This window comes from Nesoenas mayeri (genome assembly GCF_963082525.1).
Source record: "Nesoenas mayeri genome assembly, chromosome: 22".
Taxonomy (NCBI): Eukaryota; Metazoa; Chordata; class Aves; order Columbiformes; family Columbidae; genus Nesoenas; species Nesoenas mayeri.
In genome coordinates this window covers 3,507,728-3,578,950 of record NC_137572.1, presented here as the reverse complement: position 1 = coordinate 3,578,950, position 71,223 = coordinate 3,507,728, and the positions used below count along the sequence as shown (strand labels likewise).

The following is a 71,223-nucleotide window of genomic DNA, read 5'->3' as shown; positions in this document are numbered from 1 at the left end:
GTGAAAATAAAACCCCAAACCTTTCTGAGATCAGATTTGCCTTCAGCGTGGAGTTTGTATCGCCAAGCCAGGATATGCCGTTTAACAGCATTTTTTCCCAAGGAGAGCACGCACATCTCAGCAATAGGGGCCAGCCAGGCTTCCAAGTTGCAAAGATGAGAGCCCTGGCATTGCAATGCATATGTTCCCCCTGCCGCATGCTGCCAGAACCCAGCAGAGATGGGGAGACCTGGGAAACCTCCTCTGCTTTAGCCTTGGAAAGCCTGTGGAGGATGACAGACCCTTTGCGTGCTTCAGGCTGGGATGGCAGCGGCATTGCCCGTGAGCTTTGACTCCAGAGCTACATTAAACATTTGGCAGAGCAGGATGCAACCGTACAGCTGCACGGCACAAAACCGGCACAAAAGTGCCAAAAGTCTTTCTGCAAAGCTTTGGCAATGCTATGGGAGCCCTGCCACCCCATAACACCCCCCCTACATCAAGCCACGGGAAAGGCATGTTTCACTTTTCTACAGGTCTTGTGCTTCCCACCTCAGCTGCACCTGCATCCTTCTTGCCTCAGGGGAAGAGAACCCAAGAGCTGGGCAACCCCACCAGCGTTTGCTTTCCCAGCCCATGCCTGCAGCAGGAACAGCCATCTGGTCCCGTCGGAGCGGGGCAGGAGCCAGCCCTGCCATCTGCATCCCTCTTCAGCAACACTCGGCTCCACGTCAGCTCCCCAGCCCCAAAGCAGCTCCGCGCTGCAGGCAGCAAACCGAGGATGCTGCCGTGCCCCTCTACTGCTCCCTGGGCAGAGGAAGTGTTGGCACAGCCGGCGCTGAAGACCCTGCCGTAATTAGTAATTAGTTTGCAATCGCTGTTCGCATAGCGCCGTCACTTGCCCGTGCCCAGACGGCTGCAGCGTTATCTCCGCTGCCACTGTGCTGGCAGCTGCCGCTCAGGAGGTGGTTTGGGGGATTTTGTAACCCCCACCATCACATTCCAGGTCCTCTCCCTCCTCTGGTTGCAAAGAGGCACAGTGTTTAGGGTGCCCCCTCTCCCCGTTCAGAGTCGGAGCATCCCCCGCCCAGCTCCCTGTCACACCTCGGCAAGATAAAGATGGGATAAGAATTTAAAACTGCCTATCAGCGGGATCTGAAGTCCTCCGAAAGGGATAGCGTGATAAATTCACCCAGAGAATCACAGGCACAGAGTGCAGGGTGACAACTTATCCTTCACCATACATACAGATTTATTAAAAATTTAAAATTGCTACATAGATCTAAAGGGCCGGGTTATTTATTTTTGCAAGGGCTGATCAATCATAGGCGTCCCCAAAGGATGCCAGACCTTTAACTACTCATCTGATTATGCCTGCTGTACCTGTGCTGCTCCAGCCCCAGTGCTTAATATTTTATCCACACGACTCCCGGGCAAAGCCGGAGTGGAGTCTGATCTCCTGGCAGAGCACAGTCCTGCCTTGGGCTTTTTATCAGCTCCTACTCAAGAGCAGAGGTGGAAGGAAAGAAATAACTTTTCTTTTGCCTTCCACCCCTCCTCTTCAAAGCAATAAATTTACTTTCAGACATCACCATCCTAAAAATATAGGGTTTTTTGGTCACAAATGCCAAAGCTGACACAGTGCAGAGGGATGGAAAGGCTGCCATGGTTGGGGATTGGCCACGCTTTGGTCTCAGGACCGGCACGTGTGCTCAGCAACTGGCACCTGCCTCCCCCATAAACCACATTTTAACAGCAGAATCTAAGCTTCTGGCGGCGAAGGGGGGAAAGCGTTGGCAAGGCAGGTTTTTGTAGTCTATAAACTGCAAGGCAAATCTCACGCCGCCTCCCCAAGCCGGCTCCAGCCACGTGTTTCATCTCACCTCCATCTCCAGCAACCCACCCACAAATGCCGCAAAGGCAGGCGGAAAACGGGATTGGGATGGGGCAAGTCTGTGACAGGGCTGGGTCCCTCCCCATGCCTGAGCATCCTGCATCCCTCCCCATGCCTGAGCATCCTGCATCCCTCCCCACGCCTGAGCATCCTGCATCCCTCCCCACACCTGAGCATCCTGCATCCCTCCCCACACCTGAGCATCCTGCATCCCTCCCCACACCTGAGCATCCTGCATCCCTCCCCACACCTGAGCATCCTCCCTGGCGCATCCAAAGAGCTGAGGATGCAGCAGCAACTGCCAGGACTCCTCCCGCTCTGACACTGCTGCTGCAGGGGGGGATGATTTGTCCCCTGGGAGGATGAAGATGCTCAAAACCACCCTGGATTTTGCAGAAGACACAAGACCAGGTACTCAGCTAAGCAAAACTGAAGTGCCTGCTGGGGAGCCAGCATCACTAAACAGCCAAATCCCCGCTGTTGCACCTCTCGCTGCGCTCAAACCGGACCCAACCTCCTGGACCCGGTCCCCATCGCTATCCCAATGGATCCAAGCAGATGAAAAGCTTCAAGGACCACCATGTGCCGTGCGGCTGGGAAAGCACCAGGGCTCCCCATGGGACTGAGCCCCTTTTCATCTAAAGGCCGTATTATTCCAGCACATCTCTTTTGCGCGCCGGGGCTAATTGAATGGCGATGGCGGTACTAAGCAGCCCTCGCGATCCGAGACCAGAGTCAGCTGAATGTCTGAAACTGTGTAATTTTTTGCATGACTGAGTGTGCAGATGTAATAAAATAAAATTAAAAAAAAAAAAAAAGAAAAGTAAGAAGGGGGGAATCAGGTCCTTAAATGAATCCGTGATTGATGGCGATGAAGGGAGCTGAGTTACAAAGTGGTCAGTGGGGAATTATCCCCCTCCAACCATGCAGGGGACCAGCAGCATCCCCTGATTAAAGCTGTGCCCCCCTCGGAGCAGAGGTTCTCTGCTGGATCCGCTTCGCCAAGGAGCAATAGGCTCATTAGCAGAGCCAGAGCTCATTAAGGAAGTGCAAAGATGGCAATTACCCCTCCAGCCATGCTATGCCAAGCGTGGCCGTGGCCTGGCCAGGGCGGGAAATGATGGGAAAGCAACTGGGAGAGAGAAAAGCCGAACATGGGTGAGATCCTCCTCCATCCATACCACAAGAAAAACCTTCCTGAGCTGTTACAGACCAAGATGCCTCGTTTGCCAACCGGAGGAATACGCACGAGCCCTGCTCCCTCTCTTCTGTACCACTGACCATTTTTCCTTGCAACTCCTTCCCAGGGCTCCCAGTATGGCCACAGCCACCGCTTTCAGCTCCGAGATGCCCAGGGACATCCCTCTGCCTCTCACGCCGAGCAGGGGTGACGGTTCCCCCAACCTAGCAGAAGGACGGATTCGGGCATCCCCTCCTCCATTTCTGCATCTGAATGAATAACCCGAGCAGAAATTCGCCCCCACGGCACAGGTCACCCAGCCAAAACCAGACACTTAAATCTGCTGCCCAGGCTTCATCCGCCTGCGGGTGCAAAGCAAAGCACGCAGGCGTCGCAAGGGCAGGTCTAGGTAAGATTAATAAAGCCTGCGAAGGACTGACAAGGAAGAGGGCGAAGGGGAATCGCTGGCCATTATTATTCCAGGCACACCAGGTGCCCACATTGCCCACATCAGGAGGAACAAAAAGAGTTTTCAGAAGAATCACGGCCGGTTAGCTAAAGATTTATGAATTTTATTCTTAGCGCGCTTTAATTGCACCTATAAATTAAAAATGAACTTATTCTGTGCTGTGTAAAAAAAAAAAAGATCGCACTTGAGCTTCTAATTCCACTTGAATTGCGCACACACGCAAAGGCAGCGCCGTGCGGCAACCTCAGATCAGGCGCTCTGGAAATCACCGTCGCGATTCCATTTCTTTCCATTTCACCTCGGCTGCGCACATACATTTTTTAAAAGTTACTGCTGCGCTGTACAGAGCGACATTAATTGAGTGTTAACGAGCTGTCTGATCAGCTTCCCACTGTCCCTATTACTGGACGTCAGGGTCTCTGCAATGTCCCAATTAAACAGAATCAAAGAATACTTAATGCACGGTAAACTGGTTCTCAGCCACTCGAACTGATTAAGCAGCTGTTCCCTTTATTTGGGTCCCGGTTAAGCGATGCTGCACAGTCTATATTGCCCAAGCAGCTCCTATATTCTGGGAAGGAGCAGGGTTTGAATGCAGATTTCTAGGAGAGGTGGAGGGAAGTGCATTGGTTTTAGGACAGAAGACTCAGCGCCTCAACATTTCATCCCGAAACAGGACGGTACGGAGATAGAATAAGGCATAATTCAAACTTTGCGCCTAGAGTCAATTTGCACGTCCTGTTTTATTCAACCAGCTCCAGTGATAAAGACATAAAGGGAGGAAATCACTTGGATCACTGAAGAAGAAATCCTCCCGTCTTAACACCAACATCTTAATAGCTCCCATCTTAACACCAACAGAAATAAAAGTTCTGCAAAAATCCATCGGCAAAGACATCAGCTCAAAACGTGAGGAAGGAGCAGCAAAACCTCCCTGTGAGTTTACTCGGAGTTGGCAAGCTGCTTTGGCATAAATAAAATGCCTTCTGGTTTTGTATTCACCTTAGCTCGGGTGGAAAGCACACATGCCAGAGACTCCCAAAGGACAAGCACCCCAGGACCTGGCCAGACATGGAAAAACCCAGGGATGCAGCAGGTCTCCTGGTTTCAAGAGCAACTCCTGAACAGCAATATTAATCCAGCCAGGCCGAGCAACAGCCCCATATCCCACGCAAAAGCCAGGGATGGGGACAGAGCAGTGAGTCCCCATGTGCATTTTCCAGCTGCAAGAGGAGCGATGCTGCAGCTGTCTGGAGGCTCGGCGGTGACACCGGTTGAGATAAAGAAGAATTTAAGGTGCAAAGGAGAACTAAGCAGATCCTTGTAGATTGGAGCCAAACAAGATAAGGGAGCAATGATGAATATAGACGCATTACGCTAGGACAATTCAAAGCACACGCAATTTTGGCGGATGCGAAAAAGCGATAGCGCGATGTACTCACCGTCCTCGAGCGATTTGCGAAGTCGGCGGCCGAGGTTTCCTCGTGTCAGTCTCAACCAGGCTCGGACAGCCACGTCCTAGGGGGCAAAGAAAACAGACTTTTAAAAATCACCAGCATCTAACCACGTGAGAGAAAGCGTACGCTTTAGCAACGAGGGCATTCCTCAAAGCCCAGGCAATAACTGTTTTACTCGCTGCTTATTTTACAAGACATTGATGGAGCGCACAGCGCAATTATCAAAGCCTTCAGCTCCCCTCGCTCCCAAATGGAACAGTCAAGGAAAATAGTCTAATTTGACAATTTTCAGTCAGTTGAAATGATACGTGGAAGAGACATGGAAGAAGGAAAGCATATTATTCACTATTTGATAAATTATCCCCATTATACGGAAGGCAAATCTGAGCCCAGGGGACGTGCGGGGCTGTTTTCAGCAGCCACCAAAGGGCATCACCACCACGGCACCATGTAGAGAAACCCTCCATCTCTGCTCAGTATTTTGCCATGAGGCCACAAGATAAAGCCAAAGGAATATGGGGCAAATGGTTGGCAGAGTCGGGTCCAAAATTTGCCACCCTCCCCACCACTGCTGGGAGAAGCCTCATCTCAGCTGCACTTTTCCCTCTTCTCCTATTTCCCAATTGCCCACCAGTTCTCATCCCCATGTGTCGTCACCACACACGCATTGGTCCAGGTAGGGATGCCCTGCACCTCCCAGCCCCAAGTGATGCTGCAGATGGGCAGAGGATGTCACAAAGGGATGGCACAAGGGGACACCTGTGCCACCATCCTCCCAGAGAAGGGGTCCAGGAGCCATATGAACACAGACACCCCCTCACTGCAGCCCTGCACCCCAAACTGCCATCTCCATCACTCCCCATCCACACAAATATATTCACAAATTCATTCCGAAAGTTCTCCCTGTGCTCGAGCGGGTGCTGCTTGTAATTGCTGGCGGCCAAAATCTGTTCTGTTTTTTCTGGCTGAGGTACCAGGCAATCATCAGCTGTAATTATTTCGAGTCTTGTTACAGATGGATCTCCGAGCTTTCAGTCTTAAACAGAATTCATTATTCAAATGCCGGCTCCAGCCTTCTGCGGTGGGGTGGGCACGGTTGCTGCCGGCCCCCCGCAGCCCCCGCCAGCGACAAATGGCTGCGGGGAAGGCGAGGACGGTGGTGGGATCTGCTTGTCAAAGCCGCCCCGCTGCAGTTTCCCCACCATTCCCACCCGGCATGAGTTCTGGCTCAGGTTCAGCCCTGGGGGAGCCACGGGAACCCAAAGGGATTGGGGGTTTGGGGGTGCGCTCAGCATCATCTGCGCCAGGGATAGAAAAACCTCCAAACACCAGCTCTATTTCCAAGCTCACTTTGGATACATGGCAGCATAAGAGAGGAGCCCCAAGGGTTCAGGAGTGACTCAAAGCACCAGGTCAAGGTGCTACCCAACCAAATGGCCAAAGTGAAGTTGAAAAGCAAACAGGTCTGAGCTTTTTCTCAGCCGAACCATCCATTTCATCATTGCCCTCAACAACAGCTTACTTTACAATGACTTTCTGCTTTCAAAACAGGAGTCATCTATTATTTTAGAATGTAATAAAACACGGCTCCCTGCCAGCAATGCTCAGGTACAAGCTACCAGGGGGACCTGGCACCGAAAAGCCCTGCGGTGGCACTCCAGGAATCACCATTTACAGCCCTGTTTGGTGCAATTTCAGCCCAGCACACAAACCCTCCCCTGCCCCAAAAAGAGGGGTTTCCCTGCTTTTTAGGGCATCATCTTGACAAACCCACAGCTCATTCCTTGGCTACAGCATGGAGCACCACAGAGCCCTCACTCAGGGCTGTTGTCGGCCAGCGTGGGGGAACAATTCCACATGCAAACGCATATAAGCTTGCAAATCTCTGACTGCATGGGTATTTTTGTGCATGCAAGCAAAAGGTGACATGCTGTGGGTTTGTTTGCAGGAACTGCTCAGCAAAACTGCTGCGAGAAAGAGGAAAGGGGAGAAGAACAAATCCCAACACAAAGACCATGCAATGGAAAGCCATGGGCCTGCAGTTCCCCTTGCACCCCTCATGCATGTAATTCCCTTTTCTATCCCTCCCTGGGCATCAGGTTTATGGAAACATCAAGATTTGCACGGAAAGCATCTAATTTCCTTTCGAATTTTCAATTATTTGTGTGGGAAAAGTAAAATGGGTTGTTTCCTGACTGCCTTCCAGAATCCAGGAATCACCATTTACAGCCCTGTTTGGTGCGATTTCAGCCCAGCACACAGACCCTCCCCTGCCCCAAAAAGAGGGGTTTCCCTGCTTTTTAGAGCTGGGGTAGCTTCCAGTTTAAAAAGTCAGTATTTTCTGCAGGAAATTCACATTATTGTTATTTTCCCCAAAAAAAAGATTGCGTTTTGTCAAAGTTTTCCATGGGCAGGGGGAGAGGGACACTCAGAGTAGGCAACAAAGTGTTGCTAATCTTATGCACATACAAAATGGCAACACCGCTTCCTGGTGGGATTTCTGGTATTTTGTTTTTATAAAAATTTTAATCTCTGTATCCCTCCTGCTACTGTTTGTATTTTTTCGTGTGTCTATTTGAAAAGCAAACACTATTGCCTGCTCCTGTGGTGCTCTGGGCTTGGTTTTGCTTTACACTTATTTATTTTGCTCAGCAGTTTAAATGATTAGTCCCTGACCCTGCAAATATCTTATTGCACGTGGATCTTTGTGCACACTTTGCGTCCCGGGTTTGCTTGCAAGCAGAGCCCCCAACCCCTGTGCATTTAAATGCATTTTAACCCAAAAATAAACCAACCTGGTGATACTCCCCCCAGCAAAAAGGTGAAATTCAGCTTGATTTGCACCATCCCCAAAGCTATAAACTCCACTTGAGTTGGGTGGACAGGCTGGAAATGGGATGGTGAAGGTTTGGGAGCAGCTTCAACACCTGTGGGAGAAGCCGGGGGCTGGTTTTGTGCCCTGGGGGTGCAGGGATGGGAAAGACAGGGGGATGCTGATGCCAGGGAAAGGAAAACCCCCCAATCCCACCCCAATGGGTTTTGCTGGCTCAGGGGCCTGACACAGAGCAAATGGGGAAAAGAGCTGGTTTGCATCAAGCTGAAACACTAAAACAAAAAGTGTCTCATTTTCTTCCCCGAAATGAAAACCTAACTAAAAGAAGTCATTCCAGGAACGCTGGAGCTAATGGACCCTGCTTCTTTCTAAATGTGTGCCTCATGGTTGAACGGCTCTGGTGCCGCAGGGGGAGCGGAGCCCATGGGATGGGGGGGCAGCTTCCACCGGGGGTACCCCAAACCTTCTCATTTCTCCTCTGTAACCCCGGGCTCGGAAGCACCATGCGCATGTCGCCCTGTTCCCTCCTCCACCTGCAGTTTGGGGGTGCGCAGGCAGTGGGGGGGACACAGCTCTGCAGGCCCCACCCCTGGCTCCCGCAAACAAAGGAGCCAATTCTCCTCCATTAGAGTCATTAGCAGCTTCAGAGCCACAACCGGGGGGGTGGATGGATCCCCCCAAGCCAAATCCTGCTCGCAGCAAACTCAGAAAAACACTTATTTTTCTGGAAATTTCACATTTAACTTGTTTTTTCTTGCAGCCCCTAGGCTGAGATGCACGGGGAGCTCGGCAATGCACGGGGGGGACATTTAGTGACACTAAACACAAGCCCTACGCTTGCAGTTTATGGGGGGGGGGGGGGATTTTTGCGAACACTTTTTGGTAACCCTAAATCCTGGCCAGCTCATTTTTTACACGTGGTGTTGAGACACAGGGTGAGTGAAAAGTTGGTTTTATTTCGCTGAAGCTTTGCAGTCACTCTTGGGCCCAAACTCTCAACACTTTTAGGGAGTGATTTGCAAAATTTAAAGGAGAAAAACCACCCAAATCCTCTTTACGGAAACAGCCCAGTCGAGATGAGGCTACTACCCACACCACCTGCATTTACCTATTAAAAACAACCCCTTTTCTGCTGCAGCTAAGAAATTAAACCCCAAAAGAAAGTAAAACAAACACTACTCACCCCAGCCTCCTCCACTCCCTCCCGTCTCCTGCTCTGCAATGCACACTCCCAAAGGCTCAGCACCACCCACCCCCGGCTCCTGGGAGCCCCCCCAGCACACCTGCAGCACTCACCCAGCTGTGGAGGGTTGAACCGGTCAGGATGGGGAGAATCAACCCAAACTATCTGCAGCTGTGCACCCTCTGCTAGCAAAAACAATAGGTTGTGGGGGGAAAAAAGCCTCAAAACACCATCCCAAAAACTCCGTTAGAGCTGAAAATGCAAAGAGTTTACCCTCGAGTTTAGCGTGTTAGTGGGATGCTCAGTATTTTCACAAGCGAAGAGGTGGGGTTGGGGAGAGATGAGCTGGTCAGGATGGGGAGAATCAGCCCAAACTCCCTGCAGCTGTGCACCCTCTGCTAGCAAGTGAAAAAGGTGGTGTTTAAAAAAAAAATGCTATGGAAATATAACCCAACCCCCCGCTGTTTGGGTTGAAAATGCAAAGGGTTTGCCCTCGAGTTTATCATGCATTTGTGAGATGCTCAGTGTTTCACAAGCAAAGAGATGGGGTTGGGGAGGGGGCGCACAGGGCCTGCACCCCCTGCTACAAAGTAAAATATTGCATTACAGTTAAAAACATGGGAGTATCACCCCAAAAACGCTGGGAGGGCTGGAAATGCAAAGAGTTTACCCTCGAGTTTATTATGCATTTGCTAGTGAGAGGCTTAGCTTTTGGCAAATAGGGCTGGGGGGGCACACAGGGTTTCTAATGTTCCCCGAGAATGGGCTGCCCCCCTGCTAACCAGTACAAAATGTATTGTGGAAAAAAAGAGCATGGAAATATCACCCAAAAAACCCTGTTAGGGCTCAAAATGCAGAGTTTACCCTCAAATTTATCGTGCATTTGTTAGCAAGAAGCTCGGTTTTTCATAAGCAAGGAGATGGGGTTTGGGGGGGCACACAGGGCCTGCAGCCCTTCCAGAAAGTAAAATATTGCATTAAACACATGGGAATATCACTCAAAAGGAAGGCCAGAAACTCTGTTAGTGTTATAGTTGAATTAGTTTTTACATCTTATAGTTGAAATTAGTTTTGCATCTTATAGTTGAATTAGTTTTTCTTATAGTTGAATTAGTTTTCTGTTTTGCAAACTGTATCTAAGATTCTTAGTTTTGTAAACTGTATAACTGTATCTAAGATTCTTGGTTTAGTAAACTGTATCTAAGATGCTGTATCCAAGATTTTTACCTTATCTTGAAGTTTTCGGACTGTGTCCAAGGAGATGTGCATTCAAGCATGGTCTTATATAACCGTACCCTATTCTTAAAATTGACATAGATTTATGACATATTCTCTTAAAACAGGTAACTTAGAAATAACTGATAAACATGCGAATGTTACTTAGCATCACTTAGATAGACAGTTTGTGTTAGAATAGGTGTGGAATATGCTAATGGTTGTCAAGAATTGTAATGAATATGTATGTAACTAAATTGTATAAATGTAGTGGACTTTGAATTAGTGGTCGAAGCTTTGGGTGCGAACCCCTGGTTTCCCGGCGCTGGAATAAAAGCACCACATATAACTACGTCCGTGGTTATGTGTCCTTTTTTGCTAACATTAGGGCTGAAAATGCAGAGCTTACCCTCGATTTTACCACACATTTGTTAGTGAGAGGCTGACTTTTCACAAGGAAAGTGCTGGGAGTTATGGGGGGTGCAGAGGGTCTGCAATTTTCCCTGAAAATGGCCACCCCCCTGCTAGCAAGTAAAAAATGCATTATGGAAAAAAAGGCATGGAAATATCACCCCAAAAAGCCCTGTTAGGGCTCAAAATGCAGAGCTTGCCCTCAAGTTTATCGTGCATTTGTTAGTGAGAGGTTCAGTTGTTCACAAGGAAAGTGCTGAGGTTAGGGGGGCACACAGGGCCTGCATTGTCTCCAAAAATGAGCTGCCCCACTGCTAGCAAGTACAAAACATACTGTGGAGAAACAAGCATGGAAATATCACCCCAAAACTCTCTTACAGCTGAAAATGCAGAGCTTGCCCTCAAGTTTATCATGCATTTGTTAGTGAGAGGCTCAGTTTTTCACAAGGAAAGTGCTGGGGTTGTGGGGGGCACACAGGGCCTGTGATTTTGCCTGACAATGGGCTGCCCCCCCGCTAGCAAGTAAAAATTGTATTGTGAAAAAAGAGCATGGAGATACCACCCTGAAAACCCTGTTAAGGCTCAAAATACAGAGCTTACCCTCAAGTTTATCATGTATTTGTTAGTAACAGGCTCACTTTCTCACAAGGAAAGCGCTGGGGTTGTGGGGGGCACACAGGGCCTGCATTGTCCCTGACAATGGGCTGTCCCCTCGCTAGCAAGTACGAATTGTATTGTGGAAAATGCATGGAAATATCACCCCAAACCCTCTGATAGGGCTGAAAACGCAGAGCTTACCCTCGATTTTCCACACACTTGCTAGTGATAGGCTCACTTTTTCACAAGCAAAGTGTTTGGGTTGTGGGGGACCCACAGGGCCTGCAATTTTGCCTGAACCTGGGCTGCCTCCCCTTGCCAGCAATAAATATTGCATTACGGTAAAAAGCACAAAAGTGTCACCCTAAAGGCACCTGGAGAGCTGAAAATGCAAAGAGCTCACCCCCGAATTTATAATGTATTTTTGTTAGTGAGAGGCTCCATTTTTCACAAAGTGATAGGGCTGGGGAGGGGGGACAAAGGGGTTGCAATTTTGCCTGAAACTGGGCTGCCCCCCCTGCACCTCTTTCTAGCAAGTAAAAATATATATTGTGGGGGAAAAAAGCATGGAAATATCACCACAAACCCCCTGTTAGGGCTGAAAATGCAAAGAGCTTATCCTCAAGTTTATCGTGCATTTGTTAAGAGGGTCAGTTTTTTGCAAGCAAAGAGATGGGGTTGGGGAGGGGGTACATAGGGGTTGTAGTTGTCCCTGAAACTTGGCCTCCCCCCTTGTACTCCCTGCTAGCAAGAAAAACTTACATTAAAATAAAAAGCATGATAGTATCACCCAAAGAAACCTCCCAAACCCTGTTTAGGGCTGAAAATGCAAAGAGCTTATCGTCGATTTTACTAGACAATTGCTCGGTTTTCATATGCAAAGTGATCAGGTTGTGGGGGGACAAAGGGTTTGCAATGTTCCCTGCAACTGGGCTGCCCCCTCTGCTAGCAAGTAAAAAATGTATTGTGGAAAAAAGCATGGAAATATCACCCCAAAAACCCTGTTAGGGCTCAAAATGCAGAGACTTCGCCCCCGAGTTTATAATGTACGTTTTCATGAGAGGTTTGGTTTTTCACAAAAAAGGTGATAGAGCTCGGGAGGGGGGAAAAGGGGTTGCATTTTCCCCTGAAATTTGGCTGCCCCCCCCGCACCCTCTGTTAGCAAGTACTAAATGTATTGTGGAAAAAAAAGCATGGAAATATCACCTCAAAAAAACCCTGTCAGGGCTGAAAATGCAGAGAGCTCACCTTCAAGTTTATAATGTATTTCTTACTGAAAAGCTCGGTTTTTTACAATAAAATAGTTTGGGGAGGCGGGGGTTCACTTTTTCCTGCAGCCCACCAAAGTTGCAAACCCCCTGTTCTTCCCAAACCTGTTTTTTTGGGGTGCTGGGGGGATCCCAAAGCCACGGGCTCAGCTATAGTAAAAATACTGTAAAACTACAAGAGGAACACAGAGAAATGGGGGAGTCCCTACAACCGAAAGCCCTTGGGGAGGGAAAGGGGCTGGGGAGCAAAACTGACCCCATTGTACCGTGGGTACCGGGACCGGGGAACACATGCAGGACCCCCCAAACCCCCCTGCTCCGAAGCTCACCAAACCACACCAGCCAGCGTATTTTTTTTGCCAGTTTACAACACAGCCTTTGTGTCTCTCAATTTAAAAAAAAAAAGCCCCGAAGAAACGCAATTAAAATATTTTAATTATTGGTGGTGGAGTATTTGCTTTTATCGGCTGCTACTTAAAACGATGCAAATAGAGGGGATTTTAGCATTCCAGTCAGCCCGGCTCCCTCCTACAGGGATGGAAATATTTGTTTTAGTCAACTTTGTTGTGTTGATTTTCTTGTCTCCCTCTTCTTTTCCTCCCCCCCTTTTGTTTTACATCAATACACTGACACTCTTTCCTTCCCCGACCGCCGAACCCCCTTCACTTGCTGCATCTTCTCCCCGTGCTCCCCCCGAGCAAAACCCCAGACCGGAGAGTTGGGGGGTGTTGGGGGGTCCCTGAGAAAGGGGAATGGGGGGATATGGGGGATGTTTGGAGTTGAAACAAGGTACAGTCCGACCAGGGGCAATTCTAATCCGAGAGCACCCTCCTGTGGCCAAAGCAGCAGGGTGCTCCGCAGCCCCTGCCCGAATTCCTGAGACCACCCCCCCCGAATAGAGCCCAGCACCCCGCACCCCTCGGGACAGAGCACCCCAGTGCTGTGTACGGCTGCAGGATGCAATATGCAATATTCAATGTGCAATAGACAATGTGCAATATACAATATTAAATGTGCAATATGCAATATTCAATATTCAATGTGCAAGATGTAATATGCAATGTGCAATAGACAATGTGCAATATTCAATATTCAATGTGCAATATGTAATATGCAATGTGCAATATTCAATGTGCAATAGACAATGTGCAATATACAATATTAAATGTGCAATATGCAATATTCAGTATTCAATGTGCAAGATGTAATATGCAATGTGCAATAGACAATATGCAATGTGCAATATACAATATTAAATGTGCAATGTGCAATATGCAATATTCAATGTGCAATATACAATATTAAATGTGCAATATGCAATATTCGGTATTCAATGTGCAAGATGTAATATGCAATGTGCAATAGACAATATGCAATGTGCAATATACAATATTAAATGTGCAATGTGCAATATGCAATATTCAATGTGCAATAGACAATATGCAATGTGCAATATACAGTGTGCAATATACAATATTAAATGTGCAATGTGTAATATGCAATGTGCAATATGCAATGTGCAATGTGCAATATCCAATCTGCAATATTCAATGTGCAATATACAGTGTGCAATGTGCAATATACCTATGTGCAATATACAATGTGCAATATGTAATATTCAATGTGCAATATACAATATGCAATGTGCAATATACAATGTGCAATGTGCAATATGCAATCTGCAATATTCAGTGTGCAATATGCAATATACCTATGTGCAATATACAATATGCAATGTGCAATATATACAATGTGCAATATACAACATGCAATGTGCAATACTCACTGTGCGATATACAATGTGCAGGATGCTGTGTACAGGATGCTGGATGCTGTGCACAGTGTGCTCTGTGCAGTGCGCAATGCTGGGCTCGCACCTACTGGGCATCCTCCTGCTTCTTTGCTTTTAACGATTAAAATGTTGGAAATTACAAAGTAGGTGACCTAAGCAGCTCACATCCCTCACCTGAACTGGGGGGCAGTGGGGTGGCCCGTTGCTGTTATTGCCATGTCTTTCAAAAGTGAAATTATTGTGTGCTTTGTGGAAGGACTCTTGTATTACAGGCTGCATAGGCTGAGGGGGGAAATGTATGTGCTTGTTTTTTCACTGTTGGGGTTTGCTGTAGAGTCAAAAGTTGCTGAAAACCCGGGTAATTGCCTTAGAAATGTTCTTTTCCTTGCAGAGAGCTCTGTTCTCCCTGCACATCCTGGCCCAGGTGGGACAAGTTGCCCCCCGCCCTGCAGGAATGCAGACCCACCCTATCGGCACCACCCTTGTTAACAAAGCAAAGTTCTGCAAAATCCTGCTGTTTGGAGCTCAACAAGAAAAAATAGAATAAAATAAAACCCAGCATCAGCAAAAGGAAAGGTCTTTGTCCTTTATTACACTCACAAAGCAGCTTCATCCCATGTCCAACCAGCCCCTCACAATGCAGTACATAGCTACTGAGGGTAATTAACTCTCTAATTAAAGATTAGAGCACTGTTGTTGTTTTGTTTTCTTTTTCCCCACAGGGAGAGTCTTAAATGCAATCGTGGTATTATACAAATTTGTGAGGTGGCTTTGGCCGCTGCTTTGGGGGTTGGAAAGGGCATTGCAAGCTGCAGAGCTGGGCAGGACTCACTGCTCTCAATTCTTCACCTTCTGCACTCATTTTGGGCAAGAAGAGAGGAAAAGAAAGGCAAAAAGGCAGGGAGAATAGTTGTGTGGGTCGATGGGGCTACACCCTGGCTGCGTCTTCCCACCCTGGTGATGCTGAGGCAGGACAGCTGGCTCAGGAGAGCCCAGGGGGCTAAAGCCCTACAGAAAAGCCAGGGGGGCAAAAGGAGAAGCACAACATAGCTCCAGCCACCCACCCCAGCTCCCGGGGGTCCCGGCAGCCTCCCCTGTGCCCCCCCAAGTGCCCCCCAGCCCCTTTCTCCTTGCTGTCACTCCCCGCATAACCCCAGGGCAGTGCTGACTAAGGCTCTTGTCCCACTTTATTAAGTTTACCTTGACCATAAAACCCACAAGATTATAAAAATGCAAAAAAGGCCATTTGCACTTCACCTCCTTCGTCCTTTATTTTGCGCTTTCGATCAGGCTCCAAAGCAGCTGATTCATTTTCCCTGTTTCTAACCCATTTTGCTGCCTGGCTTTCATGCCAGAAGGGCTCCCCCAGGAGGGGAATCTCTGCAGGAGCAGCCAAACTAGGGGAGCCCACCCAAACCCCACTTTTCCCCTCAAACTCACCCCTATATTGGGCCAGAAATACCAGCTTGAGGATGTTCTCCCAGCAGAATCAGCCCAGAACAGCCACCCTAAGCCTCAAAGCAACAGGCTAATATAAATTCATCATATCCAAGTCTTACTTCTTTTTATTTCTCTATTGTTTGCCCTTGTTGTGGAGAAATCTATATTTTAACCCTAATTGCCTCCCGGCGGTAATGATTAAGGCATGGCTGGGTGATTTGCATTACAAATGCCAACGGGGTTTTGGTCCAGCCCTGATGAATCGCGGGTGCTGTGTCCAAAACCCATTAACATGCTCTTGTTTTTGCCATGGTTTTTGAACACCCCACTAGAGAAGAAAGCCTGTGTCTCCCCCCAGTGGTCACCAGTTCACATTCCCCATCAAACCAGCACCAAAAAGAGGTTTATTTTTCTCTTGGGGCAATGGAATTAGCCGGGAGCTCCTTTCCTATGTTCTCCTCTCATTGATGCAGCACAAACCCCTGATGTTGGAAAAGGTGGTGGCTCAGACCACCCTCACTTGGCTTTGGTCATAGTTTCAAGTATTTTGGGGCCCTGTTTTCCCCATTATTTTTCTCACTGGTCCCCAAAACCATCCTCCATCCCCATCATACAGGAGATACTTAAAAACCCTCTTAGCATCATCAGCTCTCACCTCCAGCTTCCCACATACAGCCATGGTTCACACAGCCTCCCCAGGAGGGGAAAACCTGAAATAGATTATTTCTCTGGGGAATTTAAAAGTTATATTTGGGATTAAACACAATAGAACTAGGTAATTACATAGGCAAAGTACCTACATATAAAATATTTCCTATGAAATTTGCATGTTAAAAGAATTCCCATGAGAAAGCACACAAAGCAGCGAAAATTTGAGAGTGGAAACAAGTTTGTAAATAATGAATATGTATTAGAAAAAATGAAATATATTCACTTAGAAAGTAGAGTAGTTGCTAGGCGGGTAAATATCAGTCTATAAAGAGCAAATTGCAGTGGAGCCTTAGTTTATTTAGTCTTATATGAGGTTTTGTGAAGGCTCAGTCCAACCCACTCAGCAGCTCCATAAATGGAGTTTTCTATTATTGTTTTGCAGATTAAAAAACATAGGCTGATAGTTAAGGAAGGACATTAACCTTGGGTTTTTATTACTTTTTATAAAACGATATAACTGGTTTTATTATATTTTCAAACCTCAAGGAAATGAGCAGTTTTTCTGGGATTTACACGTTCCCTTGCAGTGTGTGAAACTTCGCAGTGTTGTTACAGGTTATGAGACCCCAGCACCGAAAACAACAGTCGAAGCAGCAAGCGTAGCTCAGATCTTTATTCATATTTGTCAAACACCACAAAAACAGCCACATGAGAAGGGTGGAAAACCAGCACGCACATACAAGAAAACATGTCTTGTAAGTTAGAATAAATTAAAGGGGGTGATGCAAATCCGGCTAGAAACCACCATTTGGAAAAGCAAAGATGTCTCTTGACATTAAGAACTGAAAACAAATCCCCACCTCAAATTAATTTTGGATCCACTGCCTTCCCACCATTCAGAGCTGTTTAAAGCCCGTACCCCTGAGCTGCCCCGACACCCCCATCCCACAGCCGCCCTCTGCAAACCCAACTTTCCCCCAAAACACCCAGTCTCACCCCATTTGCAGGAAGAAATACCTCCAGCATACAACTCAAGCAAGCCTTCAGTTTTGCTAAAATCAAGAAGGAAAAACAAATACATATATATATTTTAAATTATTTGAGTTTTGGTCTATTTTTTCATGCCAACAGAACCAGCACAGGATATAGCGCACCCCTCCTACCCTCCCAGCATCTTGAACTGAGCCCAGCCCAGCCAAAAGACTCCTTCTTGGCCCAAAATGAGCCAAATGGCTGCAGATCGAAGCAGCAAGAAACAGAACCCCCCCCGCCATGTACAACCATAGCTGAGAGCATCCTTCTGAGCATGCCTAATGAAAGCAAGGAGGAATGTCCCCCCCGTGTTCCCCATCCAAGCTGATTAGTGTGAACCACTAACGAGCCTCTGCCAGCAGCTGAACTGGGTCCCCGCCTTCTGCTGCAATGGGAATGTCACTGATTCAGGCCTCCCCAAAGTCCTAGTTGGCGAGAGGATGGTAAAAAACCAGAACATCACCCCAAAAGCTGGATTTGTGGCGATTTGCCCCCTTTCGTCTGCTCACTGCACCTCCCACACTGCAAAGTTCACCCAAACCCTAATTGCACTCTATTTCAGCCCAAAATACAGAGCCTTTGGGGCCAGAGAAAATAAGGGGATGTGGCCTGGGACAGCCCCGCATTTGCTGGGGGGATTTGGTGCCAAAAGCTTTCCTGGCTCCAGGGCTTCGAAATGGTCCAGCACTCGGTTTAATCAAAGCAAAAAGGTCTGAGCATCCAGAGCAACGAAACAAGGAGGGGATGGGGGGGAAGAGGACTTAATGAGGCTGGCGCGTGTTTATGGATTGCATTTGAAATAAAATATTGCAGTTAGCATGGAAATGAACTTCAGTCCCGTCTGAGCCCATGGAGAGGGGCCGGTTCCTCCTGCTGCCGGCAACGCAGTGAAGTGACAGCTCTGTGTATGAGCAGCCGCGCAAACACGGGCACATCTGGAAATTCAGCGTCGGTGGAGAAAGCGGGAGGACAAGCCAAGCCCGTCTCGCACCGCGGCGTTAGCAAACAGCCCATCCTCGCTACCTCTGCGCTGCTGCACTGTTGCTGTTGGTGGAACGTAAGGGCAGATCTGATATCCATAAATCAACATATTACTCATTTTCGAGCATTGCAGTCTGACAGCTGTTACATGAGCACATTGTTAGGAGCTGTCAGGCAGTGATACATAGTGCCTTTTACAACATATGTTGACTTTTATCTAATGTTGTTCCGTAATTAGCCCCAGGGAGCAGGAATCTGGGCAGCCGGCTGGCTGTGTGATCTCAGCTACCCTTTCCTGTGGGGGGAAGAAGGGCAGAGCTGGGAGGGCTGAGATCCAGGGATGCTTTGACGGATGCAGGAGGAGGCAGAGGAAGTGTGGATGTGAGCGGTACCCGCAGCCCAGGGATGGAGAGCGTCCTGTTCCCTTCCCAGGTGCCAGAGCACTTCAGAACTATCAGAAGAGGCAAAATAAAGCCCCAGAGGACTTGAGAGCTTCCCTTCTGGATGGAGCCCTGAAATTCAAGCTCAAAACAGAGTCATGGCCTTGGGGGTCTGGGCTGAGGAGGGAACCTGGGGGAACTTCACCCATGCGTAGAGAGAGGGGGAAGGCGCAGGCAGGGGGTGATTTACTCATGGGGATAGTAGATAAATGGAGGAGCAGATGGTGGAGTTAATGAGCGGAAAGGGTAGATGGATGGACAAAGAGACAACGGAGAAAGTGCGATAATGGATGGTTGCGCTCCTGCTCGGATGAGGACGCACGTGCTGGTGTCTCCTCCCAGCCTGGCTCCTGCTTAGGAGCCCTAAACACCACAGTGTGATGAGCCTGCGTGAGGCTGGAGAACAGGGCAGAGCCCACCAAGCTCCTCGAACCATTTGCAGATGCTGCTTCTGCATCTCAGGGTCGTGTTGCTCTCACGCACGTGAAGAGCACATGGTCACCATCCCACTCACCCCCCACGGTCCAGGCCACCCTTCACCCTTTGCTGCCACCAAAAATGACCACCGCCTCTCTTTGAAACATTCCCAGGCTCCTGCTCCACCAAACCAAGCATCAAAATACTCAGAAGATGTTGGTCTCTACAAAGCAAGACTTGGCTTTGTGGTTTCATCCTACAAATGGGGCTGGTGGGACACACAATGTCCCACTGCAGCCACTCCCCCAGCCACTCGGCTCAGTTTCAGCTGCCCAAGCTTGAAAAACGGGAGAGGAAAATAAATCAACAAGACACAAAGATAAATATGCTTTTCAGCGCTCGCATGTTGCAGCCGGTTCCTCCAGACGTGCCGTGGTGGCTGCATAATTCATAAACTCGCCAGTAATATGCAAATGGTGCAGCTCCCGCCAGGCTGGTCCAGACAAGCCCGGCTCCCTCCTCACCCGCAGCCGCCACGAGCGAACACAGCAAATGTGGTTGTGCCAAAATAGTGAGTGGCACCAACCTGTGTCATGCTGGTGGGAACATGTCCAGTGTGATGCTGCCCCAGCTGCAAAAATCTTCCTTTTGGGTCTGAAACATGGACCCTTGGACACCACCAGAGAGTGACCCAGGAGCAGCCCAAGGTCTGGAAGATGCTGGAGACTGAGGCACAGCTCAGCCCACAAATGCCCTCAAGTTTTCGCATTGTTCTCGTCACCTTGGACAAATGGAAGGTTGATGAATGAGCCGTTAAAAGATCTTAGTGGGTGCTGCGTGCTCGTGAAATCAGGGAGATTTGTGCCACCACACGAGGGACAAGACGACACCCCCATTAGACATCAAACCCATCCCATCTCCTCCCTGTAGCCACCACTGATGGGTTTGATCTGACAACCTGTGTGTTTCAAAAAGTAGGATTTCAGAGGCATTTCCTTCCAGTCTTTCAGACAAACACAGCAGTGAAGGTGAGTGCTGGGCTAAGACCTTGATGCAGCAGAAAGGCAAAAAAACCCTACACGCTTTTATGAGATATTAGAGCAAACTTAGTTGCATCTTAAGCTACTAAAGGCTTATAAAAGCCTCAAAGAATACGCTGCATGCCTCAGAAAAACCTCCCAGGGCTTCGCTAAGAAAAGTCAATTTAAAGTTAGAGCGCAGCCTGCCTAGTGGAAGAGCCACGCTCTGCAAACAGCAACCTGGCCTGCCCAGAGAGGAGAGGTTTTTTGGGGACAAAAAGGGGCCTGAGTGCCCCACACGGGGCAGCACCAAGCTGTGGTCCAGCTCTGGTCATCCAGGAGGAAACACCATCCTTGGTTAAAGCTGGGAGTGATGGCTGTTAGTACAAAGTGACACCAGCTTCTGAGATGGAAAAGTACTTTATTAGTCAGCTCAGCATCATTGAGGACTTGTTTCAGGCAGCCTATGGAAGCCAGGGAGCCAGTCTGGGGTCAGCAAGGATGCCAAGGATGGTACCCAGATAGGGATGCCGAGGATGGTACCCAGATAGGGATGCCGAGGATGGTACCCAGATAGGGATGCTGAGGATGGTACCCAGATAAGGATTCTGAGGATGGTACCCACCTCGCTCAGCCCTGAGGCTGCTCCCAGCCAAGAATTTCCCCCTCCCAGGGGCTGCCACCAGCCTTCCCTTGTCCCTGCCTTCCCCACTTTGCTGCCATGCCCGTTCCTCCTTCATCCTGACAGCAGTGCTTGCCACGAGTGGCTGCTTTTCCCAGATAAATAGCTTAATTAGCTTTCTATTGACTCAGGCAAACACACTCACTCCTCAGGCAGCAGCTGGGAGAGGAGAAGCAATAAAGCCCCAGGGAGCGGGTCCTGCACCCCAGCATCACCATGGGAAGGGATGCAACCTGCCATGGTGGGGGGGCTTCAAAAGGTCTTTGCCCCATCTTGCCCCATGGAATCACAGTTTGGACCAAAAAGGGCAGATCCAGCCCCAGGAGGGAGTTCAAGTCCCCACATGAGCATCCCTTGAGCTAATTTAGTCCTGAATTTCCTAGGAGAAGAAGAGAGAGGATGAGACCGTGGCAGGAGGAGAAATGCAGGGTGGGGGAAATAAAAAACCAATAACAACAATATTAAAAACAAAAAACCAACAAGCTTCTGCTGGACAGCAAAGCTGGAAATCAAAGCATGAACACCAAATGTGTTTGCTAGACATAGGGAACGTTTTTAATCTTGAGAATTGGCAAAAGATTTGAGATAGCTGGAGAACAATCAGCGCTTCCCTTCATGCCTGGAGGAACCGACAAACTTTGCATAAACAATTTTCCTTCCCTCTGATCTGGAAACGCTGCCACCGAGCAGCACGAGGGGCCAGCGCTGGTCCCCAGTGCCCTGCCCAGCAGCTGACTGGGACAAAGCCAAACCCAGCAGGAACCCTCCAGAAATGACATTAATGGCCTGAGAGCAGCGGGAAGGGGACAATGCGATGGGAGATGGTTCAACAGCATCTGCCCCCAGCTCAGCTTCTGATTTCTGGTCCGGGAACCCCGGGTTGCTTCTTAATCAGCAGCCCTCAGCCTGGCCACCCTAAACCCCAGGGGCAAACGTATTTCCCTGCCAGGTTAAATGCCATCCACACAAAACAGGGTGGGGGGATTAAATATAATTTCCCATAGGCAAGCCCCCCCAAACTGCACTGCCCTGCGATGTGCACCGGCCTCGCACAGCACCAGCATATTAATTTGACAGAGGATGCCGTCCGACTCGGCCAGCACCATCTCCAGCACGGGAGAGATACCAGGAGCTCAATTTGTGTTTGCCTGAGCCAAGGAGAAAATCTAATTAAACATGGCGTCAGGGCTTGGAGGAGCTGGGGATGGGGCTGGAATATAAAGCGCGGCTGCTTCCCGCAGATCAGAGGGCAATATTAATAAACCCACGGAGGGGGGACCGGAGGATCAGCTGGTAATATTGATAAATGTAAAGCAAAGACAAAGCAGCCGGGGAATATTGGATGGTAATGCTGATAAAAACGCAATGGGGACAGCCTTGACAGCGGGATGCAGGCAGTACTGATGTCCTGCCAGGGCAAGCACCACGGCCACCCGCCTGCTTCCCCGGCAGGGGATGGCATGGGGTGCCCCAGAGAGCCCTGTAGCTTGGCACAGGGTGGATTTTGGCCTGATAGGCTGCTACCCCCATTGCTGTGTCCTCAAACCTGCAGCCCCAGAGCATCAGTGGCTGCCCTGGATGTCCCAGAGCCAGAGAGGAGCCATCAAGGCACAGCATGTAGCACTGAGCCTGGGGATGCAGAGGGGACAGGGACGACCAGGGGGTGTTTGGGAGGGCAAAGTGGGGCTGTAGCTCTGGTGACAAGGACAGCCATCCTGGCTGGCATCTTGCACATCTTCTAGAGGAGCGAGGGAGCTGGTTTTATAGCAGAGGCACAGCTGGAGCCCCTCTTGCAGGGACCAAGCTCCCACAGCCATGCACCCACTGCTCGCCCTCCCCAGCCCTCAGCACACCCAAGCCGGGGATCACAGAGACCCACCGACTACATTCTAAATAAAAGCAAGCATCTTTCAGAGCTATTGGAGCGATGATTTAAACATGAAGCCAAAGCCAGTAATAGTGCTGTCAGAGCCGCAGCGGTAACTCCAATCAATAATTCACTGATCAGCAGTAACGCCGCTTGCAGCCAGACCTGCCTGCGGTGGGCATGGTGCTTCCCCGGGGCGGGGGTACATCCCCCCCTTGCTGCAACCTCCGTTCTCCCCACTAGCATCACCCCCTTGGCTGCGCAGGTTTGGCTGGGAAAGAACCAGGCGCCAGAGGAGGGTGCTGCCTGGCTCTGGGGAAACCAGTTTGCTACCTGGGGATGTTAAAAATGCTGCAAATACCTTGTTTTGTTGGTGATTGCAGCTCAGCTCTTCCTCCCAGCTTCCGCGCCCTTGGAGAGAGCCCCAACCACTCCCAGGAAGCCCCAGCTCTCCCTGGGGGGGTTTTAAAGCACAACCTGTGTGACCCCAGCCCCATCAGCACAGCAGGACTGCCCCCTTATGCCCTGGGGGCACTGGGGTTCTGTGCACAGGGGTGCTTTTCTCCTCCACCCCAGTGAGCATCCCTCATTCCCGCAACGCCCTGTCCCCCCTGGACTCCTACAGCATCATTTAGCTGCACAAAACACTCAGTCACAGCCCAACAACCTCATATTTTCCCCACTCATTTTCTTACAACACAGCATTAATCAGTTCCCCCTGTAACATAGGATTGAGCCCGGGTTGGGGGGGGACTGGGCCCCAACTTAATACCCACGGCAACACAACAGGGATCCCAGCACCAGCAGGACAGCAGGGATGGCTCAAGGGAATGGGGGCAGATGGATGGACAGACAGACAAGCAGCCCTTTCATCCCAGTCACCCGGGGGGATACCCAATGGGCAGAGATGCTGGAGGTGGCCGAGCATCATCTCCCTGCCTCCTTGTCACCTCACCAGCGCTGGGAGCTGCCGAAACGGCACTGCCACCTCGTGGCACAGCGACCGGCGAGGCTGGGGACAGTGCGGCACCACACGTCGTGCATCACACATCATACATTTCATGTCATACATCACACATCATACATTTCACGTCATACATCTCGCATCATACATTTCACGTCATACATTGCACATCGTACATTTCACATCATACATCGCACGTCATACACCACACATCATACATCTCACGTCACACAGGCGCATCCATGGACAAGTCACATGCTTCAACGCTGTACACAGACTTTATTACCAGGGGAGCTGCCTCCAGGTGAATCGGTGCCAAAAAGGTGACAAAAATCTTCAAAGGCGGCCAGGGAAGGGGAGCAGAGAGCAGGTCAGCCTGGATAAAAGAGTGGGGTGAGGAAGGAAAGCAGATGGGGTGGGATCCCCGGCCCCAAAGGAGGCAGCAAGGGACCCGGTTTGCTGCTCCATCAGGTGGGTCGGGGCTCTCTTACCTCCTAGTTGTTGCTCGGAAGCGGGGCCTGGGCATCGGTGTCCGGCTCAGCGTCCAGCTCAGCGTCCAGCTCAGCTTGGGGCAGCATCTCGTCCATGCTGCAGCAAGTCAATGTTAAGGAGGTGCACGGGACCCGCCCTGGGCAGGCGGTGAAAGGGCTGGGTTCTCCCCACTGTCAACCAGTCCCTTCTCCTCACAGGGCATGGAGGTTTTATTCCCAGGAGCCCCAAGAAACATGCCAGCCCCCCAAAAAAGCTGTGCTGGGGTGAACTCACGTGTTTTCAACTTGCTCCAGCCTTCCTTGTGATGCTTGTTTCCCCAGTGTCAGCAGCCCACAGCAGGAGACCTCGGCTTGGCTGGCAGAACTGCGCCCATCCCATCAGGAACTGCAGCTGCCACCGCCGAGCCCCCCAGCACATCCCACCCACCCGCAGCTGGTCCCGGGGGGCACCGTGGGGCTTTACCTCTGCCTCGAGAGCTGGTTTGCAGCCTTGTCCTCCTCCGTGTTGCTGAATGGCTGTTCCACTGGCTGTGCAACATCATCCTGCCAAAAGCAGAGGGGGATGAGGTGTTCAGGGCTTTGGCACAGAGGGGCATGGGGTGGACAGACCCTGCTCGTGGCACAGACACAGGGTGGCTGGAGCCGGGTGTCTCTGAGGGTGCAAATGGGAGGGTTTCTCATCCGCGGCCACACTCAGCCGGTGGATCCCAACCTGTGGGTCCGGCTTGCTCGGTGCCAGACACGCCGGAGGAGCCGATGCCAACACTGCCCGCTGCTCCACCATGACTGCCTGCGTCCACCTGATGAATCTGGAGGCCCCATCTCCAATCTGCAAAGGCAGCAAAGCCGCCATCAACTGCAGGCAGCCCGGGGTGGGGGGGAAGGACCACGCATCACATCCCGCCCCCCAACCCTGCCTCAGCGTGAAATCCTGGGCAAACCTCATTGGATTTGAATCCCGGGGCTGCCCAGGGTTGGCATCGGCATTCGTGTGCCTCAGCCTCACCTCAAGCAGACTCTTCTTCATCATTGGGACTTTTCTCACCTCCACGGATACCCTGGAAGAGAGGCAGCTGCTGAGCCCCCCCACCCCAGCCAGCACCCTGGGTGGGGGGAACCTACCGCAAAGCCCCTTCCCCACCGCTTACCGGGGCACCGGCGAGGATTTTACGTGCCACGAAATACACGAGCCACGTGGCAACGATCATCCTGGGCCCCTGCACCGGCACTGGCAACACCCAGCACGTTGGTGGGTCAGTGATGGAACTGGCGCCACGGTACCCGCGTCACGGTTCCCCTGGCAACAGGGACAAGGGCAGGGCCGGGGGGAGCAAATCCCAGCTTAGGGCACCCCCCTTGCACCCCATGGGATGCTCCAGGCAAAGAAAACCCAAGCATCCTTCCACATCCCATGGGATTAGCATCCTCTCCACAAACACTTCCAGGGCAGCCCACCTCCTGCTCCTCAAACCCAAAAAATCAAAGACATCCACAAAGCTGCCTTTTTTTTTTATTATTATTTTATTTTTTCTTTTTTAGCAAATGTTTATTTATATCAAAATACAAAACATTTCTGAAGCAGGGTAATGTTACATGAGGAGCAAGTTAATCGATTCCAAAACCCATCGTTCTCCTATAGCATAGCTAGTTGTACGTAACATTGCAACACTGCCAGAATTTCGTATAGTGGGTACATTAAAATTAAACAACAACAAAAAAAAAAACCCCAAACAAACCGACCAACCAAAAAGCCAATCTATGAACATGCAATGTTACCAGCGATAAATTGTTAAGTACTCAGCAGGCCTTAAAATCCCAACAGGCAGAGACCGAGGGACCAGGTACTCCCAGTAAGGCAGGGCTTCAAACTCTCATTTCCTCCAATTTTTCTTGGCTTATGAGCATTTTACTCATTAACTGACAACAGTCCAAGAGCCAAAAGGGACCCAAACTTTCTTGGCAGAGTGGGGATTATTGCTTAGAGCTATCCAAGCAGACCCAGCTCCCGGCACCCCCGGGGAGGATGAGGAAGGGCAGAGCTGGAAGATGTCAAACCCCCAGTGGAGGGGGCTCAGGGGTCATTATCCCCTTGGAGAGAAGCTCTGAGTTTGGCCGGGGACCTGGACCCCCGGCGAGGTCTCGGTTACCTGCCCTGGGCAGGTTAGCACCCAGTGGGAAGGAGAGTTTTGGGGTGAGGGACCCCCAATTTGTACCCCTCATCGCACACCTGGGGAGCGATGCTGATGTTTGGCGGCTTCTCGCCGCGGTCCCGGAGATGCCGGTGCTGAGCATCCCGGCCCCGGTCCCTCCTGCTGGCATTTCTACCGGCCTTGGCGAGCACGGAGGCCAAGAGCAACAATACAGATACAGAGAGATTATACAGAGCGCAGAATAAGTTTCGTATAAGGCTTTGGTACAGCACCATTATGTCAGATTTGTAAATTGTTCACAGAAAAACAAAAAAAAGCTTACTGAAAAAATAGTGGTTTAGTTTCTCTTATTTTTTTTTATTATTATTTTTATTTTTATTTTCTTCTTTTGAGGAACATACCTGAAGTTCAAAAATTAACCCTCTAGTTGCCATCTGGGCTCCCACCAAATGCTATTTTTGCTGTGTGCAATTTAAGAACTAAGTGACTCGAACCCAAATCCCAACTGACCTGTTAACACAGCCCACCCAGCCAGGCAGTGGCCAACGCTTCGCAGCGCACAGGTCAGTCACATCAACACCACAGAGATTCGGCAGCTGATCGCTACTCACTTTTTAGTAAAAATTAAAAAAAAATAAAGAAAAATAAAGAAAAATTCACAACAACAAACATTACGGAACCAGCGGTACTAAAGTTTCCTTTATTGTTATTGTTATTAAAAAAAGTCGGTTCCACTGGTTACCATTGAAACAGCACCAAAGAGCACCCTAACGTGTGTTATACATCGTAATACTCGACATTCAAGAAATGGAAACGAGGTTGGATGGTTTAGTCTTTATATCCATAGGCAAGAAATTCTTCTTAAAAAGAGGAAAAAGTTGTCGCACGCGACCAGAAACCTGTTGGGTCGGGAAGAAAATCCTGCCTTAGGGGAAAACACTATGGAGTTAGGAGGGAATATTAAATCAAGAGCTACTTGTGGAGGTTTCTACCAGGGTTCAGAGACTCTACAAACCTACCAAAAGGGATTAAAAAGTTTGGGCTCCCCGGGAGAGCCGGGGATGCTCCCTGGGGGATCCGGGGATGCTCCCCTGGGAGCTGGCACGCAGGTAAAATCTCCGAATACCCAAAGGATGGGACTCGAGGAACCTACGGCAACGCAGGTGTTTGCAGGACGATTTCTATCAGGCTTTCCCAGGCGGGAATCGCAAAGGGAGCGGAGCCCGCACAGCCGTGCGGAATGTCCTGCACCTCCGGGGCTGTGGGAGCATCCCTGCCTGCCCCAAAGAGCAAAATACAAATAGAAGTTTGGCCTTAAAGTGCATGTGGGAGGGCAGGGAGGGGGTGCCGGCATATCCCACCCAGCCAAAGCCTCCCTGAGTGCTTTCCCACCGCTCCCAGCAGCCAAGCGGGAAGATCCCGGGATGGGGCAGGAAGCAAATACCACGCCCCCCCCTAAAACGCAAGCTCCTGCTAGATGCACATGGATGGAGGAAGCGAGGTTGTGTGCACCAAACAAAAGAAATTAAATAAAGCCAAGGGAAGCGGGACGGTGCGGCCGCCCCTTGGGCCCACGGTGCCCGGGGAGGAGCGGCTCTTTATGTGTCTGTTTGGCATCCAGAGGGTTAACGGTACTGTGGAAAGTGTGCTTTGTAAACATTTCTATTGTTTTATGTCCTGTTTTCTTTTCTGTAAGTGATTCCAGGGGACATGGGGAAAGGAGAAAGCTGCTCGCCCCCCAACAACACCCCAAATCCCCACCGGCTGGGCTAGGGGGGGCAATACAGCCCCCCAGCCCTGACACCAACCGGCGAGAAATCTCATCCCTTCTTTTTCTCCTCACATCCTTTTCTCTTTAAACATATAAAATACTCACTTATGTATTTACCGCTAATAATGCAAGTTAGTCCCATCAAACATGCTTTGCTTCAATATCAAGAATTGGTGCTGAACAACTCTTGGCTTGATATTAGAAACATCTCCCCCCAAACCCCCCCTCCTCCCCCCCGCCCCAACAAAGAAGACAGAAATATCATGGAAAATACAGGTGACACCTACGGAGGACACGGTGCCGCTGCGAGGGTCCAGCTCCCGGGTATTACATTCGTGCCTCGGCCCATCGGGGACACGATGTGACAATGGCGAGGGACCTCTGCCTGGCCCCGGTGGGATGGGAGCACCCGGGGTCTGTACCATTGTCCCCTGCCTCGCTGCAGGGACATCTGGGCCCCAAAACAACCAGCAACTGGGCCCCCCATGGGGCCAAGGACCATGGGACCCATCCCGAGGTGAGCAGAAGGTCCACTAAGCACTGCCCAAAGGGGATGCTTTGCCGCTCCCTGGCATCGCTCGGTCCCCAAACTGGCTCTTCTTACCCCAATTCACAAGGGGAAAGGGGGCCGGCGGGTCCATATTGCTTTGCAGGGAAAGCCCTGAGCATCCCCAGCACCTTTTCCCCACCATGCCTATAGAGAACGTGCCCCCTCCAGCCAGACGCGGGGACCCCCCCACAGCCACCCAGATACTCTCCAAACCGCACGAGGGCTCCAGGAACCCGAAGGCTTTATGAGGACGGGTGGCCGACAACACCCAGCGAGGTAGCGGCGCGGGGAGCTCGTCCCTGCTGTGTCCCCCCATCCCATGCCACCGGGTTGCAACCAGCCCCATCCTTCCCGCTGGAAATAGCACCCTTGGAGTTGAGATTTGTCCAATTGCTCTGAAAGAAAAACCCAAAAGCAACACGCAGCCCCCACCGGGGAGCTGGCAGCAAATGGGGCGCCCGGGCTCCCCCCTCTTCCATGGGCTTTTTCCCTTCTAACTTCATTTTTCCCTATGGAAACAGCAACGCGACAGCAACGCCGGGTCAGCAGTGGGACTGAAGCCACCGATCACCCTCGGAGCCCCTCGCCCAGCCCTCCTCTCCCTCGCCACTGTATTGCTCAAACAGCACTAGGCATGGATACAAAAATAAAACAGCTATGTGACTTAGATATATATAATTAATTTTTTTTTAATATATATATATTTGTATATATATTTTTTTTGTCTATTTATAGGTGGATGGAGAAGCAGAGAAGCCGAAGCGCAATATAATGTAAAAATACTCGCTCTGCTCCTGCTGTTCGGACTCTCCCCACCTCTGACAGCCTCTCTCATGCTGCACAGAAGTTTCTGACACCTATTACTAAGGAATTAGTTTAAATATTTATTCTTCCCCCCCTTCTAAAATAGAAAGTAAATATATATTTGTTTAATTTTATATACAATGCAGGTTTAATACACCAATATCATTTCTTTAGATAGAGATACTGGGGCTCATTTCTCAAGTCTTTTTTTGTTTGTTTGTTTTATTTTTAATAAGTGCTGGGGGGGAGAGGGTGGAAATCAGAGGGGCTTTCAGACCAAGGACTGCATGTCCCAAGGAGATGGGCACCCTCATTGCAGCCCTCTTGGTCCCCTGCAATCTCAGGAGAACAAAAAGAAAAGCCCCCCCGGCTAGGAGAGAAATCGTCATTTCGATGGTAAAGCAAATATCCGGGCATACTCTCCTCCCTTGGGGGATGCCAGCCCCTCCATACCGCCTGTCCCACCCCACTACAACCAGTATAAAACCCCGTGCTACCACTACAGCGCATGCTTTCGACATCCAAACCCCTTCAGCCCGGACCAGCCCCTCTCCCCGCATTGCTCTCACCCACCCCCTCCCTCCGTCCATGCACATATCAAAAGCCAGATAGATTTTTGGGGATTTGGGATGCTCGTCGGTACATGTCCTGAGGTCACCCAGCAAGACACCCACTGCCACACAAATGACGAGGAACAGACAAACCTACCGGGCTAAAACACATAGAAATGGGGAAAAGAGGAAAACACGGCACCCGGGGACGGGGACTCTTTCCAAAACCAGCACCTCCGCACCCGTCCTCACCACATGGGGATGTACAGACCTATGGAAATTAAGCTTAACGCTAAATTTCTTCTTTTGCTGGCATAGGCATTGCCAAATCAGAGGTGCCATCGGTGCTTCCCCAGCCTCCAGTACTTGGCTCGACAGATTTCAGCAGTCACCTCTAATAGGAACAAATTGCACTTCCCAGCCTCCCCTCCCCGGCAAACACAAGCCAAGAGGAGTAAAAATACTCAGTAAAAGGAAAAAACAAACCAAACCAGACAACTAAGCTGAAATGGGAGTAAATATCCTGTTTTCTTTCAGGGTTACCCCAGGCAGCACAGGGATGGGCTCCTGGGGAGCAATGGGCATCCAGCCTCAATTTGGCCACCCCCATACCCAAGTCATTGGACATTTTGCCAATGCTGGCTCTAGCATCACTGGTGAATGAGTTACCTCTGTGCTTCAGATCCTAAAAGTCCCGTTAATGAGGTTTAGAAGAAAAGAAAAATAAAAGACACTGTGCAGAATATCTTGTCCTGCCCAGCAGCCACCACTGGGACCGGCTGGCACGGCCGGCGCCGTGTTCCTCAGCCCGAGGGACAAATTTAGCTGTACCCTTCTCATCCCTTCTGACTCATGCTTTCCTGGGAAGAACAGAAGCAAAGCAAAATGCTTTCACATGAGTAACCGGAGAGCAGCATCTAGAGGGACTTCAGAGAAGGGCTTCTGCGTGGTGATGCTTTTTCTTTAAGCGACTGCACCAGAGATGAGGCAACGTGACGTCTCTGGCCCATGTCACGCCCTGCGTGCATCGGTCACGCAGAGGAGAGGACCTGTCCCTCCTGCTTCTCAGCATCACAGCCCTGAGGTGAGTCATATACAATGAACAAAGTACAAAAAAAAGGTGGGGAATAATAATAATAATAATAAAACAACACCATCTGATTGTGTGCAGCAGGGATGCAGGTCATGCACAGAGATGCTGTGCCTGTCTGTTCCTAAATCCTCAGCTCCGGCTGCTCCCAACCCAGCTTTACCCATCCCAATCCATCCCCTCCATTGCGGCTCTGAACGCTCTCCCTTACAGACAAACATATCCCCGACATGCAAATCTACTGGACTTCTGCATACCTATCTACCCTTGTCCTACGCTTCCCTATGTATTTATTATATCTCATATTTACAGTGCGTTTTACTCCGGTTCCTTGAAAAGATTTCCTTCCATTAAAAGCAGCGGCTCTGCCAGCCTGGGGCCACAGCGAGCCCACGCGGGACATGTGGAAATCCCCCAAGGCAGCCGGTCCAGCCTCGCCAGAAATACCCCCAGCCAAGAACTGCAGCTGAAACCAGCCCAAAACTCCAGAGAAATCCCAAATCTCCATCACTGCCTGCAGCAGGAGGAGAAAGCAAAATGCCAAGCAGATTTTGTCCTAATGCAAGCTGCGAGATACCAGCAGCGATAAGTCTCGAATGCCTGTGTCGTGCCCAGATGCCATGAGACACGACTGAGCCCTCAACAGCCCTGGAGGAAGGCACAGCAAAGTTGTTATTCCCTTTATATTTATCTAACCAAACACCAGCACCTCCAGCCTTCCCCCAAAGCAGGGGGCACTGAACCAGCTATAAAGGGAGACGAACATCAGATCAACAGTCTGGGGTCCACCAGCAACCACAAACCAGCCCCCATGTCAGGGGTGACAGACCCTCCAGCTCCCCCATCCTACAAACCCATCGCTCCGAGTGCCCGCGGATGCAGTTAACAGCAGGCACCGAAACGGGGCCCTGCAAACGAGCCCCAAACGCTCCTTTCTCTCCCCACTTACTAACCTGCGTTTTCTTTCACATCAACATTACTAAACCAAGCTTCTGTGGGAAAATGACCTTAAAAATACACGGCTGATTTCTCAGCGGCTCCCGCTGGACAAGCAGGCAAAGCCTTTTCCCTGCCCCACCACCTGCCACGGGTGTGATGGGGAGGGTGCGGGGGCACCCCCTAGCACCCCCTCTTTCCAAGGGGTCTCGGCGACACTCCTGTACCTACCTCTCCACATCATTCCCTCACTTTGGGGCTGCCAAATGCTGCAAAACCCCACAGCGGCGCAAAAACGGCGCTGGAGCATCCCCACCTTGCAGCAAGTACCTCCCAATGCCCGGCTGGTGCCCAGGGACAAATATCCTTGTGATTCAGAGGTGTTTTTTCCACCATGGCCCAGGATTTTCCAAGGGACCTAATGGAACACACCGCGCTTGCACCGTGCAGGGAGGAATCGTACGCTTAGTGGTGAAGCAAGAGCCTTCTACCTCAGACAAGCTTACAAAATAAGAGAGTTTGGCCCAGGAAGATAAAAATCAACATATATTTTGCAGCATGAAAGGAAAAATAAAACTAAAAAAAAAAATGGAGCAGCAGCAGCAGCTGTGTTTGCAAACCACCAAAGCGAAACGGAGTTCGAACAGGGATGGAATGGGGGAAGCGTTTGGCATCGTCTGACACGGCTTCGACGTCCCAGGTCCGCGGGAGGAGAGAAGGAGCGAGAAGGGCATGGAAACCAGAGGGCTGGGAGAAGCGAGGAGGTTGCCAAAGCAAGAGGTGAGCCCGTCTGCCAAAGCACAGCCCGAGTCTATTGGAAGGTAACTCGGTCTAGCGGGGAAAGGAGTTAAGGATGGTTTTTTAGGGAAGAGCCGCTTCCACGAGGCGCCCGGGCGGGACTCCCCACTCCAGCAGCGTGGCGGGTACACGGCTGAAAGAGAGAGGGCTGCAGCTCCAGCCTCTAAAGGTCGAGGACCATGAAAAGCAGGGGGGGCCCGGCGGCTCAAAACACCTGCAAAAGGAAAACAACTCTCAAAAGACTGACCCCAGCAAGCCGGCGCGCTCCGTCAAACCTTCCCTGCGCTCCAAAGTCCTCTAGAGCTCCTTCAGACGGGACGGGGGCACGGTCCCGAGGTAGCGACCTCAGGAGCCTGAAGACACGGCCTTGCCCGTACAAACGGGCATCGTAAATAGTTTGGAAAGCACTCAAATGAAAAAGCAACCCCCGGTTAGAGAGGTTGAGGCAACGAGAGCGAAAGGAAGAGCGAGTGAACCGTGGCACGGGCAGCGCGAAGCCTCCATGCCTCCCCCCGGCCGGGTTGTCCCCTGTCCCCGATTGTCACCTGTCCATCGGGAGCATCCCGGCCCGTCACTGCATCGCTCACCGTACCACGCCGGCTCGCCGCACTGCTGAAGTTACCGGCGAGCTGAAGTTAACCAGGCAGAGGTTTTGGTTGTTTTTCCCCCCGCTGCCAAGCGGGCAAATGGCATTAAATCAATTCAGATCCGAGCGGATTCTAGGGGGAATCCCTAAAACACACTCAAATAAAAGAAATTTGCAGTCATACTGTTAGCGACGTTGAATTCACGCTCTGATGGTTGAGGGTCTTACATTAGGTCACTCATCACGTACTTGATATAAAGCCCTGGTGCAAGGCTGGAAAGAGAGGGGCATTCCCCTCCCTCCTTCACGAGACAAACCTACTCACGGTTTGAAGACCATCTACACAAAGTTGTTAAAGCTCAGAAATATCTCATTATCGATTTAGCAGATTCATTGTCAAGTGGTTCAAACCTACGTCAGGGCTTCGAGGTTGGAAAAGACACGGCGCTCTGCTTTCCGTGGCTACGGGTTTCCAAGCATCCTGCTGGGAAATGAAGCACAGCCTCCAAAACCAGATATTTGGAGGCAGAATGATAAACAGGCTCCAACCTAAAAGCTCCCGGGGAGCATGGCGTGGTTGGAGTGCTGTATCCCGGCTGCCTGGCCAAAAGCATCACGTCTTTCTCCAAACATCTAAGCCCCTCGAGGTTCAACCAGCAGCAAGAGCAATAACCAAGGCAAAGTAGAATTAAAGGCGAGATTGCGGAGAATCTCTTGGCAATTCTACCTGGGAATAAACAAATGTTTTGTATGCAAATGGAGGGCCTGGGGCAAAAAACATGCCTGCAGGCTCTTCGATTCTCCTGACGTTTCATCTACAGCCTGAATCCACTCAAAGCAAGAATATCCGCATGAAACACTTGGTATTTTATTCCCAGGCAGGCTGGAGGGTTTAGCACTTTACCGCAGAGGAAGAACTGTGCAAACCTGGATGTAGCGGCTGATTTTACCACTTCAAAAAAACCCCAAACAAACCTATAAATATTTTAAAGGTAGGGATCACTTGGTGTTAGCACTCGGCATTTACAGAGCACTTGCAGTCTGCAGGCGACCAAGTGCTTGTCCGAAGTGCTCAGCTATGACTTATCCCCATTTTACAGATGGGAGAACTGAGGCACAGAGAGGTTGAGTGACTTGCCCAAGGCCACGCAGTCAGAGAGTGGAGGCAGAGCAGGAAAGCGAGCCCGGCTGTTCTCGGGGAGGGCTACACCTTTCCTGCTAAAACAAATAAAATATAAAGGCCTATGCAATCCAGAAAACCACCGGCCGACAAACCTACCCTAAGTATTTTGAAGAGGAAATACATTCCGGTGAAGAGTTAGAACAGCATTACCGAGAGGGGAACAGCGGGTCTCCTCGGATGGGACAAAGGGAGGGGACACAACCCCGGCGGGTGTCAGAGCCAACACGGCCGGGCTGGAGTAGGAGAAAGAAGGGGAAAAACAGCGAAACCAGCAGCAAGGTGCTTTAAGCTGACGCGAAACGCTGAGCTTAGCTTTGCACGGTCGCTCCGAGGAGCCATCCGTCTCCATCCGCAGAGCTGGGGGTTTCCAGCCACGCTCGCTGGGGCTCAGCATCTGCCAATGGAGGCTTTTTGGGACCAAACCCCATTTGATTGGGACATCTCCCCATTTTGCAGTTATGCATCAAGATTACAAATGTTACCGTAGTCAGAAATCACACTACACAGCACTGAAGAACATTTGCCAGCGATACGCGGAGCGTCAGGAAGAATTAATGAAAACCACCCCCATCAGAGCTGACACGCACCGTACTTTGGGGGAAAACACCCTTGGATGAGAACAGTCCCATACCTGCGCGCCGGCAATGGTTAACACATTAACAAGGTTCAAATGCATTTGCACAGACAAATGGTGATTTCTCACATCTCAGACAGATTCGAAGGCTCGGGGTCTTTCTGGTTTTCCCTTTCAGAGCTAGGTAAGGAAAGATGTCACGGATGGTTTTGTTGCTGTTATCTTCACATAAAAGGAGGCTGGGAAGGGGGAGGCAGGGAGATTTTCACAATTACAGCTTTCCTGGGATTATTTGGTCGTGTTTTTATCATAATCAGATTCATGGGATTACCAGTTCCCGTCTGGGTTCTTAGTTTCTTGTCAATTAATTACACCCCGTGTCATTTAATTTCTTCCGGCGATTGAGGACCAGCTGCTCGATCCCACACTTTCTCCCTAAATGCGTGCTGCAGAAGCAGATGTCAAAAGCTCTGTCTACACCTTTTAACCCTAGAGATCTTTTCCCAAACCGAGATGCAACACCCCCTGTCCCCCCCACAGCTTCTCACCCCACTGCAGCCATCCGGGGTGGGGGGAGAAGCGGATCCGAGGAGCCCCCACGCCCCAAGCATCCTCCCTGTCCCCCCAAGCTTGTCCCCACCACAAACCCCACGGCACAGCGTAGGGGCTTCTCCCCATCTCTCCGTCCCCCCCATGGCGCGATGTCGGCTCCCTCCACCCCCTGTTTAACCTTCTGGGGCCGAGGTTTAAAGCAAGGTGGCGTGGCCGGCGGTGTCCTCGTGGTCCACGCTGTTGAGGATGGCTGTCTGGTCCTCGGGGAGCTGGCGGTGGCAGAGGTCGTCCTTGAGCGCCGAGAGGCGGGCGAAGGGGTCCTGACGAGGGTGTCTCTTCTTCTTGCGGAGGCAGACAGCTTCGTCAGGCCACAGTACCTGAGAGCTGGGAAGGTGCTGAACCTGGGAGGCAGAGCCGTCTGTGGAAGACAGAGAAGGCGGATGGGACCGGAGACGGCAGCGGTGGGCTTTGCGTGCCCTAAGGGGGAGGTTACGGCAAGCCTGGACCCAAACTCGCCTGCTTGGTAAGGAAGGAACACGTTGGGCATCGGGGAAAATTAAATTAACGCACAGAAATAAAATCCAAAGCAAAAATCAGTCGAGATGGGAGATGCGTGGAAGGGGTTTGGAGACAGGGGGAGAGCAGGGGAGGGACAGTGTGTGGGTGAGCAGCCCGAGGAGCCACCACTTTTTTGGGGCTTGGAGACCTCTCCTGGGGATGCTGTTGGGGACCACGGGGCCCTTGCACTCACTGGATTGTTTTCTGGATTTCGAGGAGCCCTTGGATGACTTTTTGGGCTTCTTTATCCGCTGGTATTTCAGAGCTTCGAGCCTCTCAGGTGCAGCAGCGTCCCCGGACGGAGATGGACGTTTTCTAGGAAGGAAAAGCAGACAGGCACCGTCAGTGGCTCTCGGCCACGCTCGCAGCCTCCGGATGTCCCCGGCGGGGGATCGGTTGACCCCAGCCAGCTCTGCGGTGGAAAAAGAAATGGTGAGAACCCCAGGCCGAGGGAGCTGGGCCAGCCAGATGTGCCGGAGCGAGGCGCCCGAGCGTGTCCCCTGCTGTCCCCTTACATCTCCTACGCATCGCCAAGTGGTGCCGCAAGCCCGGCCAGACCCACCGGCACCATCCAACGCCTGAGAGAGCTGCCGGCACCCCAGCTCACCTGCCTGCCATGCCCAGCACCGCTAAACGGAAAAAAAAGATGAAATCAAATAAAAAAAGGACGGGGCAGATCCTATGTCCGATAAGGCATTTCTGGGGAAGCAGTGGGAAACCCCTTGGGATGGAGAGAGGAAGAGACAGGCAGACGCGGCACGGCAGCACCAGGACGGGCACCACGAGCCACCCAGGGCAGACAACAGCGGGGAGGGCCTGGCCCCACTCCCATTGCCAAAATATACCAACCGGGAGCCACACGACAGACAGGGACACAGAGGGCACACGCCGACACAGCCGGGAGCGGTACCGCGTTCCCAGGTCCCTGCTATGAGCAACGAGAGACGCAACAGCATGGGAGTATCTACTCCTTAACGCTCGCGGGCTGGGAGCTGGGGTTTCTTGCCCTGCAGGACAGGACACTGAAGTGATGACACTGACAAGGTCTTATAGCCAGGGACAAGGAGGTGATTTGCAACGGGGTGTTTCCTGCAGGAGGGACAGCAGTTTTGAGGGACAGTTTTCCAGCCTTAGCGCCGGAATAACTCTTCTACAGGAACCAGCTCAAGGCTAAGTCATCTCCCCTTTGCAAAAAGGTTGTTTGGGTTTTTTTTACTCTACTTTCTTCGCTGTACCTGCTTTTCCAATCCAAGGGCTGGACAGTATGACTGCTGTGGAGAGCAGGGCAGTAGGGGAAAACCTCCTTAGCAGAGCATCGGTCCAGCTCTCATCTATAACGCATCACAGCATCCCCCCCTCTTGCTGCTTTCCCTCTTGTTTCCCCCTCTCCATTTCGCTCCCATGTCCCTCCAAGGTGCACCAACACCTAATGCCACAGAAGGAGCAGCAGACGCCACCGGTAGCAACCTGGGATCAGCCTGAATCACCACAGAGGTTGCAACACAAGGTGCCCAGAGATGACAGGGGAAGCATCCACAAAGCACCTTTAATTGCATTAAAGCCAAAGCTCAAAGCCAGGCTCTGGAGAGCAAAGCCTGGAGATTTAAACCAGCGTGCCTCTAACAAGCCTGCCCTACCCATCAAAGGAAGAAAAGACACTTTTCTGCTCTCATAACTTGGTGACTGGAGGTCAGTGACCAAACCTTTTCAAAACAGCCACGCAGAGGACAGCGCTGATGGCAACTCCTGCATCTTCAGGTGTCTGTGAGCAGGGCAGGGATCAGCAAAACCCTGGCTTGGGTGGGCAGGTAGAAGAGTCACCTCAGCTGACTGCAAGGAGGCAGCATCAGTGCATTCAGACTCCTGCTTTGTCACCAAAAACACATGGACAAACTCATCCGTCTCGTTCCTGCTCTGTTAGTAAGGTGGGACCTATCCAGCGCTGCAGAAACACTGGCTTTGCAGAGCATGGCACACCTGGGCTGCGGTACAGGAGCACGTCCACCCACGTGAGCCTGCAGCTCCTCATCTCCCTTGGGCTCCACGTCTGAGATCCCCAGCGGCTGACGGGCGGTGATACTTCAGCTGGAGTGGCACACGCAAATAGTTCCCAAGAGATGTTTTTTCCCCTCGGGGAGTAGTTGTTTTTGGTGATGCGTGTGATCGCAAAGCATCTCAGTTCTGCTAGCAGCGTCGCAGAGCGTCAAGAGAAGCGCGGTGTGAATTGATGAAGCAGCTGGGGCACAGCAGATGCAACAGAAACCCAAACGCTGGGCATTGAAAAGCCTCTTCTCATGTTTCCCATCACAACAGAGACATCAAGGCACGGATGCTCCTGGAGAGATCTCCGTTCCAGCTCTCGGCAGAGCAGCACATCAGCTGAAGATGAAGCAACTCATCAGACAAGCTGGTGATCCTGCTGGCTGGATCCAAGTGAGAGCTTTCCCTCGTTGGAAAGACAAGGTTTACAAGCCCATACAGTTGCGGTGCTCAAATGTCTTCTTCCCAAGAGAGATGCTGCCAGCAGTGCCTCCGAGCTTGGTTTGGGCACTACCTGCTGAGCTGCACCCCTGGCACACGCTCTTCCCATTTATATCCCCAATTCAATGATTCTATGAGCTTGGCAATCCTGTCACCGTCCCACCCATCAGCATCTGCCTTCCACTGCCTGTTCCTACCACCCAGGCAACTTTGCTCATGTTATTGAAGCTCAACTTGTACAAGGCTCTTGCTCTTTCCATTCTTTTTTTTCCTTCTAAGAAGATGCTGCTGTGGCACGTTGACAAAATTAGACAGATTTACGCAAGGGATTACGAGGAAATTGCCTGAAGCTCATTTCCACTAGCTCTCCATAATTGGACTTGTATTTATACACACAAATACAAACAGTGAGCGCACTGAACCCACGTGTCACTATAAATACTGTCTGACCTCTGGCAAGGAAGAGATACAGAGGAGGACAAAATTATGCTACTCACCAGCCAAATTTTATCTGCTCTACCCACCCTTTATTTCTTCAAAGGACTCCGATTCTTTCCAATTAGTTTTCATTTTAAGCTCAGCCAAAAGCCTCTTCCTGCCCTCAGAGGTAACATTTTGGGCAGCTGCCCATGAACGAGAGATATCTTGAACACCAACAGATGAGAGGTTCAGAGAGGAGGGTGAACTTCTAGAGTCTTCAGTGTGGACCCAAGCACAGGAGCTTCAAGAAGCACATGTGAATGCCTGATGTGATGCCACAAACACCCAGAGCAGCGGTTTTCCTCGAGTACTCAAAGGACAACCCTTCTGAATGAGTAGGAGTCTGAAGTGCATGGACAGAGAGGCACTGGAGGGGCCACAAAGGTACCAAGGGACCCCGAGAGCTCCAGCACAGAGGACGCAGGTAGAGGAGCCATCCAACCCAACACACATCTCAGTTGCTCTTCTTCAAATGTGTTTCCACATCCAAAGCAAAGATGCAAGGGAGAAGGCCCATGAAAGAATCACTAAAGCTCTTTCCACCCAAAAGGAGGTACCCATGTAAAATAAGGCTCTAGGAGATTCAAGGGCGCAATACATGTATTTAATCTTGTGGAGGTGTCAGGAGATATTCCCTGTCTCCTCCTCTCCTTGAGACAGTGACATCCAGGAATGGTTTGGACAGGTCAGAGCACCCACTTGGACCAGTTAGAGCATCCACTTGGACCAGTTAGAGCATCCACTTGGACCAGAGCCCACCGTGTCTCAGCCACCGCATCCTTCAAGCCTTCATCCTCCTCAGACAAAGAGCTCGATTCTCCTGCGTGAGACTTCACCTCAAGTGTGATCCCATGAGATGTCCTGCCGGTTGGAATTCCCCCTTTGCCTCCATCCCAAGATGCCATCACGCATCGTTTGAGATCCTCCATCGTGAGAGGTGCTAGAGAAACACAGCGGCGACGGCCCCTGGCCCCAGAGCTGCTGCTGCCAAGGCACCACAATGAGGGAGGAAGGGGCTGGTCGCAGTGGGGAGCACACCGGAGAAAGGGGGGGTCCCTTCTCCAGGTCTGCAGGCACCACAACTCACCTACACGAGGGACTTCACCGTGCTGAGGGGAGAGGAACGAGGAGGAGAGAGGGCGAGGGAAAAGGGACCGGACTGGAGAGGAAGAGGGAGATACAGTCAACAGGGGAGGGAGGAGAGAGGAAGATAAATGAAAAACAGGAGTGATAAAAATATATAAGTAAATTAAAGAGACTGAAAAGAAAAAAAGAAATCATAATAATTAAAGAAGAGAAGAAAAACGCACTCAGACAAGCAGACTCACAACTTCTCCAAGCGGGAGGAGGCATGAAACACATGCAGAGGATCAGCACATGGACAGTCTTTAAAGGGGAACCTGTTTTCTTTCAAGCGGGAGCGAGAGGTGCTCGTCCTCCTGCACGCCCGGCACCCGCGTCCCTTTGTCACTCACCGCGACCGAGGCCCCGGCACCGGGACAGGCTGCGGTGACCAGGGGCGCAGGGGCTCGGTGCCTTGTCTGTGGTTTTTGGGTTTCCCTCTGCAGGGAGAAGACAGCCGCCTTTTCCCCATTAGAACCATAGAATTCGGTTGGAAAAGACCCTGAAGATCATCAAGTCCAACCGCTAACCCAGCACTGCCAGGAGATGTGTCACCACGCGCCACCTCCGAAGAGAAGATGGGAAAACCGCTCGTGCCGACTCACTACCGGCATTATCTATCTCTGCCAGTCAGTAAAAACTACCCAGCCTTCACCCAGCAAAAGCCGCTGTGCCACAGCCACCACCGAGCCCGCAAACTGCCTCTCCCTCTCCTCCTCTCAGCTTTTATTACTGCAGCACAGAAATCTGGCTGGTCTGGTATAAAAATCCCTGCGCTCTGCATGCACTGACAATTTTATGACCCCAAATCATCAAGAAATTACTTGGCTGGGCTCTTTACAGGATTCCTTGCTTATTAAATAGAGATTTATTCTTCTGGCTTCCCCCTTTTTAGGGATAATGGCTCTGGAGTCGCTCCTGTAACTCCAGTCCCCAGCAGCATCTTGGAGTAGGACGCAGGGCTGCTCCTCAGCAGATGTCCTGCTTGGTGATGTGACCATGCTCCTGAAACCCCATCAACCCACAGCACCCGTCACCAGCGACAGGAGCCACCTGTGCAAGAGCCACACCGAACTCAGACGTGAGCCTGGACTCACCTCTGCTGCGCCAAAGCCACATTTGCTCATGTCCCTAATGCTGCCAGGGCAGGGAAACACCATGGAAAAAGAGGGGAGGAAACAGCCGCATCCTCACCGAGGGCTTCCCCATTGCTCAACAAGTCTGGCACGGTCTGGATCTCACCAAGCTTTGTTCTTCATGGGACACCCTGCTCTGGGATCAGCAGGGGAGAACACTAGAAGAAGGTGGTCAAGTGCTTCAGAGCTTTGAAGGCTGCAAGGCTCAAATGTGCTCAGGCTGTTAGGAGAGCACTGGCCAGGACCTTAACTGTTCCCATCCACACCAGCAAAGCTTCAGTTTTCTGGAAGACATGTCCTAAGGAAGTCTGGGCATGGCCAGGCCATGGAAACAGTCCAACCTGCAATCCCACCTCTCCTTCTATAACCAGCCTGGTGACAGCCAAATGGCTCAGCATTCCCTCTTCTTGGCATCAGGAATTACTATTATCTCACCTGGCTTTAGCAGTTTCAGCGACATCCTCTGCTTGTAAGGTCTGAAAACCATCTCCCGATTACTCCATCCCAGTTCCAGGGATGCCCACGGGCACCTAAGAAACTAGCCCCACAAAGGCAGCCCAAGAGCTATTTTCTTGGGAGAGCCTTTCTTGCTTAGGGCTGTTCAATTACAGCTGGGGCAGAGGAAGTCTTAAAGCTTTCTAAAAGGAGTATTTTGGAGAGGAGGGGGTTTTAATGTGACTATGAGAACAACAAACCACCTCACCAGCAGTCTGAAACTGTAGTTACGCTGCTGCCAATCATCTTGAAAAAAAGACTTCTATTTTCTGTGATTGAGAAGACTTAGGAAGAAAAACACGGATCCAGGTACTGATGGGAACGAAATGTTCCGTTTCCTAGACTGGAAGTGGAGACTGATTTTGGAGCCCGATTCTCAGAGCTCTATCTGCAGCTGTTTGCTGCAGAGGTGGTTGTTTTAACAGGCTCCAGGGGGTGGCCAGGAGCTCCTCCTGGTTTGGACCTACTCCACCTCCACAGGCACCTTCCTAACACCACACAACCCTCGTGCCGGGGCCGAGGGTGCCACGTGTCGCTGTCCTTCAAGGAACAGTGGCCATGGGGAGACGGCACCTTGACGCATCCCAAAGCCCAACACCAAGACACGGTGGCCACCCCTGGGCTCTCCAGCCTCGCCGCCCCCCTGAAGGCAGGGGAGCAGCAGCATGCTGCTGGGAGGGGAAACCCAAAAGCCACAGAGACTCTGCGTCCAGAGGTGTTTCCTAGTGTTTTCCGATTCCTTATTCCCCTTTAAAGGAAGAGATGGTATTGGAAAAGCCCCTTCCGTGTCCCCTCTCATGCCCCGCTCCCGGCCACCCTCCACAGCACCCACACCATCCTTTCGGACATGGATCACCCTTACCTATTGAGCTGAGGAGAAGCTTGTCTCGACAACACTGCCCAGATAGCTGAGATTAATCAAAAACAAAGCAGTTATCAACACCCGCAAGGAGCCGAGCTCCGCAACACATCAGCACGTCAACAACTCCAAAGGAAAAAGGAGGGAAAGAAACCAAACTGAAACACAAACCAAACGAGGCTGGAGAAGAAAGGGGGAAAGAAACAGAAGAGAAAGGAAAAAAGAAGAAAAGAAAACAATAATCAACAAAGCGAATGGATACACTGCGTAAAAGCACGGACAACAGTGCTGCTCTAACACGGATCTCTCCTGGAGCTGGGTCTCCTCGGGGTGCCCTGGCTGGGAGACATGGACCTACATCTACATGCTTAATTGCATCGCTCCATAGCTGTGTTTTCCAGAGGCACCAAGAAGTTGTTTCAGGCTCATTCAGCTCCTCTCCCTCCCCATCCTCTGCCCTGAGCCCTCCTGCCTTCCCCCTGCGCACCTCAGCCGTGCCGGAGGGCTTTTCTAAGGCCATAACGCTTCCAGGTACCAGAGGGTGGGAGTGAAATGCGGAGGGCGCTGCGGGGTGAAACGCTGCCTCCCCCCTCCCCAAAACACACGTCTCTTCTCCATACACCTCCAACGACACCGGCTCCACGGGGCTGGGCGCCCCGGCCCCCCCGAGTCCTCTCTGCCACAAGCCAGAGGGGGCTTTGACCCCACCAGACAACAAGCCAAAATGAAGCGAGACGAAAAGATGGGACGAAAGCACGGCTACGGGGTCTAAGGTGCTGCAAAGGATGGAGGGAAAGAGGAGAAATACAGAGAGAAAGAGAGAGAGAGAGAGACGCTTTTTGCCTGGAGCAACCCTGGTACCTGGAAAACCAGCCGCTACTGTCTAGTGCAGCCACATCCCTCTTTAGGGCAGGATCTGAGTGTGCCGGCAGCCTCCCGATCTCCGCTGGGGTTATTTTATTGTTTATTTTTTTCCTCCTCTCCTGACATGCTGCTGGTGTGGCTAAGTCCTTGATCTCTCCCTGCCCGCGTCCTGGGGCTGCAGCATCCCTTTTGCAGGTGGGGCGGCGACCGTGATAGCTGTTTCTGTTCATGCATTAAAGCTCTCTAGACTCCGCGGGAAGGAAGAGGAGGAAGAAGAGGCGCAGCGGCCCTAACGTTCGAAGAAAGCCAAGAGCCAGTAGCTAGAAGAAGGAAACAACCGCCAGTGACACCAGGACACTTACCTACACGAGCCAGGTTTTTGCGAGCCTGGCAGACGGCCCGTAACCCAAGTCACAGTGCCCCCGGGTTCCCCAGGGGAGGAGGCAAGCACGGTGCCGGCACCGGGAGGCTCGCCTGCCTAAAACCCGGCTCCTCCAGGCAGCGGCCATACAACCCGCGGCACCGGCCTCTTCCTAGCAAAGCCCGCGGGGTCGCCATCTCCAAAAGGGATGCTGCAGCGCGCCCAGAGAGACCCTAAGAGTTGGGATGGCGATGGCGGGGAGGGAGTTGGAGGGAGCGGGTGAGGCGGGGCGAGGGAAGCCGGGAAGGGGCCGGGGATGGGGGGGCACCACGGGGGTCACACACTTACCCCGTGGCGGCTACCGTGGTGGATGTCGGCTCTGGTTGGAGAATCTCCTCGCCGGCCCTCCTGGGAGAGGGGATGTCTCCAAAAACATCCATGGTGTCCACGGGTAGGGAGGAGCCCTGGGAGCCGGAGTAGCCGGTGGCCACGGGGGTGAAGGCGGTGGCAGGTCGGTAGCTGGGGCTGTCCCCCCGGCTGCTGGGCACGGGGGATCCCGTCGATGGCGTGGACTTGCGGGAGAAGCTGACGGCGGCGGGGGGCTGCAGGGTGATCTCCGACACCTCCGTCTGCTGGATGAGGCCCGGCCGGGGCCGGGCACGGGCGGTCAGCTCCGGGGAGCTGTTGCGGGAGCTGAGGGGGCTTTGGGTCAGAGGAGAAAGCCTCGAAGGTTGTAGCACCACCTGATGTAAACTGGGCTCAGCCCTCCTGACCTGCCGAGGACTGGGCCGAGGTCGGGGTTGGGGCTCGTACCACCTGGTGTCCAGGCTGAATGTGCTTGTGCCGCTGGGGCCGACGGGCTCGGACGGTTCGTGGTAAGGCAACACGGGTATGCCCATACCTTGGCTGGTATGTCTTAGCTGCCCTTGACATCCCATGGGTTGCATAGGTTTGTCCTGCCACTTGGTGGTGGTGGCCACCGAGGCCTGTCCCCTGCCAGGCGACTTGCCGGTCCAGCTCTTTGGTGCCTCCAAGGGCAGGATGCCCGGGTAGGACGCGGGGACCACCTGGAGGGAGGAAGGAGGTGGCCCCCGAGGAAGGCAGCCGCTGGGCTGGGTGCCCTCGCCCGCCTCGCAGGGCTGGAGCTGGTGGGGGAACGGCGCGGGGGCCGGCTCCAGGCTGCCGAATGGGAACTCAGCCCTGCCCCATGGCTCGGGGGACCGGCCCCCCGTGGGGGTCTGCGCCAGGGGCAGCGTGCTGTTGGAGGCATTCTCCCCGTTCTCCTCGGGGATGGTGGGGTGTCCGAAGGGCCCCTCGGCGGGCAACGGCGGGGAGGACATGACCGAGCTCAGCGGGCTGACTTCTGGCATGTAGAAGGGCGGCGGGTCCACCTCCCCGGGGCTGCTGCTGCTGAGGTAACCGTAAAACTGGTGGTGGAAAGCCCGGGGGGCCGGCGGGCGGGCCTGGCCGGTGGCCTGCAGGGCGCCGGGACCCTCCAGCGCCCGGTGGAACCGGGGGCTGTATGCTGGTGGCTGAAGGTAGGACTCCTGGCTGGAGGAGAGAGGGGTGAGCTGGGCTTTCAGAGCCGTGACGGAGGCGGGGACGATGGGGTCGTCGTTCTCCTCGTCCGACTGCCGGAACTCGGGGTACATGTCCGTCTCCTCCACAAAGGGAAAGCCCTCGATGCGCCGCGTCTTCAGGGAGGGCTCCATCTCTGCCGGGTCCATGACGAAGCGGCCGTCCGGTCCGCGGCTGATGAGCTCGATGGGGGTGGTGGCCTCGGCTTCGGCCTCCGCCTTGGAGACGCTGTACTTCTTGCTGCTGATGGCTCGCTTGGTCTTCTTGTAAAGGGAGAGCTCCTTCTCCTTGGTGGGGCTCAGCATCCGCTTGGCTTGGGGGCCCTGGTCGTCCGAGGACTCCGAGGGGGGACGGAGCGTGCGGATGCTCTCAGGACTCACCTTGCCGGAAGACAACCTGGACCACAGAGGAGAAAAACCGAGAAGGGTCGGTCACCTGAAGGGGAGAGGAGAGGTCTTCTTGTGCACCAGACACAACTGGAAAACCAAGTGCTACCAGCCTGCAAAAGAAGAACCACCAGGAGAAATCTGGGGGGGTAACCATGGCCAGAGGGAGTGGAGCTCAGCAGGCTTGGTATCCCCTCCACGGCAGGCACGTCATACCAACACCGCGCAAGAAGCTCCACGGCCCCAGCAGGATGAAAGATCCAGAGCCCGCTCCCAAATCCTTCAGAAGCTTCCTGAGCCATCCACACCCAGGAAAGCAACCGAGAGGAAGGACATCAGGCCAATGTCCCCTCCTGCGGAACGCAGCATCTCACTTGGAGATGCCAGCAGACCAACTTTTTCCCCCTGTTCTCCACACTCAAGAGCCTCAAAAGGCAGCAAGCATCAGATTAGTTTGCTCATCCCTATCCAGAAAACCTCGGACAAACAGGATTGAAAGGCATATGATAGTAGAACCAACAGAGATGGTGCAGGCACCATTATTTCAGCACAGAGGATGAAACAAAAAAAGCAAGATGAAGATCAACCAGCACCAGGACATTTTGCAACAGTTCAGGAGCCAAAGCATGAGGCATCCACATCTAGGACTCTCGAGCTCGCACTGGGGAGATGCTCCCACTGTTTAGCAGCTAGACATGCTTTTGATGGGCTGTGTAAGCACCACGATCCACCAACTTCAGACACATCTGGCAAGAGGCTTCAGTGGGGCACTCTTCATGGGAAGAGAAACGATACGCACGTAACATTGCCTGAATTTCCCAAGAAAAAACAGAGCCAACAGAGAATGACTCAACAACTACACTAAGCTTGCTGCACTCGTCCCTGCTGCTTTCTGCTCCAAAGCCCATTTGTCTCTTGTGAACTGGTGTGTTCCCACAAGGTCGGGGAACACCAAAAACCACTCGTCAGCAGCAACCAAACAAGGTCAGACATTTCCATTTGAGCCTTGCAACAGCTGTAGGAAGGAGACAGCACCTTGAGGACCCACAGCCTTGTGCCGCATCTAAGACAGATACTTACGGGGACTCCAAACTCTTCCTGCAGTGGGTTATCGAGAGAGGAGGGTCTGGAAGAGAATAAAAAGGGGAAAGAAGAGAGAACGCTAAGGAGGCGCAACAATGACAACAAGAAGACAAACTCAACACCAAGACAACAAAAGACACTCAATGAGAGGCCAAGGTTTCATTGCTCCAGTGTTTTAATGGTTGCTGACAACAAACAGCTCCCGACACCGGGTCCTGCCCAGCCTGTCACCGCAGTCCCGCAGGCTAGAGGAGAAGGAGCCCCATTTCCCTGGCCCCTATGGCTCCCCAAACACCCTTTTCCCTGCCAGTCGCTCCTGCAAGGTGCTGGCAGCCCCAGTTTTCGTGAAGAGGAGCAGCAGGGTCTCCTTTGCTGTTGGACACTCCCTGCTGCTGGTGGGATGGAGCTGGAAAGCCCAGCTCCCGGGAGCGATCCCCCCATCTCTGACCCAGAGGATGCCCCAAGCCCTAACCCCCCAGCTCTAGGAGTTATCACCACGTGAGAGCGCTCCCTCGGAAATCCCCAGCTAGTTTCTCTGTCACCTCGTCACCCACCCTGCCTCTCCCGCTCCCGACCACAGACGCTTTCAGGCACAGCCAGGGGATGAATTCAGGGCTTCACCTGAGGACGCGCACGGACGGAAGAAGAGACAGACAGGGACAACGTTACCACCACAACACAAACAGGGAGGAGGAATGAGGAGGAGGAGGAAGGAATCACAGCGGGGACGGGCTCACCTTTCTTGCGCTTGAGCTTGCGTTTGCGTTGCTTGTTGACGAAGCAGGCGGCAAGTGTGCTGAAGAGGATGGCAGCAGCCAGGAAGCAGATGGTGGCAACGATGCCGGCCAGCACCGGGCGGGCTAGACCTTCGTCCGTCAGGTCAGGCTGAGGGAATACGTCTGGGGGAATAAAAACCAATCGTCAGGTGTCTGTTGCCTTCCCCGCGGACCTACCCCTGCATGAAGGGCAAAGCTCATTCCTGGTGCGGGGAATGATAATCTCAAAAACAGCCCCTGCTTCCAACCTGCATGGGGAGAGCAGTCAGTGCTGCTGCAGGCCAGTGCCGAGGGATTCACCAGCCTTGCACCATATAAACCTTTTTGTGGACCCTCAGCAAAGAAGCCTCCGCGCCACACAAATACGCATTAATGTATAAGCGCGCACAACTGCGCCAAACCTGCAGTTACAACTTGCTGCAGCTCAGACTGCAGCAGCACAAGGTGTTTCCTCCTTTCTCAACATTCTTCAGCTCTTTAATTGAAAACTGGCCTCCAAACCCCCATCGCACCCCTTCGCTAACCACAAGCGCACCCGAAGCACCAGCAGAGCTTCAGCTGCGGCCATTTGCGGATGCAAATGCTGCACACAGCAGCTCTCCTGCCGTGCGCTCGCACGCAGGGTCAAGCACACGTTCTCCTGCTGGGAGCATCATCCTTCAGCCTGGCCGAGCAGCAGCCAGGGGCTGGGGCACACGCACACCCCGCGGGAGCTGCCAAACCTCATCAGGAAAACCTTGCGAGAGGAGCAAGGGCAAGCGAGCGGCAGCTTGCAGCAGGCAGCTCCCGCACAGTGCCGGCACCACTTGGGGGCAGAGACAGACCATGCAGAGAGCTGGGTGGCTCCTTGGCTTTTCTAGAGCCATAAAAACGGGGTTTGCCGCATCCCCCCTCCTCCTTCCACCCTTGCCTTCCCCATCGCAATCACACATCCTCGTCTATCCCTTGCTCAAGGAGCATCCTCCGAGTTGCACGGAGGCACAGGGTACCCGCGCATGCTGCAGCGTGTTGCAGTCTCCTGTTGCAAAGGCTTTTTTTCCCCTCTCCTCGGACTCTGCACTGCAGTGCTACGCTTCCCTCTCTGCACTTTTCATTCCCATTTCCAGGCTGTGCAGAGCTTTGTTCTCCAGGTACCCTCCAGGGTTGAGATGTGCTGCCCCTCTGCACCAGTGGACGTCTGACAACACTGCGCTCCACGGGAAGGACTAATTGGGGCGGTTTGTCCTCCTCCGCTCAGAGTGCCCCTGGTCTGTTTGCACGGGGCCATCAGCGTGCCCAGGACACCGATTCTAAACGTGTCCCCATCAGCCCAGCTCACATCCGAGCATCTCAGGCAAAAGCACAAAAACTGCCGTAAATAAGTACTGATGCACGACCTAAGCGCTAGAAGCAAAGATGCCCCCACAGCTGGAGGTAGAAGAAGGCAGAAGGTACGAGAGGGCACAAGTCACCCCCTTACCTGTACTGGACACACCAGCAACGTTGCTGGGTTCGCTGATGAGATCCTGCATGACCGCCAGGACCCGGAACTCGTACCAGGTGTCCTGCAACACCAAGCACACCCATCAGGTCCCCACCACAGCCTCCAACCCTGCCCAGCTGCTTGAAGACCCCAGCAGGGGGATCAAGCCACCCCAAAAGCTTTCCCAGAACTGCAGCAGATGGTGTGACACCAGAGCTACAGTGTGGGCAGCCCCTGCTTACCTGGGACAAGTCCTTGGCAAAAAACTCGCTCTCGGTCCCCGGGATGCCGTCATCCAAGATCTCCCACCTCTCCGCGACGCGGAACTCCATGATGTAGCGGTCGATGGGGAAGGTGTGGTTAGCGGGAGGAAGCCACGACAAGAGGACGCCTTGCTGTGTCCGGTTGGCTGTTAGGCACCTCGGTGGGGTAACCAACACCAGAGGCTCTGGAGTTGTTACAGGGAATGCTGGGGACAGAGCAGATGGGACAGGGACACCTATGAGATGGGGTGAGGGGAAGCGCAGAGGATTCTCTTCTATGTGCATCCCATTGGCGGCCAATGGACCACAGTGGCAGTTCCCGTTTTCTGCGAGTTTAGGGCACACCTCTGCCACGTTCTTTCTTATTTCAGATATGCAAAAGTGGCAGATAGGACACAAGGACCAAGGCAAAGGGACACTCCTCCCTGGTGGCCTCCTAAACCCCTTTCCCCTCCTCCCATGTGCCCATGGAGGACCTACCTAGAGTGTTCACAGTGACCACCTCACTGAAGGAGCTGGTGCCCAGCTTGTTTTGAGCCAAGACACTGAACTGGTATGCAGTCTCAGGTTCCAAGGTATCCACCAGTAGCCAACTGGAACCAGCTGGCACAGGGAGAGACAGCCAGTCGTGGGGGCCAAACTGGGCTCGCTTCACCCTGCCGAGAGAAAAGGGAGCATCCTCAGGGACGGCGCCTTCAACAGGGAGGACAAAGAGGCAGCGTTAACTTCTCGAGCGAAAATGGAGCTTTCCTGAGCAATGGTTTGGTTTGACAGCAGCGATGGGTATGGACATGGAGCCAGCACAGCTCCAGAGCTGGCTCAGGGATGGCGCACACAGGGATGCCAAGGCACAGGGTACCGTCCCTTTGTGCCACACCAGCATCCCCCAGCTCATGGGGACACGGCCCCCAGCCCTCCCCTCTGCACCCCCTGAGCAGGCCCAGGGACAAAAGCAGAGCCACCAGCCCCACTCTGAGTTATCTCCATCAGATCCCATGGGCTAAAGGGGAAGCTGGTGCATTTTTGGTCCGGCGAGTGCTGCAAAGGGGACGGCTGGAGCAGGAGATGGGCCCTGTTCCCATTTATACATCAACAGCTCCTGAGCCAGAGCCAAGTTGTCCCTCAGCCACAGCTCTGTGCATGCAATTCCACAAAAGACATTTAACTAAACCATCATTTTTGCCATGTTTGCACAAGTTGGGGGCTGTCAACACCACCCAGGGCACAACACAGAGAAGACCCATGGTGAAACAGTCCCATGTCCCAACACAGCATCACTGCGCTGCAACGATATTGCAAGTATTGGTTCCCACGTTATAGAAATGCTCCAGGGAGTCCCAGCCCTCAGCTGCATGATTCAGTGGTGTCTGCAGAGGATCTAAGAAGGCCTGTTCTGCATAGATCAGTGGGCACACCTATAGCCACCGGCACACAGCCAGGTAAATCCACCGAGTGGGATGTAAGAGACAGAGCGAAGACAAATAACGTCGCTGTGAAGGGAGTAAAAGGTGAGGTGGGAGAAGCGGTAGCAAGCTGTAGAAAGAAGCAATTCGGTGGAGAGCCATGCACGTGCAGCTTGCCTCCACCAAACCGGCAGCAAAACCTCCGCATCACCGCGGCCCCAGCTGGGACCATGGCTGCCAGGATCCCCCGTGGCACAGATGGGGTTTCCCGGCGGCATTTCACCCCACTACCTTCGCATCCTCCCTCCCTGGTGCTGCCATGGGCCAGCAAGCAATGGTGAGGGGCGAGGATGGGTAAATGCCAGGCCCTGGGTGATGGAGAGCCCTGGGGACACTGCGGTGGCCCTGGAGAGCAGGGCTGGCATTTCCAACACCAACAACCACAGAAGCAAGAGGAGAATGTGGCCTCCCAGTTCCCTACAGCACACTGTGAATTCGCTAAAGCAAGCCTGGTGCAAACACCTTTCCCGAGGACGTTTTCATCAGAGCACCACATGCTGCCTCATTTTTCTCCTCAGCTCACTTAATTTCTTCTTCTTTGTCTCCCGACTGCCCAGTCCCACCCCACAAGTACCAGCCTCGGGCTGGAGCAAGGCAGAAATCATCATGGGCAGCATCTACCCTATCTCCACTCTATCAGCAGCCTCTGTCACAGCAAATTAAAGCAAGGAAGGAAAGGGAGAGCGAGAAGAAAGGCTGAGGAACGCCAGCCCCAGAATTGGGAAGGCGCCATCCTCTCCACGTTTGCAAGGACAGCTTTCCAGAAAAAGACGACCCCACTGCGGGCAGGAGGGATGTACCCACTGGTTTTGGGTACCGGGTGGCACTGTTTGGCATGAGAGCGATGGGAGCAAAGCCCCGTGAGGCTCAGACCTGGCCGGCATCTCACAGCAGCTGTTCGTGAACTCAGCTGAGATTTAATCACCTCCAGGGAGCCACAGAGCAAGGAGAGATCATTTCTGCTTAGTCACAGCTCTTCCAGGACGCACTCTATAAAGGTTGCATTTTCCATCCTCTCCCCGGCTGTTAAGCTTCATAAACAGTTTATCTTGAAATTAGATGCTAGGGGCAAAGTTACAGGAGCGCAAAGCATCTCCCTTGCACCATAAGCTGAATAAAACCTGCTGGGGCAGACGGAGCTCCTGGCTAGCACAGAAGGGAGAGGAAACACGGGAACTGCATGATCCCACCACCACCCCCCATCTCTCCAAGGCACCGAATAGGAGCTCAGCCCTCCCCACCCTCCCTTGAAGCTCGGGTCGGCTAGGAAGGAAAAGAAGCAGAGAGCAAAGCATGCCAGGATGACTCACAGAGGGCCGTACCAAACTGAGAAAGTCTGCTCGTATCCACCGTCGTAGCCGGGCTCCCAGGAGACGTTGGCTGAGGTCATGGCGGCCACGACGTGCACGCTGGTCGGGGCATGAGGGCTTGTGCCTGTCGAGAGAGAAGGAAGGGTTGAAGGGGAGCAAAACTACATGTTATCTGGCAAAGGATCTACTCCCAGCCATGATTCAAGGGGATTCCACTTGCACCAAGCACAAACCACCTGGAATTTCTGCTAGAAATAGCAGCGGGACAGCTGTGCCCACAGGTGGCCGCAATAAGAGCAGAAAAAAAAGCAATGATAAATAAGATTTAAAGACACAGTTCTTTACAAGAAGCACCCTCATCTCCTGCCTTGCTGACACGCTACCTTGAGGACCTGTCCCCAACCCTGCCCGTACCTACGACGGTGAGGTGGGTGCTGGCAGTAATGCTTGCGACGACGTTGGTGGCGACGCACTCCCACTCGCCATGGTCGTCCTTGCCGAGGGCGCGGATCTGCAGGGTGCCGCCGGGCAGCGTGTTGTGCTTGCTCCTGCTGGGCTTCCCTACCTTGGGCAAGGAGCCGGGCGAAGAGAGAGAACAAAACAAAACAAAACACGACTCAGAAGGGGGTCACGGGGCAGGGCGAGGCGGCAGCGGGGACACTAAGCTACCTGCGCGGCCCAGGGGACACCGCCGGCCACCGGGAAGGGATCTGGTCTCTCCGGTCGCGGCAAGGCAGCCGGTTCCCCCGTTTTCGAGAGGACCTGGCGGGGCAACGCGAGAGGCATGCGTCAGGGAGGCTGATGCTCGGCACTCGCGCACAAGCGGAAAACCCCATGGCGCTCGCGCGGACACCGAGCCCTGCGCCGGGGCTCGACCTCCAGCATCCAAAGCTGAAACCGCTGCCGGGAAGGTGCACCGGCCACCCCCGGCAAACACCCTCCGGGGTGAGGAAGGCACCGCCAGGAGATGCCCAAAATGCCAGCAAGGGCCCCATGGGGACATGGGAGGTTGGCGTGCGTGGAGGTGTCCGGGAGCTCTCCATCCGAGCGGAAAGATGGATCTTGTAACAACTCATGTCTACGCCCATCAGCTGAGCAAATCCCACGTTGTCTTGAGTCCTCTTGAGCTGTTCTTCACACCTCTACCGATCAACACCAGGACCCAGAGCTTGAAGCCAGGCAGGATGAGCAGAGGGGCATGTGGAATTCATGGTCTTTGTGAGTCCTTCAAGGGACTGGTCAGTGCTGGTGGGGTGATGGGGAGCGAGGGAGCTTGTTTCTGGCACCTGTACACTCAGCACAGGCCAAGCCAGCCCCAAATGGATTTGAGAAGGAATGATGACATGAGGAGGAGGGCCAGAAGATACAAGAGGGGCAAAGCTAAAATAAGATGGAGAAAAAGACTAAAGGGCCAACAAGTTTTAAGTAGGTCACTTGCAATCTGTGCAAGTCGTGGTCCTCGTCATGCTGGTACAAGGAACTCAAAGAGATCCAGCACCTCGCACTGCAAGGGCTGAGGATGGTGCCCACTGGGGTGACTCGGGGACCCTGCTCACTCTCAGGAGCCCTAAGGAGGGGATGGGAGGCTGGGAGAGAAGATCTTGATGGCGACAAATTGGCCAGAAGGTGCCCTGCATGGTGGTTTTCCTCCAGGAGCAGTGAAGGTGGGAGGCAAAGGACTGGCTGGAAAGCTCTGGTTGCTCCCAGGCTGTGCCACCACATTGGCTCCTACCCTGCCCTACAGAAAGGGACACCTTGAAATCACTATGTCCAGTCCAGCATCATTAAAACATCTTCTTCTCAGGGTTTTCAAAGTCACAGGGCAGCAAAGCAGCTGCTGACCAGTCCAGCCCCTTGCGAAAACACAGCCAAGGGACCCCCGGACAGGCTCCGATGACACGGGAGAACAGCATCGCCAGGGCTGCCGCGTCCTGCCGGTGACCACCTTGCGGGCAGGCGAGGAGGGTGTCCTGGGGTACGCGCCGGCGAGGAAGAGGAGGGGCTGGGGCAGGGGCAGCGCTCAGCTTTGCAGATGCCACCGTGATGGTTTCCCGGGGTTACGGCACTCGGTGGCCACAAGCCGGGCTTTTCCCCCACCCACCTGCGGGACAGGACGGCAGTGGCTCAGCCCAAAGCGAAGCAGCTGTACCTGCAGTTTTGTTCTTACCGGGACAGAGTGTGGCTTCTCTGTCTGCAATATTCACCAAAAGCCAAAGGCACTGCAGATTTGTCTGGCAGGCCGGGTACCTTTCTCCAGGCGATGATGGGAAAGGGGTCTCCGGCAGCAGCGCAAGGAATCAACAGCTCCCTCCCTGCCTCCTGTCTGTACTCCCAGCCTGGTAGCACCGTGAAATAGGGGGGGTCCTGCAGCCAAGGGAAAAGGCAAGGAGTGTCACCTCCCACCGTCAAAACCAGCCCTTTTCCAAAACAAATGAATCACTGGTTTAGGTAAGGTTGAGGCATCACAAAGCTGCAGCGGGAAGAGCGCGCTAAAGCACACCAAATGACACACCCCGAGGGAAGCTTTCTCCAAAGAACTGCTGCACTCGAGCACTTTAAGGTATAAGGAGATAAACAGGAAAAAAAATAATACAAAAACCACCCACATCACATCAGACATCAACCTGATTCCATTGACTCCGCAGCCGCCTCGGCGGATGTGTGTGTCTGCGAGGCACAAAGCGTTATCACGTGAAGCGCGGTGAATCACCGCCGCTCAAAGCACGGGAGGTTTTGTTCGGGGAAGGCAGCGGCAGCAGCTCCCATCCCAGCCCTGACGGGAACCCAGCGCGCCCGGAGCTCCGCACGCAGCCAGAGCACGCGGAGTGTCCCCAGAGCTCAAATCATCCATTTAACTAAAACCCTCCGTGAACTCAAGCCCAGGTCAGCAGGGCTAAGTGTTTTGCTGGCAAGGAGACCATCCCAGGGGCACATTTCCTCCAACTACTCCGGTCCAGCGCAACCAAAGCAAAGTAAAACTTGAATTTCTGCACAGAATTACCAACCAAGTAAGTGGTATGGAAAAAAAAGCAACAGCTCATCATCCCTGCAGCACGCTGCACAACACTGGGAGCATTTTTTTGCACAGGAGGACACAGCCCGCAGCAAATCTGCTGGCTGCGGAGCAAGGATTTAACAGGCAAGTTACCTTCAGTACCAGTCGGGCAGGGGGAGACTGGCCCATCGTACCCAGGGCGTTATAAGGCACACAGGTGTAAGTGCCGAGAGCATCTTCAGTTGCCTCCTCTATCCGGATCGACCCGTCTTCCAGCAGGTTCCAGCCAGAATACTGCAACGGTAAAAAACAGAGAGCTGATTTACCCTGCACAGCTCATCATTTTCCCTTCAGCCAAGCCCAGGGCGGCTGTCACGTCCCCGGGAGACACTCAGTTCCATTCCCAGCATCCGAGGCATCTTCTCAGCTGCAGAGAAACGTGGGCGAGATCAGCCCATCCAAGCACAGCCCTCCAGGAAGGGCTGCCCTGCTCTGTACGCACCCGAAGACACGTGGGTTTATCTCCCTGCTGCTGCCCTACGCACAGCCAGGCTTCTTCCAACAGCCCGAAAGATTTAACATCACCATCTATCAAATCCTGAGCAAAACTCCTTTTATCCTGGTGGCACCAAGGAGACAACTCCACCCGAGAAGCTGAGGACACCAAGGACCAGGAACCCGCAGCAGCAACAGGTTTAAACCAAATTAAAACCTCGGATCATTAATATTTAGGCAAAGAGTTATAAATACCGAGCATTTTCGTTAAATATTTTATGGCTAGTATGTTTGCTCAGACTATCAAACCGTGACTATAAGAAGACAGAGACTTGTTAAAAGGGTTTTTTAACCACCAGTGGCCCTTGGGGAAATAAAAGGCCATCGGGTCACTTTGGTGGGTCTAGGGGACAGACAGCATGTCTACAGGCACCCGGGCTCCACTCAAGAACCCCAATTAACTCTGCCCACAGCTGACAAGGAAAAGCAGCATCATCCCCCTCACAAGGCTGCTTCTTCCCACCGGTGACACTCATAGGCGCTTGCAGGGGACACGAGAGTCCCCAAACCCAACCTGGGGCTTCGTTACCTTCTCAATTCGCAGGGGACGTCCGTCTTTGTTCCACTTGACCAGCGTGACCGGCGGCTCTGCCTCGACCGGGCAGCGGATGTATCCGTGGATCCCGATGGGAACATAGATGACAGGGGGCATGTTCACCACGCGGGCAGGATCTGGGGGAGCGGGAGAAGCAGCACCGCGTTAGCAAGGGGTAAGAGCCCATCTCTCCCCCACCGCTGGGCTTCAGAGCATCTCCATCACTTTTACAATCAATTCCAAACACAAATACCACCTTGGCTCCCACAGGCTGTTATCTCCGGGCTTGCTACGGCACAAATCCACCGTAATACCTGGCATTTCTGGGAGGCTTTACTCACGCCCAAAGTGGTCCTACCTGGGGCTCATTAAAAGTTGCATTTAAGAAGAAAACATTAGATATGCCCACTCCACACATTCCACTCAGCCTGGTGCGCACCCGCCACGCCTGGTTTTGCACTATTTCAACTATTTCAGCAACTCCTGAGCCTTAAAACACAGTAACGGAGATGGGAAAAGGGATTTGCGGCCGGGCCACCGTGAGCCCTTCACCTCCTCTCTGTTTGTACTCACAGCTCGTGCCTCATTGAGGCTGGGTCGCGCTGAGCACCAGCCACCTCCACCCTTTCCGATGGGATGCAAAAGGCTTAAAATACACAACTGAACCCCCCCGCGCCGCACCACCCACGCAGCGAGGCGTCTCGCAATCCTCCAAGTCTAGGATGTGTCATTAACAGCGCTTCTAAGAGCTTTTTAATTAAGTGCGAGTGGGTTGGAGAGAACCTAGACTTCCTTTAATAAGAAGCTTCTTTTTTTTTTTATAAAAAAAAGTTACTTTTAATAAGAAGAGCGAGTATTTCTACAATCTTGTCTAGACACCAGCAGCGCGAGGTTACGGGAAAATCCTGCCAGGGCTTACGCTGCTTTAAGGGATGAAAGCGCTTTTTTGGGGTGCAGCATCCTTGCGCTGCTGATGCAAAAACACAGATTTGGGGGTAAAGGTAAGATGTTTGGGGGAAGGGATGGAGGACAGCAAACAGCACTGTAACCCAGACTGCCAAGCGCTGCATATGGAGCGGGCTTTATCCCCCTTCTCCGCTTGACTCCACCTCTTAGGAAATGTAATCAAGGGCTCCGGCAGCAAGGGAGAGGGTAATGGGATCCAGCCTTTCACTACTGGGTCACTGGCCATGGGCCAACCCAGCTCACTAATGCCCCAGAGCTGTGTCCCCATCCCAAAGCCACTCCGGGGGTGGGAAGCCTCCCTCTCCATGCATCAGCCCCAGTACAGATGGCAAGGTTTCCTCTAGAGCAAAAGGGGCTCGCAGCACAAAAAGCCAAGCGCAGGGGCCATCTGAACAGCAGATTGTCCAAACGCCGTTTTTCCTGCCATTAGAGCTATTTTTAACAAGCTATCAGCCTTGACGAGCGTTCCTGGATTAGCGGGCAGGGCAGATTTAATGGCCTGAAGCCACACGCTTTCCCAAGAGCTGCACCAGCCGGGCGCATCGGAGCCCCGAATCGCAACTGTGGCTCCGGCTGCACCATCCCCTTGCCCCTTAGACAATCCCCAAAGGAAAACCATGGCACTCACCAACCCTTCTCATAGTGGCAAGCGTGGTGTTTCCCGCTAACCAGTGGCAGATCTACAGGCAGCCCTCAAAACCTGAGTCGCAAGCCTGTCTTTCATTATAAAATAAAAACCGCCATAGTCTTTTATAGCAGAGCAATATTGCAATTGCGAGCGACAGCAATTGAGGCCATTAATGTCGAACGGCACAGGACGCTGGCGGCACACTACCCATTACCGCCCGGGGAGCCCCAGAGAACAAGCGTGGGAAGCAACACTCCTGCTACAGCCCCTTCTCCTCCGCTCCTTTAGATCAGTTACCGCCTGGAAAATACGACACGCAAAAGCTAACGCACTCACAAAATAATAAAAAGCCACACCGCAGAAGCAAGCCCCTATAATAAATACCCCAAAATACAAGCAGGTTGTTGAGACTGATGGCCCTGACGTGGTGTTTCCCTGCCCGGTGCTGTGCAGCCGGTGAGAACAGTGTGACGGCAGCAGTGGTGGGAAGATGGGGACTGAGTCAGAAGCTGCTGGTACCCAAGGTGGACAGTGGTCCCAGCTGAGCAGTGATGATGCTCAGACTATTTGCTTTCTTGCTGCCCATCTCCTACGAGCACATGTGGGATGCTCTAAGCCTTTTGCTAAGGATGACTGCGTGCCCATCCAAAGGCTGTCACATCAACCCAAGTTTCCCAGTATCATACTGGGATGATGGGGCTGCCTCAAAGCCGGGTATTATCAATCTCAGCCCCATCCCTGCTGCCCGCACTCACACTGCACCGTCAGGTAGGCAGAGGCTGATGGCGAGCGGCCCAGGCTGTTGCTGGGGATGCAGGTGTATTTTCCGGCATCCTCTGGCTTGACACGGAAGATGATCAGTGTCCCGTCGATCAGGATCCGCACCCGCAACTTCAGGTCGCTGCGAGAGAAGGAGGGAGGAGGATTGCGGGGTGACCCAGGGGCACAGCGGGAGAGAGACAAGGAAGACGCGCCACCCCGCCAGGTACACACTTTTTGAAGTAGACGTTCTCCTCCTCCCAGTACCACAGGTAGGTGAGGTTCCCGGGGTACGCCTCGGCCTGGCAGGTGAAGAGCGCATCCTGGGAGATGTTGACCGTGATGTTCTCCGGAGGGGAAACGATGAAGGGAGGTCCTGGAAGGTGGGAAGGGAGAGAAAAGTGTCACCCCCACCCTTAAAAGTGTCCCCACAAAGGTTGCTCAGGCTCAGCTCCATCACCAGGAGCTGCTGGGGGGCTCTGGGGCAGAGCTGGCCCCAATCTCGCGGGATCTCTCAAGGAAAACAGTGGCTTTATTATTCCCAACTCTTCCCCTAATCTCTGTAGTTTCGGGGAAGGGGCCTCGCACCCGTGACGCACGGCTCTGCTTCTCCCAGGGCACACAAGCTCACACCTCCCTTCATCCTGAGCACTTATCCAGGATGGCATCACCCACTGGAAAAACTCAGGAGGACAAAGTGCCGGGAGCCGGCAGTAAGTGGCCATGGCTCGCCAACACGGCGAAAGCAGAGCAGAGGACACCCTGCGCTCCTCTCTCCGCTGGTAGCTGTTGACCTAATTAAAGATTTATTTAATAAAAGAGGGAGCCAGGAGCAGGAGGCCTGCCATGCATCGCCGCTATCTGACGAGGCGCTTTGTGGCAGTCTCAATCTTTTCCCCGCTTCTCGAACAAAACTGAGCTGCCATGGGGGCCCAGCTGTTCACGGGCACGGCCACCGCTGTGCCCCAATTAAGTGGATTCCTCCATCCTACAAACGGGATGCAGAGCCAGGGGGATGCTGAGCCCGCAAGGCTGGTGGGTGGCTTTGGGGTGGTGCTGCAGCCCACAGAATTCCCCCCATTGAGCCCCACAGGGACACCGGTGGGCGAGGAGGAGCCGAAGAGGTTGGGGTGGGAGATCTGACCTTGCACGAGCAGGCGCGTGGTGTGCACAGCCTCCCCCTGGATGCTGTACGCCCGGCAGGTGTAGGCACCCCTGTCCTCCCGACTGATGGAGAGCACCGTCAGGCTCCCGTCGCTCACCTGGGGACAACAAGGGACAATCCTGGTGCACAGAAAGGGACAGAGCCCAGCCCAGCAGCCTCCGTCCCCCATCGCCACAGCAGAGTAGCTGCGGGTGCTTTTAGTGCTAGATGAGAAATGGGTTTTCCCCGCTCTGCAAGACTTCGGATATTAATAAACCAGCACACGCGTTTCTGCTCGACGCCAAGGGGAAGGAGAGAAAGGAAGGAAAAGAAAATAATAATGAAATAAATAAATAACCCTCGCAATGTATTCATCTCCCGCAGAAGTGACTGGCAGGTGGCAGACGCCAAACTGTTCCTGCCAAGCACCTCGGCTCCATCGGCATTTCACTAGGATGCTCAGCTGGAGCATCCCCTGTTCCCAAGGGAGCCGCTTCACCCCTGGAGTGGGGTACAATGGGGACACCCCAGCCCAGCCGCTGTCCTCCCCATGGGACAACCTCGCAGCTGCAAGAGGAGCGGACACATTCCTCCTTGGGGACACAGCCGAGCAAGGGACGGTCACCCCCAGGGTAGCAGCACCCCCTTGCACAGGGAGCCCTGCTCCCAGCCAGGCTTCCCCCCAACACCGCCTCGTTCTGCCTCATCCTTCTATTTCAATTAGTAACAAATGATTCCTAATTACTCTCATTAGTGCCTGTGCTGATTCCAATGCCTGATTTACCAATTACAGCTCAGGGGGGAATCTCTGCTTGGGAGCCTCCGGGATGTAAAAAGGGTCCTGGGAGAGGGGAGCAAAGTCCTCCCTGTCCAAATCCCCCCCTGCATGGGGACACCCCAGGACCTGGCACGGCAACCGGCCCCCCAGGACGATTCCCCAGGGAGCAGCAGGGAATGGGGCTGTCCCAAACATCAGGGGGGTCTCCAGCCTGTACCCAAGGGCAGGCAGCGGTGGGGGCTGCTGTCAGCAGAGATGGAGGGGGGTGGAAAATGGGCATGGTGGCAAGAAGTGCTGAGAAAGCACATCTGGCTCCAGGCACGGCGGAGCTGCCATCACCGTGGTCCCGTCGATACTGCCCCCAGGAGCACCCCCATCCACCCACCTACCTGGTACTTGCTGTTGGCACCCAAAAGGTCCCCCTCTCTCAGCCAGGTGACGATGGGCTTGGGGTTCCCAAACGCCATGCAGGTCAGGGTGACACTGCTGCCTTCCTTGGCCTCCACGTACTGCGGCGGTGTCTCCGTGAAGGTGGGGGGAGCTGCAGGGCAGGGGAGAACACTGTGACCCCTTCATTCCACCCATGATGGCTTTGGGGGCACAGGGACAGAGGGGAGGCTGCTGCCTGCAAACAGGGATCGCACTGCACATCCCAGCGCTGGGACCACCCCAAAAGTGAACAAGGCGATGGGGACAACAGCAGCTGTCACAGTCCCCAGGGACATGGGCCAAGAGCGTCCCCTCCATGCCACACCGCACCCCACCAGCTCCAGGGCACAGCACCACGTCCCACCCCCCCGCTGCACATTAACTTGCTATTGTCAAAACATGGGAAAACACCGCAGTGCAGATCGAAAAGGCTCCTTCCTGATTAAAGAGGCTGGCAGGATTACAGCCCGCCCCTAATTACCAGCAGTTGTTAAAGCCCACTTTGGAGGAAGACAGGTTGGCAATTTAATCTGCTCCATAGCAAAAAAGAAAAAGGAATTATATTTTGTTTCCCCCCAAATGATTTTTATTTTCCCCTAAGAAAATTAAGCATTGTAATGCGCTGGGGGAAAGCCATAGCCTTCCCCCCTGAAAGCAATTCCTTGGGCCGGGAGGATTATGGTTATTATTCTGTTATTAAGCCCCTGTGTGCCCTATGCTGCATAAAACCCCAAAAGTGCCCCATTTTGCCCCATTTGCAAAGCCCGGGGTGGGACAAGGAAAGGGCAGCAAGCAGGGAGGGGGCTGGTGCGCTGCACAGCCCTGCGTGCAAAGCTGCTGCTCGCTAATTGGGCTCAATTAGGTGGCTCTGCTCCGTGCCGCAGCCCAGCTGGCCCCTCAAAAGGTTAAATTAATTGCTCAAGGTCAGGCGAGTCCAGCGAGGAGCTGCCGGTGCCCACATCTCTCCAGCCGCCCCACTGCAGCGGGAGAGGCACAGCCCTGCTGCTGCCCGCCTGAAAATAAAGACCTGATGCGGAGACTGACAATTTGCTAATTAGCTTAATATGCAGCCTTAATAAAACGCAAAAGTAATTTGAGTAAATCTGAATTTCAAGAAAACAAAGATTTGATTTTCTTGATCTGTTTGTTAAAGAGGAGATTCATTCCCAGCCCTGTTTCTTGATGTCTCTCCTTTAAACGAGCTCGGTGTAATTAAACTGCAGGATCCCTAATAGAAGTTTGTCCCTTTTTTTTAAGTCTCAGCCTGGCTGGAGCAGCCAGCCTGGATGGCTTCGGGCTCGCTTGTCTGCAAGACGCAGACACCATCGAGGTCCAGCCAAAATCAAAGGGAACCCCATCCTGGTACTGTGTGCTGCCCCCCGGCGATGCCGCGTCCCCCGGCTCACCATTGACCGTGAGGTGGACCCAGCTGCCATTGTGGAAGGTGTCGTACTGCTGGTCCAGCATGAGGACTTTGCACTCGTACCAGCCCTGGTCCTCGGAGCGGACCTGCTCAATGCGCAGGGAGGCTTTGTCGTGCAGGCTGGCCCGACCTGCAGGGAAAACAGCTGTCAGCACCATGGCCTCCCCATCGCCAAAACAGCCCCACACCACCAAAGCCTTTCCCAGGCTTGCGAGTCTCCCAAAAAGCAGCGAGGTGGCTGCCCAGCCCCAAACTCCCCCCCCGGTGCAGTAGCCAGTGGGCTCTGGCATCACTCATGAACTGAGCTGGATAGGGCTCAGCCCAGGTGCCACTGCATTTGGGTGGAGGAAGCCCCATGGAAAGGGCCATTGAAATGGGTCTGCCCCACCACACCAACACCCTCGGGGCTGGTCCCCAGCCCAGACACCCCACCAGAAGCCACCGGCCACACGGCACGTTGGCGAGGGGCAATGTGGGCTCTGTGGCTCCAATCCATCACCTCCGCCCAGCACGTGGCCCTGGCTGCATCCCCACTGTCCCCCCAGCATCCTGGCATCACCCCCCCGGCTCACAGCTGCTCCGGGGCACAGCAGCAGCCGCCGCCGCCACCACGCGTCACCCTGGGTTTCTCTGCCTCGCTTGCTCCTGTCCCACGCAGCCCAGCTGGCTTCCTAGCACTGCTGCTTAATTAAAACCAACTGGGTGGAAAGCGAGCGACGAGAGGCAGAGCCCGCGCGGTTTCCGACAGAGGAGCGGTTGGAGCGGAGCCGTGTATCCCCCAGCCGGGACCTGGCGTGTCCCCTTTCTACCCTCACGTCCCCAGGACTCACCGGCATACTCCGGGTCGACATGGGGAGGGTAAAACCCAAACTTGATGAAGATGGGGATGGGGACGCCAAACTTGAACCACTCCACGACATAGGGAGGGGGCTGCCCCGTCAGCGGGTGGATCACGTCGCATCCCAGGATCACGCTCTCGCCAGCGCGAGCGGTCACGAATTCGGGCTCCTCCCTCGAGCCGAGGGCACCTGCAAGGGGGTGAAGGAGAAATTGTGGCTGGTTCCACTGCTGGTCCCGAGCATCAGTAACAGCCAGAGAACCAGGACCCCTGGGAAAACCACAGCAGAGACTGCGTCCACCTCCATCCGTGGGGCACCACCCCAAGATAGGTCTCCCCTACTCTAAAACCAATGGGGGTCCTCAAGCCCCTCCACTCAGCCCCAGGGCCACCCCAAGCCACCACAGGACTCAGGACAGTGACCATCAAGTACTTGATGCTCTGGGATCGCTTCGCACCCTCTGCACTAGGGCAAGGGTGGTACCCAGCAACCCTGCAGGGGTTTTGGGGACGCCTTGCTCCAGGAAAGGGGGTGCATGGAGCACACCTAGCCCTGCTCCCCATCCAGCAGCACATCCCTGTGGCAGGGATAAGGCTGCTTTTGCAGCCTCGTTTGTGCCCCTGCATCCTCTGATGAGCAGGGGCCATCGACCCACAGCCCTGTGTGCCGGCCCAGGGATGTGGCTTTCCCGCAGGAGCAGCGATGCTCCAGCAAACCTGCCTGTTCTCAGGCATCCCCGAGAGCCCCAGGCCTAAAACCCGGCTGCGACCTGTGCATCCAGTCTGGTACCCTGCTCCTCCCACCCGGGATAATTAAGCAGGGCTTTGGTCTCAGGCTCAGATAGAAGCAACGCTCCACCCCAGCTCAGCTGCAGCCTGTCGTCATCCTGCTCTCACCAGCAGCAGCAACGCTGCATGCTCAGCGCGGCTTTGAGAAAGGGAGAGGGAAACCCAGGGCTGGGGAGAGCCAAGGGGGAGCTCCCCAAAACTGCAGGCACGGGGTTCAGCCCCACATCTCCATTCCCAGCAAGGAAGGCTCCCCCATATTTCCTGGCACAGGCGGCTGTCGCCCGCTCCGGGGGGATGCTCGGGGAGGGATGCTCGGGGAAGCACGTTCCCACTCCTCCGCGCTGCTCCTCGGGGCTGCCGGTGATTGGCGGCGAGTGACATCACCGCTTCCCCGCCACGGGAACCGAGCATCACCGGCTATTTTTGGCTCCGGAACAAGCGCGTACCGGCGAGAGGCCCACACCGTGCCACCCCACGAGTGTCCCCGTGGGAAGGGGAGCCAGGCAGGCGGCGGGCAGCAAGGTCCCCACCGCAAGATTCAAACCAGGCAGCCAGGAATGGATGGTGGTTGTTTAACTGGGAGGGCTGGCTGGTGGCAGCGGGGAGGGTGATGTCAGGGTGCAAAGATGTCAACCATCTGCAAGGAGCAGACGCTGCATTGCATACCCACTGCAGGCACCCGGCCCCGCTACCGGGGTCCCGAATTGCCGCCTACCTGCCTAGACCCCATCCAGGGGAGCGGGGGATCGCAGAGCACAGACGTGCAAGATGCATGTGCACCTGCAAAATGCACGCACGCTTGTACAATATGCACGCATACCTGCAAAACGCACACACATACGCGCAATATGCACACACGCACCTGCAATATGCACGCACGCACACCCCCCAGCTCCCGCCCCCCACTTTGCACCACTCTGACAACACTCTTGCACCTCTCCATCCCTCGTTTTCGCTGCATCGCCAATGAGCTCGGGCGTTCGCACCCTGTCAGCAGGGACAAGCGTCACCCTCCCCTGCCACCCTGGCAAAGAGCTGCAAGGACCCGGCTCTGACCCGCTGCACCCATGCGGGGGGCTGCGCTGTGGGGCTGGGAACCCCCCTCCCTGCGCGGATCAGGGACAGCAGCTGTCACGTGCCGCTCAAGAGCATCCAAGGACGCGCGCCTCCCCGGCCGCCTCGCCCGAGCCAGCAGGTCCCCAGCATCTCACCACCTTCCAAGGGACGGTCCTGCTTTCCACCAGTAGCAGAGGATGGGGGGGCTGCAGCACCTGAGCCCCCAGTCTACCAACTCCTGGGTATCAAGGTGGTTTCCAGCTGCTGAACACCCACGGCAGCCTGGGATGCTGATGCTCACCCACGCTGCCCGAGAGGTCACCCAGACGTCGCAGGGATGGCCACGCTCAACCCAATGCTGGGAACCCCAGAGCAGCTCCCCAGCGAACCGGTGGGTGATGTCCCCTCTCCCAGCAGCTCCACCAGACCCACGCCCGGCCAGGGTGGCCCGGGCAGAGGAAAATAGGTCAGGCCTGGCAGCTCGCAGCGCCGGTGTCTGATCGCAAGGCCGGTGGGGAATTGCACGCACGGCTGAGCATCACCTCCCCACGCGCGCGGCCGGCTGGCAGCCATGGCGGCTGACCGGCCCCCGGCTCTCCCAGCTGCCATCCACCCCAAATAGCCCCTGTGCCCTGTCCCTGCTTCTACAGCCGTGTTCTGCAGTCTCCCCCTTGGTTCCCTCCAAATTCCCAACCTACTAACCCTGAACTCCCATCTCAGACCAAGTTTTCCTTCCAAGTCCCGGCTGCTGAAGGCACGTGAGCGATGGGAGACTGCAGCTCTCCATTAAAAGAAGTGTTTCTCACCCCCACATTTGTGGGGAAACGCTTGAAAACAACCCACAGATGCCAGAAGAAACAGAGCACAAACAGACAGGGTATTTTTAAACCCACTCGATTTTCCTAGCCAAGTTCAAGGGGGTTTCAAGGCTCAACCTGTGGTTTGGAAATAGGGTCAACATCAGGGAGCCACAGTGGGAATGCGAACCCCGAATCCCCCCCTCGGTGCGGGAGCTCACGTGAAGCCGAGGGATGCCTCGCAAAGGAAAAAACAACCAGTAATCAACAGGCTTCATCATCCAGGAAAAATAAAAGCATGGCGCGTGCCAGGAGGCAAGAATACAAGATGCGGAGGTGGAGTTGAACAGCATCCCAAAGGGAGAGGAGGGAAAGCTGCCGCCGCGTAGAGACGGTGCCACCGCAGGGCTCCCCGGGATGGCGATGCCGAGGATGGGGAGACCCTCGCCCGGCTCTGGGCAGTCAGTTCCTCCCATCCCGAGAGCAGAGATGTAAGGCGACGTGGGTCTTGGTGAAGCTGGGGGTATCCAGCATCTGGGGTGAGCTCGCTGAAGCAGGTCCCTTCCTGCAGGTGTTTCACGAGAAGGACACGGCTGTGGCGGAGAGGGTTTTTAGATAAGAACGCTGCACCTCAACTCGCAGCAAGGATAAACACCACTCCCACAGCCAAGGGACGATGGCAGAGAGCCCGGGAAGGCTGCCCATGCCCTGAGGTCACAGAGGGGATCGCGTCCCATCCCTGTCCCCCCGTGGGGACAGTCAATGGAGCAGGCGCGAGGCCCCAAGCCCGTGGACCTCTCATCCTTTCCAAGCAGAGACGAGATCTGCTCTGACACATCGGTGGAGGCGGGATATGGCGGGGATCTCTGAGGACAAGGCCACCGGCGTGGCATATGGATGCCAGCAGAGAAGGAGAGCAGGCGGCCAGCACCACGAACAAACCAGGCAATGACCGCAGGGCAGGGGACAGGGACCACGCGCTCCAGGGACCCCAGCCACCAAGACCTGCATGGGATGGGGGGCAGAGCCGCCTGCCCCCCATCTCTGCCCCCCTAGTGGGGGCTGGATCCCCCACCGCAAGCTCGGTCACCTCCTGCCTGCCCAGGGGTATCCCCGGCCCCTCAAAAGCATCTCCCTGTCCCCTGGCCAGGGGGGTTGTGACCGCAGCACTCGCCCCCTCCCCCATCTGGAAAGCAGCATCTGGGCTTTTTCAGCACGATTCCTGCGTTTTAAACCCGATTTTCCAGATGGATGGAGGGCGACGGCGCAGGTCAAGTGACGTGCTCAAGGTCACGCGGGGCCGGCGGAGGAGCAGGATTAGCTGCGAGGGGTGGCTCGGTGCCCCATTTGCTGCAAAATAGCGACTTCAAAAACACAAGGGGTGTCCCCAGGGGAGGTGCATGTCACCCCATGGCAGCCCCCCTCCCAGCACGGTGGGTCCTCGCTCCATGGGATGACACCCATAGGATGGCGCCCAGCTGGTTGGCAGCTGAGCAAGGTCAGGGCTCAGATAGAGCGTGCAAGAATATGACTTCCCCACAGTCACCCCAGTGTCCTCGCTCCAACCTGGGGGTCCTCAGCATCCCCTGCCTCTGCACCACAGGGCAGAGCATCCCCACAAAGCAGCCACCTCACCAGAGCCATCACCTCCCAGTAACAACCAGCAGCTACCTGTGCGCTCTCCGTACACGGTGCGAGGCTGAGGCTGGAGCTGAAAATGCTTCCTGGGGAGATCCATAAAGCTCCATGCCCCCCAACCCATCCCAGCGCATCCACATCACACCGGTACCCGCATCGCCCTCCCCACGGAGCAGCGTGTGCCGCCCCGATGTCTTCACTCGGGCTGGTTAACTGGGCTGCAGGCAGCACCAGCAGCTCCTGAATCACACTGTTCCTGGCTCAGGCAGCCCTCCCACCAACGCCAGCCTCTCCATCGGGAAGCGGGAGGAAAAGAGCTGTTTTTCCAAAGGCCAGCTGGTCTCTCAGGGCTCCCAGCTCGGGAAGTGCCTACCGCAGGGGAAGGGAGAGAGGAGGACTCCTCCATTGGCACTGGACCCGTTGCTCGCCCGTCTGCAGGGCTTCTCTTCCAGCCTGAAGCCACGACCTCCAAAACAGGGGACTGGGTATGAATGGGAGATGACCCATCCCTGCAGGAAGGAGCAGGGTCCACCCATCACCAGCAAAGCTGCATCTTCCAAGTCAAAAGGCAACTAAAACAGGAAAGCATCACTGCAAAAAAACCATCCGGCAAGCCAAGTCAACGACCAAGACACGCACGTCCCTTCCTGCTCCGCGCTCCAATCCAACAGGTCCGGAGGAGCAGAAATCCTCCAGGGAAGGGTGGAAATGGGAGCTGGGCCAACCCCCTTGGCTGGTCCTGGTGCCAAACCATCCCCTTGCCAGCGCAGAGCGGGGCCAAAGCCACATGTGCCGAATCCAGCGGCTGCCGGTCCAAACCCCTCTACGGCCGAAGAGGCACCAGCCCTCACATGCAACATGTCCCAGCAGCAGCTCCGCACCCGGAGCAATGCAGGAGATGCAGTGCCAGCACCGCCATAGCGATCTGCGCTGATCGGCCAAGGTCATTGCCGCGAGCATCACCTGCCGCGGTGTCCAGAGGGAACCTCTTCAACAGGAGCCCTCGCCCAGGGCTGGCGAAGCCAAATCCTCCCTCCGCAAACTGCGCTTGCCGGATCCGCGAGCATCCCCGCACCGCGTCACGCCCGTGGGAGAGGGAGGAAAAGCCCCTCGGCGTCACGGCGCTGCCGGGAATGCCAGGAGGCCGGATCCCTCCTCCGACACCCACTCCCGGCGCGGTCACGTCCTGGCTCTCCTCCCCCACGCCGTAAGAAGGGATAACGCACCCTCCTTCCCTCTCTGAGCCGATTAACGCCTGGAAAGCCCTCGGAGAGCCAGGCCAGGCAAGAGAGCTGCCCAGGGTGAGCATCACTGCATCACAGCCTGGCTCTGTGAGGAGGAGGAGATGGTGTGGGGAGGAAGGCCAGGGGAAAAGCCCCGGTGCGTGGCAAGCCCCATCCCTCCTCCAGAGCTGTGTCCTCAAACGATGTGGGGCGACAACCCCCCACGAGGAGGGGAGGACACTGGGGTGAGTCCCACGGGCTCCCCGTCCCCACGCATCCCTCCCTCGCCCGGCGCCCACCCACGCGTTACTCACAGCGCGCTCATTCATCACGTACGCGCCGCTCCGTACGCGCAGCACCCCCGGCACCCACCCACCCTGGCACCAGCTCAGGAGCCCATTCCGAGCGGCTCCAGGGTATTTCCAAGTTCCCGGCTGCTGAACTGGCCACTCTGCTCCTCTCGCAGGCGGAGGATCCCTTCACAAACCGCTGCTGCAAACCACCGCCTCTCCACACTGCAGGATGCAGTTCAGGCAGGCGGCAGCCAGCGCGGCTTGGCAGTAAGAGCATCCCCGTCCCCCTGAAAAAAGGGCAGCCCCATCCTGACCCCCTCCAGCCTCCAAGGTGGGAACGTCAAGGGACAGTGGCAGTGACTCAAGGAGCACTGTGATTGCAGGTGGGGGGTGGGCTGCAGCACCCCAGCACGTGCAGAGGCGCCCCCTCCCAAACCACCCGCGCCTACTGAGCCGGTGTTCCCCCACGCCATGGGGAGGGGAGCGGTGGTGGCTCTCAGCCAAGCATCGCTTGCTGCCGGCGGTCACTGCAGCCCCACGGGCAGGGCTCGGTGACACCGAGGGTGCAGCTCCCACCCCATGTAGGGACCCCGGGAGTGCAGGGATGGCCCCGTGCTTGGCCAGGTACTGGCAGCACAGATGGGAGATGCTGCTGCATCAGTGGCAGGCAGCTCCCCTTCTACCTGCAGGGATGGCTGGGGGCGAGGGAGAGGGCTGGCAGCTGAAGGAAAATAAGCTGGAGCAGGAAAATCAGGGTTATTCCCTGCTGCTGTCTCCCTCCTGACCTTGGACAACCCTGTGCCTCAGTTTACCCCAGTGCAGCAGCCACCCTGCAGTAAGGGGGGGAAGGAGGGCAGGCTCCCCTGGGCAGCAGGAAGCAAAGTCACCCCCAAACCCGCAGCCAGGGGCACAGCTCAAATGCTGCAGGGGGAAGGCACTGACTCCCTTTTGCATTTCTCCTTGCCCAGCCGGGCTACCCTTGCAGGGAAGGACAAACGCTGCCTGCTGGGAGAAAAAATGGGGGAGCAAGAAACATTCGCCCATGCCCTGCCTGTGCTCTGGCCGGGGGCCACGCTGCCCACCTCCCCTCCCGCACCCAGCCAGCCGTGCCCCCCACAAGGACTCGCACCCGCTCGCCTTCTCCCACAGGAAATTTCCAAGCCCCCCTGAGCGGAGACCCAGGCAGGACCAGCTCCTGCCTCCTAAAACTTCCCGACTTGCAGCCGCTGCCCTCTGGGAGGTCACCGCAAAAAAAAAAATGCCGGGGGAAGATGCGCCGGGCGCTGCCCCCCCCCGGCAGCGGGGAACGAAGCGCTGGGCAGCGCCTCGCTGCAGCGGCAGCGCCCGGGGACACGGGCAGCGCTCAGCTCCCCCGCCGGAGCCGCAGCGCGCCGCACCCCCGGGACGTGCTCCCCCCGGCCCCCTCCCGCTGCAAGCCCCGGGATGTGCGGACCTCCGGTGCATGATGCCCGCTCCCGGTGCATGCACATCCTCCCCCCGCAGCCGGCACAGGGAGGAGGGGGACATACAGACGCGGCCCCGAAGAACCCGCCGGACCCCCTCCCGGAGAACACCCCCGCGGCCCCACTCACCTTGCACGGGCAGCCCGCGGGCACCGAGCACACTTGCTACCAAAGCGGCCACATACCAAATCATAGTACTACCGGCCCCCGGTGCGCAGCATCTTCCGCCCGCCGGGCGGCCCGGCCGGGGCGGGGCAGGGCTGGCCGGGCCGGGGCAGGGCTCCCGGGGCCGCCGCGGGGCTGGCCGGGCCGGAGGGGCGGCTCAGGGCCGGCCGGCGGCCGCCGCCGCTGCGCCCATGCCCGCGCCCATGCCCGCCGCGCTGCACCTGCCCTCCGCCGCACGGCGCAGCCTAGCCTGCGCCCTTTAGCG

At 54.2% G+C, this 71,223-nt stretch overlaps 1 protein-coding gene across 1 annotated transcript; it reads right to left on the bottom strand.

Annotated features, from left to right (window-relative positions):
- Nucleotides 1-36,001: 36,001 nt before the first annotated feature.
- On the bottom strand, nt 36,002-70,986 carry IGSF9B (immunoglobulin superfamily member 9B; the record flags this gene model as incomplete). Its single annotated transcript, XM_080357850.1, has 20 exons — nt 36,002-36,225; nt 36,559-36,680; nt 44,512-46,137; nt 47,208-47,253; nt 47,948-48,109; nt 49,446-49,530; nt 49,691-49,917; nt 50,192-50,367; nt 52,497-52,608; nt 52,899-53,049; nt 54,732-54,848; nt 55,633-55,773; nt 56,564-56,706; nt 58,919-59,064; nt 59,157-59,298; nt 60,067-60,184; nt 61,234-61,385; nt 62,680-62,826; nt 63,527-63,724; nt 70,923-70,986. The coding sequence occupies 20 exons, from the start codon at nt 70,984-70,986 to the stop codon at nt 36,002-36,004; spliced, it is 4,299 nt and encodes a 1,432-aa protein (XP_080213976.1).
- Between the last annotated feature and the right edge of the window lie 237 nt (nt 70,987-71,223).